At 38.6% G+C, this 72,089-nt stretch overlaps 1 long non-coding RNA gene across 1 annotated transcript; it reads left to right on the top strand.

The window, feature by feature from the left end:
* Positions 1–64,882: 64,882 nt before the first annotated feature.
* On the top strand, positions 64,883–66,860 carry LOC121981270. The gene is made up of 5 exons (XR_006111782.1): positions 64,883–65,046; positions 66,094–66,193; positions 66,526–66,586; positions 66,754–66,801; positions 66,848–66,860. It is a non-coding gene; the product is annotated as an uncharacterized LOC121981270 (long non-coding RNA).
* The last annotated feature ends 5,229 nt before the right edge of the window (positions 66,861–72,089 follow it).

Here is a 72,089-nt window from a genome sequence, read left to right as displayed (position 1 = left end):
CTTATATTCCGGATAGGAGGTTTTGGTGAGTACAGTTTCTTTAGCCCTTTTCAGTCTGCATTTCCTACTTTTGTTCAGGAAACTGTATCGCATAGTTATTACTGTTAATTATAACTTATTATGTCTATCTATCTGTATCCGCTGAGTTCTTGGACTCACCCCATTGATATTTTTTTTCAGATATCAGGTAGAGGTATGTGGAGTCGCTTGGAGTATCCTGTCTGCCAGTTCCCACGTCACATCAGAAGACTGTTACCATTTTCATTTGTGTTATAATTGTATAAAGTGTACTTAGCATTGTATATTCCGGTTTTATTTTCAGGAGTGTTGTTATGTGATATTTAGTGTTGTTTGTTGTGTTGTGTAAGCCTAGCCGGTAGCAGTTCTTGTTTTGGTTTGTAATGATTTTTTTTATCGTTTTCCACTGTGTTTTTTTTTTATTTTTAGTACAACCGTGTGAGATGTTTTAATATATAACTGTGTGGTTGTCTATATTTTCCAACCGTGTGTGGTTGATGTATACTTGTGGATGTAGATATGATTCAGATTGTCACGTTTACAGGGGAGATGCTGCCGAAATTTCTTCTGACAGGGACTACCTGGGGCGTGACACCATGGCAAAACGTTTAAGAACCTTGTCAATGTATGTACTCTGGCTTAGGCCAAGCAATTTTTTAGATCTATCTCTATAGATCTTAAGGCCTAAAATATAGGCTGCTTCTCCTAAGTCTTTCATTGAAAAATAATTCCCAAGCCAAGTCTTCACTGACTGAAGAGTAGGGATATCATTTCCAATGAATAGTATGTCATCTACATACAATATGAGAAAGATGACTGTGATTCCACTAACCTTCTTATAGACTTAAGGTTCATCTTCATTCTTAATGAAACTAAACATTCTGATCACATCATCAAATCGAAGATTCCAGCTTCTAGAAGCTTGCTTTAATCCATAAATGGATTTTTGCAACTTACAAACCTTTCCAGTATGCTTTGGATCTACAAAACCCTCAGGTTGTATCATATATACATCCTCGAGTAGATTTTCGTTAAGAAATGCTATTTTGACATTCATCTACCAGATCTCATAATCATAGTAAGCTGCAATAGCAAGCATGATCCGAATGGACTTGAGCATCACAACTGGTGAAAAAATTTCATCATAGTCTATACTATGAATCTGCTTGAAACCTTTAGCTACCAATCTACCTTTATAGGTATGCATACGTCCATCCATGTCAATCTTCACTTTGAAGACCCACTTACACCCAATGGGTTTAATCCCTTCAGGTGGATCAACCAAAATCCATACTTGGTTAGTGTACATGGATTCCATTTCAGATCTCATGGCCTCTAGCCATGTTTCAGAATCTGGGTCTTGTACAGCTTCCTGATAAGATGTAGGCTCATCAAGACCAATAAGCTCTACATCACCATGGTCAGACAAGAGAAATGAATATCTCTCAGGTTGATGACGGGTCCTATCAGATCTGCGTAGAGTGTGTGCTACTTAAACAGGTTGTTACTCCACAACTTCTTGTGGTGCCTATTCAATTTCCATCAAGACATCGGTGCTAGTTTGTGTATCTTGAATTTCTTCAAGATCAACTTCACTCCCACTAGTTTTTCTAGAAATAAATTCTCTTTCTAGAAATACACCAGTTCTGGCAACAAATACCTTGCCTTGTGTGGGATTATAGAAGTAATATCCCTTTGTTTTCTTGGGATATCCAACAAAGTGGCACTTGTCTGATTTGGGTCATAGTTTATCTGAGACTTGTCGTCGAACGTAAGCCTCACAACCCTAAATATTCATAAAAGACATCTTGGGACTCTTCCCTGTCCATATCGTATATGGTGTCTTTATGACAACCTTAGATGTGTTAGAGTGTATACTAAAAGCCTAGCTTTTGGTATAAACATTTATCTAGAAATAAGAATCACATTGGTCAAATGTCTACATTTGTGATAAATGTAGTTGTTTAATTAATTTATATTGTAGATAACATGGTGTGTGGTGTCACACACAGAGGATCATGTTATCAGTATCTTATAAATTATAAACAGTAGCTCACGACCAAAATGGAAAGGAACAAACCATTAGAAGGTCGTAGTGTAATTAGGTATCAGTTTATCTTGACTGTATAATTACACTAGTACACTTAGAGTGTATTGAGTAGGACCATTTGAGGTCGTTTCTTTTATACTGATTTTATAAAGAAACAAAGACCTCGGTTATTATGGAAGTGTGTGCTCTTAATCCTAATATAATAACAAGCACATATATTTGATATTTATTTCTTTAATTTATCAATGGGTGAGATTTAGTTCGATGAATCAATAAGCCCGATAAGTTGGGAAATGGTATCACTTATAGTGTGTGTTGTTGATTATAGAAGAAACGTGTCCTAGAGATACTAGGTTGATAATGTCCTCAAGAGGAGCTCATAAGGATTGTCATGTTAAACCTGCAGTGGACCTAGTCCGACATGATGATAAGGTTGAGTGGTACTACTCTTGGACTAAGATATTAATTAAGTGAGTTGTCAGTAACTTACTTAATTAGTGGACATTTGTTATCTTAAACACAGGGAGACTAACACACTCATAATAAGAAGGAGCCCAAAATGTAATTTGGGATTGGTGCGGTAGTTCAATAATAGTTCTCTAGTGGAATGAATTATTATTGATAAAATTAAGTTGTGTGTTCGGGGTGAACACGGGATGCTTAATTTTATCGGGAGACCAAAACCAATTCCTCCTCTCGGTCCCTATCGTAGCCTCTAGTATATAGAGATTTATACCCACCGCATACCCACCTTCTTACCCATCCAATGGGGCCGGCCAAGCTAGCTTGGAACCCAAGCTAGGGCCGACCAAGACCAAGTGGATGAGCCATGAAGGTGGCCGGCCAAAGCTTGGGTCCCAAGCTTAGGTGACCGGCCACTAGAATATTAAAAAGGATTTTTATTAAAATTATTTCTTATGTGGATATCATGTTTTTAAAAGAGAGTTTAAAAATTAAATATTCTCTTTTATAAGTTTCTACAAAAGATTAAGAAAAGATTTGATATCCTTCCTTATTTGTAGATTGAAAGAGATTTTAATTTTTAGAGATAACTTTCTTTTTATCCACATGTTTAAAAGAAAGATTTTAATTTATTAAATTTCCTTTTTATAAACCAATCATGAAGGGATAAAATTATTGGAGAAATTTTTATAAATTTCCGGAAACAAATTAGGAAGTTTTAATTCTTGTTTAATTAAAACTCTCCTTGATTTGAGGAAGTAAGTGGCCGACCATGTTTTAGTGAGAAGAAAAATTATTTTAATTAAAATAAAATTTTCCTTTTCATGGCAAAAGAATTAAGGAAGTTTTTATTAAAATTTCCTTATTTGCCAAGACCAAGGATTATAAAAGAGGAGGTAGAGGAGCCTTAAGGGTGAACAACTCTATTATTTTCTCCTCTTTTCTTCCTTGGTGTGGCCGGCCCTTCTCCTCTTCTCTCTCTTTTCTCTTCCTCCTTGAAGATCAAGTGGTGGCCGGATTTTAGCTTGGAGAAGAAGGAGAGAAAGCTTACATCCCTTGGAGCTTGATTGATGGAAAAAGATCTTCATCTCTTGGAAGCATAGTGCTTGGCCGAAACTTGAAGAAAGGAGAAGAAGGTGCTTTGGTGGTTTCTCATCTCGAAAGATCGTTGCCCACACAACGTCCGAGGTTAGAAGAGGAATACGGTAGAAGATCAAGAGGTTTTTCTATAAGGTATAACTAGTAATTTTTTTTTCCGCATCATACTAGTTATTTATGGAAATAATACCAAATACAAGAGGCTTACGATTCTAGTATTTCGAATATGTTTTTCGAAGTAGTGTTCTTTTATTTTTCTTTTCCTTGTGATTTGATTGTTCCTTTTGGTTGACCTAAAGTTATTTTAGGAAATTAAATATTAGCTTTCCATAAAAGGTTTTGTCTAGTCGGTGGTGGTTGTTCCCATATCCAAGAAGGTCATGTGCCTCGCCACGTCAGTACTGGGAACCAATTATGGAAATTAATATTTAATGGAATTAATAACTTAAGTGATTTGGATCAAACGTGTTAAGTTCCGCAGGAGATCCAAGTCTAAACCTTAAAGAACAAATAGATTAAGTTTTGGATCAAACATGTTAAGTTCCGCAGGCGATCCAAAATTTAATTTAAAAGAACACATGGTAGCTAGGAAAAGGTTCAGACCTTTGTACAAAATTTTTGTACAGTGGAACCTCTAGGTTTTCCGAGTAGCAACCAACAAGATGGAACTCGGTTAAGTGTGAAAGAAGTCGTCTCTAGAACATGCTCCCAGAAGGAAGTAGGAAGATCTGTACGACTCATCATCGATCGTACCATATCTAATAAGGTGTGATTTCTCTTTTCTGATACACCATTCTATTGTGGTGTTCCAGGTGGAGTGAGCTGAGATATGATCCCACACTTAATGAGATGGTCATGAAACTCTTGGCTAAAGTATTCCCAACCTCGATCTGATCGCAGCATTTTAATACTCTTATCAAGTTAGTTTTGTACTTCATTCTTGAATTCTTTGAACTTTTCAAAGGATTCTGACTTGTGTCTGATCAGATACACATAGTCGTATCTACTGAAATCATCAGTGAAGGTAATGAAGTAATAATAGCCTCCTCTAGCAGCTATTCTGAAAGAGCCACATACATCTGTATGTATGAGTCCTAACAGATCATTAGCCCTTTCATCGTATCCACTAAATGGAGTCTTTGTCATCTTGCCTTGAAGATAAGATTCGCATGTCTCATATGATACAAAATCAAATGAGTCCAAAAGTCCATCCTTATGGAGTTGAGATATGCAACTCTCATTTATGTGACCCAGGCGACAATGCTAGAGATATGTTTGGTTCAAATCATTAGACTTGAACAATTTGGTATTTATGTTATATATTGGGTTTTCAAAGTCTAGAATATAGAGGTCATTCATAAAAGGTGCACTACAATAGAACATATCATTGAAATAAACAGAACAACATTTGTCCTTTATTACAAATGAAAAGTCTTTCTTGTCCAAACAAGAAACAGAGATAATGTTCTTTGTCAAAGAGGGCACATAACAACACTCTTCTAGTTCTAAGACAAGTCCAGTGGGCAAAGATAAAGAATATGTTCCTACAGCGACAGCAGCAACTCTTGCCCCATTGTCTACTCGTAGGTCCACTTCGCCCTTTGTCAACGCTCTACTATTTCTCAACCCCTGCACATTAGTACAAATGTGAGATGCACATCCGATATCTAATACCCATGAAGAAGAAATAGATAGATTGACTCTATAACATATATACTTGAGGCAGAAGTCTCACTTCTCTTCCGTTTCAGTTCCTCTAGGTATACCTTGCAGTTCCTCTTCCAGTGTCCGGTCTCACCGCAGTGGAAGCAGGTTCCTTCCTTAGCAACCCCACATTTGGGTTTCAGTGCATGAGTCTTGCCCTTGCCTTTGGCTTGAGTCTTACCCTTACCTTTAGGCTTCCACTTGTCTTTGCCTTTAGACACCATCAAAATGGAACTAGGCTTTGCCTTCTTAAAGTTGAGTTCAGCATTTCTCGACATGCTCAACATCTCAGGCCGTGGTTTGTCAATTTCATTCATATTGTAGTTTATGATAAATTGACTATAACTATCAGGCAACGACTATAGAATAAGGTTAGTGTTCAATTCTTGGCCAAGTGGGAATCCCAACCTTTGCAGATTCTCCACATACCCAATCATTTTGAGCACATAAGGCCCTACGGGACTTCCTTCTTACATTCTGCATTGAAACAGTGCTTTAGAGATATCAAATCTCTCATGCCTTGCTTGTCCTTGATATATTTATCTAAGGTGTTCAACCATATCATAAGCATCCATGTTCTCATGTTGCTTCTGAAGCTCAGAGTTCATGGTGGCGAGCATAAGGCATGACACATCTAATGCATCATCTTGATGCTTCTTGTAAGCATCCCTATCAGTTCTAGTGGCAGTAGCGGGGGGTGCCTCAGGAATGAGCTGCTCTAGGACGTACAGTTTTCGTTCTTGCTTGAGAATTATTCTCAAGTTTCTGTACCAGTCCAGGATGTTAGCTCCATTGAGTTTGCCCTTATCAAGGACAGATCACATAGAGAGAGTGTTCGATGTATTTGATGACATGGTTATCTACAACAACATAATGTAGAACTTAGTATCATATATCGATCATTTAATTAGACTTTTAATTAAATGATTCTCCCATAGAATTGTAAAGCTTGGTAGGAGCAAGTCATGGTTGTGGTTTTACCCACACTACTAGCTCTAATTCCAATCGCGATAATATGCATGTGGGACAAGATCCATATTATACCTCATCTTGAGTTAGTTTTGGCTAATCGCCCAAGACTCGTATAATGTTGGTAGACATCTTATACCAATTACATCAAATGCAACTCTTGTATAGCTAGATGAACAATACTATTTGTTCATTTGCCCATCTTATGAAATTCATATTATAGCTCATCTTGAGTTAGCTTTGGCTAATCACCCAAGACTAGTACAATTTGAATTCCATCTTATAGGATATGTCTCTAAGCTCTCAATCTAAATGAGACAACTTAGTTAAGGCGCACCCAAGTTTAATAGTCGGACATCACAATTGTCCTGCCACACTCTAGCAAGATAAATCGAGTCACTTTGCTTTGGAAAAACCTAATTACAATTGATCAAGTTAGATGTGAGTATTAAACTTTTGGTAGGCATATTCTAAAAGGACCTAATTATATATATTAAACATGTATCCAATAAATCATAAAGCACACATCACACATATATGCATAAATCAAAACGTGACACGGTTATGACCCCCATAAGCTACGATCTTCTCAAGCCAATGAGAAGAGCGATGAGTCCACCTAGGTCATAGCAACTTCTCCAAGCGATCCCTTTATCGTCATGTGTTGTTGTCCTTCCTTCCTTCCTTTTCACCCATCTTCCAGTAGACTAAATTTCTAATTTGTACATTACAAAATCTAAAGAAACTCAATTTACATTCGAGTGTAGTCTAAAATTACAACTAGAATGAAAGGGATGAAAGCATGACACGCAAGCTGTATTATGAATTACAACAACACACACAACCACATAGGGGGTTCAAGGGTCATAACCATGCACCATGTCATATATATTCACAATATATTTACGACATAAATTTACTATGATTGCAATAACAAATTATGAGCCGCAACGCTATGACGGTCTTGTTGCCATGCCTTGCAATAACAAATTAATTTTGCATACTCGTTTATGAGTTGCTACCATGCCCGAGACCCTACTACCCTTAAGACCGACTATGTTTCTTTCCGAACAAAACACCTTTGGCCGAGACCTTGTTGGTCACATACCAACTATGTTTCGTTCTCAACAAAACACTAATTTTTTGGTCGAAACTCATAATTTTGCAGATCATAATAAACCTATCATGCTTTTCTATATCACATATAAAACTTTAAAACTTAGTATATCCCTTCGCAAGTGGCTCTGATACCATTGTAAGGAACTAGTTGCGCTAAACACGCAAACGCGCAGCGAAAAATACTAGTTCCTCCAGAAGATCCATGCGAAGGAAAAGAGATATTCCTACATATACTAAGTTTTCTAACATAGCATGAGATTATACCTTTGTAACGTGCTCACGGACTCCCAACAGCTCGAATCACTGCATGATCTCGCGTTCGTGCCTCTACGGTATCCACATGAACAAGCGTTCATTTATCTCACAAACTCACAAAAGGAGAAAGGTTGTGCTAGCAACCTTGAAAATGGATTTCGGCCAAGAGGAGAGGAGCAAGGAGAATGAAGAGAATTAATTCCAAAATGAAGAGTAAAAAGCTTAAGTATTTTCATCCAATGAAAATACTTAATTAGCATTAATAGCCTTAATGAGCATTTACACTCCATTGAGTATCAAACTTGTAACTCCTCATTTCAAATGAGTGTAACTCTTCATTTCAAATTCAATTTCAAAAATTGAATGAAATGAATAATTGAATTTCGAAATTCAATAATTATCTTCATTAAATCTCACTTGAGTCTAACTCAAGTCTAATTCACTTGAGTCTAACTCACGTCTAATTCAATCGAGTCTTACTCAATTAATCCTCATGCAATTCAAATTGAATGAATCACTATTTCATTAATTCAAATTGACTCTTTGAGTCTAATTTGGATTGGACTTAATCCAACAATTAGATCCAATTGAGTCCAACTCAATAAGTCCAATTCGGATTAGACTTAATCCAATGATTCATCATATGAACCCATCTCCAAATCTACTTGTTCTTTGTGTGTGACCCAATAGGTTCTCGTAACGTTGGCAATGTACCCAAATCAACATTTAGATACATAAGCAATGAGTGACATCTAGCAAGGCATCATTGCTACCCAAGTGACGAGAAGGTCAAGATCCGACCTAACCTGTCCGTGACTATTATCTTGTATGACTTTGCCCCTCTATTCTTGATATCTAGGTTCATCAATGAGGCATAGACCGTGTCATCCTCTTATCAACTTTTGTGTTTCTTGATCTCTAAGTAGACACACTCAATCAAATAAGCTTAATATCTCATATTGACTCATTTGCACATGGTCATGCTTTCTTGTATCCTACTAATCAAGGGGCCCACAGATATCGCTTCCATCATATGGAAGGGATAGATCTCATCTACATCACTTACATCCCTCCGCATAATTCATTGCATACCCAGTGATCGACTTTATTGTCCACCTTGTTATATGTGACGTTTGCCGATACTAAAGTACACAACTCCTTATGTAGGGAACTGTAGTGATTTCAGGTTTAAGGACTATTCATACCAATAGTCACATGAGAATGTTTATGACACTCATATAACGATCCATGAAATATTCTCATGGCGGGCCATTCAGTATATATTCTCTAATATATACCCATGTGTCAACATGATATCTCATATCTATGATTTATGAGATCAAGTCATCTGTTGACTTACATGCTAGTCTCAATGCATTAATATTGTCCTTGTATATTAATGCTCGATTAGGAACAGTTAAGAGTAGCGTTCTCTACAATATCTCACTATCAATTCAACCAATTGATATACTGTAGATAAGAACCTACTACCCAAGGACATTATTATACTTATTCAATTGACACTGAACTGAAATAAATATAATAACCAACTTTACCTTTTATTAATAATGATATATGATACAAAATGAGCGTTTTACAATCATCTCATAATTGGTACTAGGGCTAACACTAATAGCTTTGGCTTGTCATCGAGTTTTAGTCACGAACTTGATTTAGGGTTTCTCTGAATTGGGCCTTGAGGAGCAGGGACAAACAGAGCAGGGTATTCTTGTTACCATGGTTGCTTAGTCGTCGATCAGGACGAGGATTTGAGAGGCCCAGGCCGGTGATCAGCGCTTATAGTTCATTGGCAGCCAGATAGCTTCAGGGTAGCAGACGAAGTTCACCCAAGATAACGAGGGTGTCATTTATTTACGAGGCAGGTTATGTGTACTTCAATCTCATCGAGTCATGAAGGCGTTACTTCAAGAGGCGCATCGCTCCCGATTTGCGATCCACCCAGGCGGAACTCGAATGTATCAAGATTTGAGGCGTTCCTATTGGTGGAACGACATGAAAAAAAGGCATCACGGAGTTGTTGCTAGATGTCTAGTATGTCAGCACGTGAAGACTGAGCACCAGAGACCTGTCGGATTACTTCAAAAGATTTCCATTCAAGAGTGGAAATGGGAGCATATTGTTGGTGCGGTTAGCATTAACGATTTAACCTAGGTTTTGATGAATGACAAATCAGGTTAAGTTAGTTTGTTGTTGTCTGACACTTTGATCAAGTGTGTAGGAGAAGTCCAGACAGGTCGACGGGCTGACCGGATGTCTGACACGAGGCCCAGTGTCACGCCCCCAGAAGAGTCCCTGTCCGAGAAAATTTCGGCAGCATCTCCCCTGTACGGCGGACAATCAAAAATTTTCTACAAGCACTAAATACTCAGCCACAGGCGGCTGGAATCATAACAATAATAAAATCAATCACCACGCAGTTTATATATATATTCAACCACGCAGTAATAATACTCTGACTCAAAAACCACCCTACTCAACTACACTCGTAAAGCTCAAAACCGACGAACTCACCTCTTCTGCCATCCAGGCAGGCATGTAGTAGAATAAAAACCAAATCCAAATCCATCAATATAATAAAATCTATATCATGTCCATAAGCAAATAAATCCAGAACATAACGAGTTCAAACAGTCTAGAACAGAAAGAAACCAAAGAAAACCAAACATATCCTGGAGGTCTGCAGGACCAGCACTACGTGCAGTGAGGACTAGCGACTGGAACTCCCTCCTGACAGCATCAACCTGAAAATATCAACAATGGAGGCGGGGTGAGTCCAACACTCAGCAGGTACAGTTGATATGCAAAGTAAAGAAACAACACCTAGCACTAATCATGCGTACAGTCTCCTGATAAGAAAGATAAGAATGCATCTGAAATAAACAGGAGAATACTGTATAAGAGTATAAGGTCAAACCAAGGAATAATGAAATCTGTATGCATGTCAAACATAGGTATCCAACAATATGCAGCATATAAATGCAAGCACAAACACAAGCAATAAATGCATATGCATATGATGTCAATGATGCGTCTGGTCACCCCGACGCCAGTCGATCATCTCACACACAATAGTGAGGCCGAGTGGGTAGTGTGACAACCGTGCACTCTGTCGTCACTACTCCCGATGAGTGACCGAGTGGACGGGATCTTGTCGAGTACACCTATCCTCCTACCCCAAATCATAGATGGGGGCGCAATGCTCTCAACTCTCGGTACTCAAAGAGGGAGGAATCCTGCCGGATAACACGTTGTGTCACACTACCCATGGCGGACCAACGGTGCCTAACAGTCCTGCAACACACTCATCCTGAATCGACCACTAACCCATGGTGGTGGTGTGTGCAGATCCATGTAGCGGCGATGTGCTCAACAATAATGGAGCGGACTATCGCACAGGATGCAATCATGCAAATGGTGCATGACACTAACCACAAAATATCCTGACCTAATCCACATATATAAAAATGCATCAAAGGTCAACGAATCCAAAACAATCCAAAGGTATATAGAAGGTATAAAACCTAGGTCCTGAACATGGTGAAACATGGTATATCACTACCCCTATAAGCATGTATAAACAGGTAAAATATACCTGAGATGCAAAACCAATCAATCAATCAAGCATGTAAGATTTGGGTAGTGATTAACCGAAACAGATAAGAAACACAATTAATGCATCATGTTAATTTAATTACTAAGCATATCAAATGACATAAGTCAAAAGTACCCGCCTCCAATCGAAATGGTCCAATACGCTAATCGAGATACCCGTCGAGACACCGTCTCAAATCAAAGTCCTGTACCAATCAATATATATATATTTTTATTTAGCTAAAATTCATAAGAATTTAAATAGCTAAATCAAATCCACGAGACTAAATTAGGGAAAACTCTAATCCACATAATCATTTGTCTACCTAAATTAAATCTAACAATTGACTAGGGTTAATTGTCTTAACCCTAATCATTCTATTAGATTAATTTTAAACCAACCCAATCTACAACAAGGATCCATTACTCTTATTCAAATCTACACATGATCATGTAATCAAATCCCTACACAATACCTCAATTCCTAGCTATCATTGATGCTGGAAGGAGTTGCTGCAGGGATAGGAGCACTGCTGGAAACCAAGATCACCTTCACAGAACAACAACCTGTTGAATTCCAGTATACTATTCGGCTCAAGATAGCAACAACCTAACTAACTTACTGATCTTACCTCAACTGGAATAGTTGCTGCTGAAACCTAGCAAACCACCAAACAATCAGAACCGTGGCACTTTCCTGCTATCATCATTGTTGTGTTGTTCGGATCCGGCAGCAAGAGGGAACCTAGGGCAAGGAAGGTGCTGCGGCTATGCTGGGAATCTCCACGGCAAAGGAACAACGACACAGTGAGGTCCTTCGGTGATGTCGGCTCTAGCAGCACAGAGGCAGAAAGGAGAGCGGCAGTGTCGAAGAGGAGACCGGCTGGTGGCACTGTTTCGTGCGACGCCGGATACTAGCTAGGGCACAGGGGACAGAAGAGGGGATAGGCTCGGTGTCGGTAGTGCTCGGGCACAAGGGAAACACCGGGGTCGCGATCGGGAACCGAGAGCCGGCGGCTCGGGTGCTGGCGGCTAGGGCACAGAATCAGTGAGGAAGAAAAGGAAGTGGGTGGCGGCGAGGAAGAAAGGCTCGGCTTCACCGAGAAGAGGAGAAGATAAAGAGAGGAACCGCCGTGGCCGGCGGTTAGGGCAGAGAGAAGGAGAAGGCTCGGGCGGCGTTGGGGAGAAAAGAGAGAACGGCGAGACAAAGAAAAGAAAAGAAAAATAAATAAAGAAAAAGGAATTTAGAAATTCAACTTTTCCTCATTTAAATGGGGTAGCCTAAACAGGCTTTTCCGGACCCCGTTTTTATCCCCGTCAACTCATCCGTACGAGCTCCGAAAAATTCCCGAAAAATTTCCATAAATTCCAGAAAAATTCCCTTATTAATATTCCCTATTTTTTTCTGGTATTTTACATTCTCCCCCACTAATATAAAATTTGGTCCCCAAATTTCGTTATCTACCATCAGCAAGTATTAACAACAGATATAGAGTATAAATGCTGAACGGTAAATAAATCACATACCTCAAGTGAAAAGATGGGGATATCGAGCTCGGATAGTGTCCTCGAGCTTCCAAGTAGCCTCCTCGTCCGAATGATGCTGCCATCCGACTTTAACCAGTCGGATAGTCTTGTTCCGCAACTGACGCTCTTTCCGGTCGAGAATTCGTACCGGAACCTCCTCATATGTAATGTCAGGCTGAACTGGAACTGGGATATCTGCCAGCACATGTGTCGGGTCGGGCACGTATCTCCTCAGCATCGATACGTGAAATACATCGTGAACGCCTGACAGGGACGGTGGTAGTGCCAGTCGGTAAGCTACTGCTCCGATCCTCTCCAAGATCTCGAAAGGACCAATGTACCGCGGAGCTAGCTTACCTCTGAGGCCAAATCTCTTCACCCCTTTCGTGGGCGAAACTCGTAGAAATACATGGTCGCCAACAGAGAACTCTAGTGGTCTGCGTCTCCGATCAGCATAACTCTTCTGGCGATCCTGCGCCTCTGACATCCTCCGTCTGATAGTACGGACCAACTCTGCATCCTGCTGAACTTTATGAGGTCCCAACAACTGAGCCTCTCCAACCTCATCCCAAAGGACGGGTGTCCGACAAGGTCTACCATACAACGCCTCAAACGGTGCCATCTGGATAGCCGAATGAAAGTTGTTGTTGTAGGCAAACTCTACCAAGGGCAGATGGTCCTCCCAACTGCCTCCGAAATCCATAACACATGACCTCAGTAGGTCCTCTAAAGTCTGAATGGTCCGCTCTGACTGTCCATCTGTCTGTGGATGGAAAGTTGTACTGAAACGGAGCTGTGTGCCCAAAGCCTGCTGCAGACTCTGCCAGAAACGAGACGTGAACCGTGGATCTCTATCCGAAATGATACTCAATGGAACACCATGTAGTCTGATAATCTCTCGGCAATACAGATCCAGGGAATCAGTCCTCCGAATCGCTAAGAAGTGCGCGGATTTGGTTAATCGATCTACGATTACCCAAATCGCGTCATGGCCTCGTCGTGTCCTCGGCAACCCTACCACAAAGTCCATGGTAATGTGATCCCACTTCCACTCAGGAATAGGAATCCGCTGAAGTAATCCTACAGGTCTCTGGTGCTCAGCCTTCACCTGCTGACAAACAAGACATCTAGCTACAAAATCCGCGATGCCTTTCTTCATACCGTTCCACCAATAGGAACGTCTCAAGTCTCGATACATACGGGTCCTGCCTGGATGGATCGCAAATCGAGAACGGTGTGCCTCCTGAAGTAGCTCCTGTTGTTAGAGTGTATACTAAAAGCCTAGCTTTTTGTATAAACATTTATCTAGAAATAAGAATCACATTGGTCAAATGTCTACATTTATGATAAATGTAGTTGCTCAATTAATTTATATTGTAGATAACATGGTGTGTGGTGTCACATACAGAAGATCATGTTATCGGTTCCTTATAAATTATAAACAGTAGCTCACGACCAAGATGGAAAGGAACAAACCATTGGAAGGTCGTAGTGTAATTAGGTATTAGTTTATCTTAACTATATAATTACACTAGTACACTTAGAGTGTATTGAGTAGGACCATTTGAGGTCGTTCCTTTTATATTGACTTTATAAAGGAACAAAGACCTCAGTTATTATGGAAGTGTGTGCTCTTAATCCTAATATAATAACAATAACATATATTTGATATTTATTTCTTTAATTTATCAATGGGTGAGATTTAGTTCGATGAATCAATAAGCCCGATAAGTTGGGAAATGATATCACTTATAGTGTGTGTTGTTGATTATAGAAGGAAACTGTGTCCTAGTAATCTAGGTTGAGAATGTTCCCAAGAGGAGCTCATAAGGATTGTCATGTTAAACCCTGCAGGTGGACTTAGTCCGACATGACGATGAAGTTGAGTGGTACTACTCTTGGAGCTAGATATTAATTAAGTGAGTTGTCAGTAACTTACTTAATTAGTGGACATTTGTTATCTTAAACACAGGGAGACTAACACACTCATGATAAGAAGGAGCCCAAAATGTAATTTGAGATTGGTGCGGTAGTTCAATAATAGTTCTCTAGTGGAATGAATTATTATTGATAAAATTAAGTTGTGTGTTCGGGGCGAGCACGGGATGCTTAATTTTATCGGGAGACCAAAACCAATTCCTCCTCTCGGTCCCTATCGTAGCCTCTTAATTATAGAGTACTATACCCACCTATACCCACCTTCTTACCCATCCTATAGGGGCCGGCCAAGCTAGCTTGGAGACCAAGCTAGGGCCGGCCATGGGTATGTTCATGGGTGAATTCATGTGGCCGGCCCTATTAAAATAAAAAGGAATTTTAATTTTAAAATTTTTCTTATGTGGATAATATAATTTAAAAGAGAGTTTAAAAATTTAAATCCTTCCTTTTATAAGATTCTACAAAAGATTAAGAGAAGAGTTAAAATCTCTTTCCTTATTTGTAGATTAAAAGGTTGATTTTAATTTTGGTAAAAACTTTCCTTTTAATTATATTCATAATTTAAAAGAAAGTTTAAAAATTAAAAATTCTTTTTTATTAGTTTCTACAAAAGATTAAGAAACGATTTAATATCTTTCCTTATTTGTAGATTGAAAGGAGATTTTAATTTTTAGAGATAACTTTCCTTTTTGGAAATTATCCACATGTTTAAAAGAAATATTTTAATTTATAAAATTTCTTTTTATTAACCAATCATGAAGGGATTAAAATTATTGGAGAAATTTTTATAAATTTCTAAAAACAAATTAGGAAGTTTTAATTTTTGTTTTAATTAAAACTCTCCTTGTTTTGGGGAGAAGAGTGGCCGGACATTATAATTTGAAAAGAGAAAATTATTTTAATTAAATAAAATTTCCTTTTCAATGGCAAAAGAATTAAGGAAGTTTTTATTAAATTTTCCTTATTTGCCAAGACCAAGGATTATAAAAGAGGGGGTAGAGGAGGCTTCAAGGTGAACAACTCTATTCTATTTTTCCTCTCTTTTCTCCTTGGGTGTGGCCGACCCTTTCTTTCCTCTCCTCTCCTTTGTGTGGCCGAAACCTTCTCATGGTGGAGATAGCTTTGGTAGCCGGATCTAAGAAGGAGAAGAAGGAGAGAAAAGAAGCCTCTTTTCTAGCATCCCTTGGAGCATGGTGGTGGTGGCCGAACCTCTTCATCCTAGGAGAAGTTTTGATGGCCGAAACTTGTAAGGAAGAAGAAGGTGCTAAGTGGTTCTCATCTCGGAAGATCGTTGCCCACACAACGTCCGAGGTTAGAAGAGGAATACGGTAGAAGATCAAGAGATTTTTCTACAAGGTATAACTAGTAATTTTTCTTTCCGCATCATACTAGTTATTTATGGAAATAATACCAAATACAAGAGGCTTACGATTCTAGAATTTCGAATATGTTTTTCGATGTTGTGTTCTTTTGTTTTTTCTTTTCTTTGTGATTTGATTGTTCTTTTCGGTTAATCTAAAGTTATTTTAGGAAATTAAATATTAGCTTTCTATAAAAGGTTTTGTCTAGTCGGTGGTGGTTGCTCCCATATCCAAGAAGGCCGTGTGCCTCGCCACGTCAGTACTGGGAACCAATTATGGAAATTAATATTTAATAGAATTAATAACTTAAGGTGATTTGGGTCGAACGTGTTAAGTTCCGCAGGAGATCCAAGTCAAAACCTAAAAGAACAAATAGATTAAGTTTTGGATCAAACGTGTTAAGTTTCGCAGGCGATCCAAAATTTAATTTAAAAGAACACATGGTAGCTACGAAAAGGTTCAGACCTTTGTACAAAATTTTTGTACAGTGGAACCTCTAGGTTTTTCGAGTAGCAACCAACACCTGTAAGACCGGATGAGACTGAGGTACGCATAATCTGCCTCGGAAGAATATAATACCCTCCTCGTCTCGTGTAAACTCAGTCTGCTGCCCGGAAGCTATCTGACTGCTAATAAACTGCAAATGTTGATCACTAGCCTGTGCCTCTCGGATCCTCGTCCTGATCGACGACTGAGCAACCATGGTAACCAGAATACCCTGCTCTGTCGGTCCCTGCTCCTCAAGATCTAACTCCGAGAAACTCTGAATCAAGTCCGTGACTGAAGCCCGGTGGCAAGCCAAAGTCCCTCTGGACTTCCTGCTGAGTGCATCTGCAACCACATTAGCTTTTCCCGGGTGGTAGCTAATGGTACAATCGTAGTACTTCAGGAACTCCATCCATCTCCTCTGTCGGAGATTAAGCTCCTTCTGAGTGAAAATGTATTTGAGACTCTTATGATCAGTGAGAATCTCAAATGTGATACCGTATAAATGATGACGCCAAAGCTTCAGAGCAAAGATGATGGCAGCTAACTCCAAATCATGAACTGGGTAGTTCTTCTCATGCTCCTTCAACTGACGAGAAGCATAAGAGATTACTCTGCCGTGCTGCATCAGAACAGCGCCCAAACCCTGAAAAGATGCGTCGGTGTAAAGTACAAATCCATCCTCTCCAGAAGGTAAAACCAAAACTGGAGCCGACACTAATCTCCGCTTCAGCTCCTGAAAGCTTGTCTCGCAATCCTCGGACCATGTAAACTTCACGCCTTTCCGGGTAAGACGTGTCAGTGGCATAGCAATACGCGAGAAACCCTCGACAAAACGTCGGTAATATCCGGCCAATCCCAGAAAACTGCGAATTTCCTGAACTGACTTCGGCTGCTCCCAACCGGTGACAGCCTCGATTTTCTGAGGATCAACTGAAATACCTCTGCTAGAAACTACGTGTCCCAGAAAACCGACTGAGGATAGCCAGAATGCACACTTGTTGAACTTCGCGTACAGCTGATGTCGTCGAAGAATCTCCAAGACTGCGCGAAGATGCTGTGCATGCTCCTCCTCTGAACGAGAGTAGACCAATATGTCATCAATGAAAACGATAACAAACTGATCCAGATACTCCATAAAGATGCGGTTCATCAAATCCATAAACACCGCTGGAGCATTGGTAAGCCCAAATGGCATTACCAAAAACTCATAATGACCGTATCTGGTACGGAAAGCTGTCTTCTGGATATCAGAATCTCTGACTCTCAACTGATGATATCCGGATCGCAGATCAATCTTAGAATACACTGAAGTACCTCTGAGCTGATCAAACAAATCCTCAATCTGTGGTAATGGATATTTATTTCTGACGGTCACTGAATTCAGCTGCCTGTAGTCAATACATAACCTCATGGTGCCGTCTTTCTTCTTGACAAATAGAACTGGAGAACCCCATGGTGAAACACTAGGGCGAATGAATCCCCTGTCTAAAAGCTCCTGGAGTTGAACCTTCAGCTCGTTCAACTCTTTTGGTGCCATACGATACGGAGCTTTCGATGTCGGCGCGGTTCCCGGAATCAGCTCAATAGCGAACTCCACTTGCCTTCTGGGAGGCAAACATGGCAGCTCGTCTGGAAATACATCTGGGTATTCCCGGACAACAGGAACGTCGGAGAGCTGCGAACTACTACTGTCCTCAGTACTGATCAACGACAACAGAAAACCATGACAGCCGTGAGACAGCAGCTTCTGCGCCTGAATCGCCGAAATAATCGAGATGTCGTCGTTTCTGATGCCAGTGAAACTCCACGAGGGTTGGTTCGGAGGCCGAAAGGTGACCACCCTCGTCTGGAAATCAACGGTAGCATGATATACTGATAGCCAATCCATACCAAGAATGATATCAAACTCGACCATCTCCAATACTAGAAGATCTACCGTAAGTATCATGTTGCCAAAGTCTAACGGGCAACCTCTGATCTCCTGGGTGACGTCTAAAGTATCATCGGACGGTAGCGAGACAGTCAATCGCCGCAACCTAACAGTAGGTAATCTACCAATCTCCCGCATAAAAGTACGGGATATAAAAGAGTGCGAACTACCAGTATCAATCAAAATATCAGCAGTAAATGCATAAATGAAAATCGTATCGCGGAAAATGGATCCGTCGGCCCGCTGAGCATCCTCTCTGGTAATAGCATGAACACGACCAGTCTCTGGCGGAGGAGGGGGTGGTAATGCTGCCAGCGGCTGCTGCGGCTGGGCAGAAGCCTGCCACTGAGGCGCTGCTGGACTATGTGCCAGATACTGCCCCTGAGTCGGATAATAAGGTCCTGGAGCAAAACTCTGGGGTGTTACAGAAGCACTGGAGTACTCCTGTCCAAGCATGCCAAATGCTGCTGCGGAGGGAGCTGCTCCCTGCTGACGCTGTGAAGATTGGGCTTTCTGCCCTCCTCGATATGCCCCTGACTGACTAGACTGTCCCCTCTGACCTGACCCTCCGGAAGCCGTGTGCTGAGCCTTCAGCTGACAATCTCGGCTCTAGTGCCCGGGCAGTTTGCAATAAAAGCAAACTGGTTGTCCCAGAGAGCAAGCTGGGGTAAGGTGATCTCTGGATCCACATCGGAAACAATGAGTATCACCGGAAGGTGGTTGCCGGTTCTGCTGAGAAAACCGGGAACGTCCTGAAGAAGACCGCCCTGATTTCTGAGGCCTACGAGACGCCCCAGAAGTACCCTGACCTGACCGTCTGTGACTGCTCTGAGGCTGTCCTGTCGCCTGTGACTGCTGGACCTGCCCTGAAGTCTGACCCGTATGCTTTCTTTTCCTGTCCGGATATGCTGTCTGCCGAGCTAACTCTATCATCAAAGCTCGATTCAATGCATCAGAGTAAGATGTAACCCCTAATCCGGCAAGCTGTACATGCAGATAACCATCCAATCCCTGTATAAACTGCATCATGCGAGTTCTGTCCTCCGCAACTAACTCTGGACAAAACTGAGCCAACCGGAGGAATTCAGTATTATACTCGGTCACTGAGCGATTATTCTGCCTCAGACTCATAAAATCCTGTCGAAAGAAACGGCTCTCAAAAGCCTCTCTGAACCTGGTCCATGTGACGTTGCGCTCACCAATAATAGAACGCTGAGTAACCCACCAGGCATTAGCTTCATCCCGTAAATGGTAAGCAGCCAGCTCTGCTTTCTCCCACTCGGAGCAAGCCATATAGAAGAAAGTCTGCTCCATAGTCTCTATCCATGACAGAGCCATACTCGGATCGAGATCTCCGCGGAAAAGAGTGAAACGAGTCTTCATCGACTCAGCCAGTGCTGGAATCCTAGCTCGTGCAGCGACAATATCAGTGAGCTGTGTCGGGACGGCTGACACTGGAGCTGATACTACGGGTGGTACCGCGGAATAAACCGGAGGAGGAACTCCCGGTGTTGTATATACTGGAGCATAAGCCATCGGTGGTACCTGTCTGGGAACAAAGTGGTGGCTGGAGTGCAGTGAGGAAAAGGTGGGATGAGGAGGCATCATGAGGCAGGGGTGCCTTGGTATAGGATACATAGATCCAAGTGGTGGTGGCACTGAATCTGCGCTGGAGCATATGTCGGGTACACCAATGGTACCCGATGGTACCGTAAGCGGGGTAGGCGTGGATCGTCGGTGTGGCAAAAGTAGGTATCTCTACGGGGAACTATCGGGTTTGAGAGCCCGATGCTCCCATGCATCTTGAGTGCATCACGGTGCGGGCTCACTAACAGTGGGCATCTCTAGCATATCCAGAGATCCCGTGGTCCTCGCACGTGGTCGTCCAGCACCACGTCTCGCAGCAATACAAGTAGATCGTCTCATATCTGTTAAATTAAATTACAGATATCAATACCAATATAACCAACACAAAATAACAACATACCTATTTGCCGTCTGGAGATGTTCTGTCGCTGTCCAGTCCCCAATTAGACCTCAAAATTCCGAACGTACATATCGCCGGAAATCCAAATAAATCCGAAACGGAAATCCGAAACATAACCATATCGAAAATCCGATAATGCCCAGTTTGACTCGCAAACCTGGCTAACCCAAATATCCAGAACACTAACAACAGGTATCCGATAAATCTCCAGAACACCAAAAGCAGGTATCATAACCCGCTCTGATACCAAATAAATTGGTATCAGATAAATCCCGAAAATCCATAATACAAAAATCCAACAAGTATCGCCAAACTTGGCGCTCTGATACCAAGTAAATAATTGGTATCAGGTTATCCCAAACATCCAAAATACGAAAACAAAAGATCGTATAACTGTGCTCTGATACCACTAAATTGTCACGCCCCCAGAAGAGTCCCTGTCCGAGAAAATTTTGGCAGCATTTCCCCTGTACGGCGGACAATAAAAAATTTTCTACAAGCACTAAATACTCAGCCACAGGCGGCTGGAATCATAACAATAATAAAATCAATCACCACGCAGTTTATATATATATTCAGCCTCTGGCTGACACAACCACGCAGTAATAATACTCTGACTCAAAAACCACCCTACTCAACTACACTCGTAAAGCTCAAAACCGACGAACTCACCTCTTCTGCCATCCAGGCAGGCATGTAGTAGAATAAAAACCAAATCCAAATCCATCAATATAATAAAATCTATATCATGTCCATAAGCAAATAAATCCAGAACATAACGAGTTCAAACAGTCTAGAACAGAAAGAAACCAAAGAAAACCAAACATATCCTGGAGGTCTGCAGGACCAGCACTACGTGCAGTGAGGACTAGCGACTGGAACTCCCTCCTGACAGCATCAACCTGAAAATATCAACAATGGAGGCGGGGTGAGTCCAACACTCAGAGGTGCAGTTGATATGCAAAGTAAAGAAACAACACCTAGCACTAATCATGCGGACACCTGATAAGAAAGATAAGAATGCATCTGAAATAAGCAGGAGAATCTTGTACTAACCAGGTCCTGAGTATAAGGTCAAACAGTTCGAGGGATAAGGAAATCCAGTATGCATGTCAAACATAGGTATCCAAACAATATGCAGCATATAAATGCAGCAAGCACAAACACAAGCAATAAATGCATCATGCATATGATGCCAATGATGCGTCCTGGTCACCCCTGACGCCAGTCGATCATCTCACACACAATAGTGAGGCCGAGTGGGTAGGGCTGTGACAACCGTGCACTCTGTCGTCACTACTCCTGATGAGTGACCGAGTGGACGGGATGCTGTCGGAGTACACCTATCCTCCTACCCCAAATCATAGATGGGGGAGCGCAATGCTCTCAACTCCCGGTACTCAAAGACGGGGAGGAATCCTGCCGGATAACACGTTGTGTCACACTACCCATGAGCGGACCAACGGTGCCTAACAGAGTCCCTGCTGCAACACACTCAGCCTGAATCGACCACTAACCCATGAGTGGTGGTGTGTGCAGATCCATGTAACTGGCGATGTGCTCAACAATAATGGAGCGGACTATCGCACAGCATGCAATCATGCAAATGGTGCATGGCACTAACCACAAGAATATCCTGACCTAATCCACATATATATAAAAATGCATCAAAGGTCAACGAATCCAAAACAATCCAAAGGTATATAGAAGGTATAAAACCTAGGTCCTGAACATGGTGAAACATGGTATATCACTACCCCTATAAGCATGTATAAACAGGTAAAATATACCTGAGATGCAAAACCAATCAATCAATCAAGCATGTAAGATTTGGGTAGTGATTAACCAAAATAGATAAGAAACACAATTAATGCATCATGTTAATTTAATTACTAAGCATATCAAATGACATAAGTCAAAAGTACCCGCCTCCAATCGAAATGGTCCAATACGCTAATCGAGATACCCGTCGAGACACCGTCTCAAATCAAAGTCCTGTACCAATCAATATATATATATTTTTATTTAGCTAAAATTCATAAGAATTTAAATAGCTAAATCAAATCCACGAGACTAAATTAGGGAAAACCCTAATCCACATAATCATTTGTCTACCTAAATTAAATCTAACAATTGACTAGGGTTAATTGTCTTAACCCTAATCATTCTATTAGATTAATTTTAAACCAACCCAATCTACAACAAGGATCCATTACTCTTATTCAAATCTACACATGATCATGTAATCAAATCCCTACACAATACCTCAATTCCTAGCTATCCTTGATGCTGGAAGGAGTTGCTGCAGGGATAGGAGCACTGCTGGAAACCAAGATCACCTTCACAGAACAACAACCTGTTGAATTCCAGTATACCATTCGGCTCAAGATAGCAACAACCTAACTAACTTACTGATCTTACCTCAACTGGAATAGTGGCTGCTGAAACCTAGCAAACCACCAAACAATCAGAACCGTGGCACTTTCCTGCTATCATCATTGTTGTCTTGTTCGGATCCGGCAGCAAGAGGGAACCTAGGGCAAGGAAGGTGCTGCGGCGACGCTGGGAATCTCCACGGCAAAGGAACAACGACACAGTGAGGTCCTTCGGTGATGTCGGCTCTAGCAGCACAGAGGCAGAAAGGAGAGCGGCAGTGTCGAAGAGGAGACCGGCTGGTGGCACTGTTTCGTGCGACGCCGGATACTAGCTAGGGCACAGGGGACAGAAGAGGGGATAGGCTCGGTGTCGGCAGTGCTCGGGCACAAGGGAAACACCGGGGTCGCGATCGGGAACCGAGAGCCGGCGGCTCGGGTGCTGGTGGCTAGGGCACAGAATCAGTGAGGAAGAAAAGGAAGTGGGTGGCGGCGAGGAAGAAAGGCTCGGCTTCACCGAGAAGAGGAGAAGATAAAGAGAGGAACCGCCGTGGCTGGCGGTTAGGGCAGAGAGAAGGAGAAGGCTCGGGCGGCGTCGGGGAGAAAAGAGAGAACGGCGAGACAAAGAAAAGAAAAGAAAAATAAATAAAGAAAAAGGAATTTAGAAATTCAACTTTTCCTCATTTAAATGGGGTAGCCTAAACAGGCTTTTCCGGACCCCGTTTTTATCGCCGTCAACTCATCCGTACGAGCTCCGAAAAATTCTTGAAAAATTTCCATAAATTCCGGAAAAATTCCCTTATTAATATTCCCTATTTTTTTCTGGTATTTTACACCCAGCTAGGTCGACGGGCTGACCGGATGGCTGGCGAGAAGACCAAGCGAGTCGACGGGCTGACCGGACGCTTGGCGAGAAATCTAGCTAGGTCGACGGGCTGACCGGATAGCTGGCACGAAGTCCAGACGGGTCGACGGGTTGACCGGACGTCTGGCAGGTAAGTGAGGTAAGTCACTGGAGGGGAGTGACTGCGAGGACGCGTTTCCGGGAAGGGAACATTAGGCGTCGATCCAGCTTAGATCCATTTTGGATATCTAAATCGAGATCGTGACTAGATTCCGGTCTCAGAAAGACGGAATCTAAGTCATAGTCTTTGCTATTACTTTGTTGAACTTTAATTGTGCTAACAATCTGTTTTACAGGATATACATTTGCCTCGGACTAACTCTATTTTGCAGGAGAAGGAGTTCCTGGAAATAGGAGGTCCGGGCGCCCGGAAGGGATCCGAGCGCCCAGAGGTAAGTTTTATCCAAACTCACGCATCGCCACATGGAGCTTGCTGATTGGACCTGCCCAGGGCGCCCGGAAGGGATCCAGGGTGCCCCGAGCCTCATATAAAAGGAGGGTCAGAGGGGAGCTTCAAAACAACAACGAAAAGAAAGTCTTCTACTGCTTGCTCTACTGCTCTGCGTTCCAGCGACGCTAACAAAGATCCGACAATACGCTCCTTTCCTTTTCTTTAATTCTTGTCGGTGTTTTCTTTATTTTGCTAGCATTCCTGTACTTTAAATTGTAATCATTTTCGAACTGCTAGTGATTGCCCAACGAAAGTACTCACGGAGTACGGGCCTTCGAGTAGGAGTCGTCACAGGCTCCGAACGAAGTAAAAAACACCGTGTTCAGTTTGTCTAAGTTTTTTATTATTCCGCTGCACTTAACTCTTATTAACGCTGTTTTTCAAATCGATATTCACCCCCCCCTCTATCGACGTTTCACGATCCAACAAGTGGTATCAGAGCAGGTACCGCTTTGATTTGGTGCAACCACCAATCAAGCAAAGGGGGGTCGTTTAAAAAAAAAAAAATTTGATATTGTTTGTCTTTTAAATAAAACCTTACGCCTTTCATTTTTTCCCTCCAAAACGGTTTTTGAAAAATACATCGCCATCTTTTCACCATTGTTTAGTATTTAAAAAATATTACATTTTCAAAATTTTGAAATAATATTTTTTTAAATATTTTATTAATTTTTTTTTCAAAAATAGTGAAATATTATTTTTTTCAGCACTGCTAATCCAAGACCAAGTCTTGGGAATTTTTTTTCTCTGTTTCTCTGTGTGCAAGAATAATGACTCTTCAAGAAGGACGGAACCCCCACGAACCACCACCATACGATCAAGACTTCAACTACTGGAAGCGATTAATGAAATGTTTCTTAGGAAGCGTAGACATCGATTATATGCTAATTTTGAGGAAACCTTCTCAAAACTCGGAACTGAACAAAAAGGTAAGTAACATTATTTGTAATATTTTACCTAACAATATTTTATGCAGATTAGAAAAGTACAAAGATGCACATGAGCTTTGGACCCAATTGATCAAACTTCACGAGGAGCCGATGGAGCTCGAGGATCAAGTAAAAATCGAATCCGAACTCGGGTTAGATCCAATCGAAAAGCCTACTGAATTAGGGGTTGCACTCAAGGTTAGTGATATTTATCAAAATACCCCTGCTAATAGTAGTTTAAAAAAATATGAGCATTGATCTGGTTATTTCTGAAAATATATGTGAAAATAAGGTAGTTGACAATAATTACAAAAATACCCCTAGGATATTATCTGATAAAACAAAACCAATTAATTTAAAAAATTCAAACTTGAACCTAAACAAATCTGAAAACTCAAATGATAGAGATGACAAGGTCAATATTGATTTAGATAAAATTAATAAATTATTTAATAATCTAGACAATATTAATCTAGAAAATCCTATCCAAACCCAAGATAATTTAATTAATAAAAAAATAAATTTTAACGATAAGAATAATCTAATAAATTCCACTAATTATATCAACTTAAAAAATAAAGAAAATATAAGAATAAAATCAAACACTTTGATAAAATCAAAACTAAATTTAACAAAATTAAAATTAAATGTTAAAAATAACATATTAAATAAAGATAATCTGAAAAATTCAAAATTAACAATTAATAAAAGGTTAAAAGATAAACCTTTAAGGAAATATAATTCAAACAATTTAATTAATTCAAATTTAAAAATGAATAAAAACTTAAACTTTAAAAATAAGCTATTAAAGAAAGATAATTCAATTAACCTAATAAAAGTGAAATTGAAAGAAAATTTAAATATTAAATACATTCTCTTAAAGAAAGATAATTTGACTAATTTAATTAATTCAAAATTAAAAACTTGAATCTAAATTACAAATTAAACATTAAATTTTAACCAAAACTTAACTATAATAAACTCAGAACTAAAAACTAAATTAATGGCTAATAATTCAGGGGAGGCTCCAGAATAGCTGGCACCTCCAAAACTAACCTACCCGATAGGGTAACCCTAACCAACCTACCCGAAAAGGGTAACCCCAACCAACCTACCCGACAGGGTAATTAGGACTAGTTAAAGAGAGTTCAAGTTTAACTTGAATCATGGTACTGGTGAAGTTTTTTGATGATAGTACGTTGGAGAAGCTTGGGCATCGCATGTCTAGAAAGATATAGCTTCAATCTGGTGCATTTGGCCAAGTGGAACCGACCGAAGCTACCTTTAAATGGATCCTAACTAGTTAGACCAAGGTTTAGTACTAAGCTCCGTGGATAGGACTATTCGGAAAACCTCGAAAGGTTGGTTACTTTTAATGACGTGCAAGTGACTCACCAAGCTTAGAAGTTTATCCGAACAATGCCTATTTGTTGAGACCAAAGGTAAACCTGAATCTAACACAAGTTAAAACAAACTCTGTAATTAAATCTAATTCATCTCACAAAATTATAGGATTCCTTAATTGATAATCTAGATCGGGTGAGATGAATAAGGATTAAATTAATTAATTTTCAAACTAAATTAAAATTAATTAAAATTAAATTTTGAATTTCAAATTAAAATTATATTTCGAATTTCAAATTAAATTAAAATTAAAATTTGAATTTCAAATTAAAATTAAATTTCGAATTTCAAATTAAATTAAAATTAATTAAAATTAAACTTTGAATTTCAAATTAAAATTAAATTTCAAATTTCAAATTAAAATTAAATTTCGAATTTCGAATTTCAAATTAAATTAAAATTAATTAAAATTAAAATTTGAATTTCAAATTAAAATTAATTTTTGAATTTCAAATTAAAAAAAAATTAATTAAAAATAAAAATAAAATTAAATTAAATTAAATAAAAATTAAATTTTTAAAAAATCTATTTTAAAAATTAAACTTAATTTTTTTTAATTAAAAATTTATTTTAAAACTTAATTTTTTTAACATAAATATTTATTTTAAAAATTAAATATAATTTTTTTTAACTTAAAAATTTATTTTAATCTAAAAATTATTTTAAATTAAAAATTTACTTTAACCTAAAAATTATTTTAACTTATTTATTTTTTATTTTTAAAAAAAAACCTTTAAAAAAAAAATTCTTTTAAAAATTATTTTAAAAACTTTTAAAAAACTTATTTTAAAAATTCTTTTAAAAAATTATTTTAAACTTTTAAAAATTTTTTTTAAAAATTCTTTTAAAAACTTTTAAAATTTATTTTAAATTCTTGAAAAATTATTCTTTAAAAACTATTTTAAAAATTTTTTAAAAACTATTTTAAAAATTCTTTAAAAACTCTTTTAAAGATTCTTTAAAAACTATTTTAAAAAAAAAATTTTAAAAAACCTATTTTAAAAATTCTTTAAAAACTATTTTTAAAACTCTTTTAAAAATTCTTTAAAAACTATTTTTAAAAAAAATTCTTTAAAAACTATTTTAAAAAATTCTTTAAAAACTATTTTAAAAATTGTTTAAAAACCTATTTTAAAAATTCTTTAAAAACTCTTTTAAAAATTCTTTAAAAACTCTTTTAAAAATTCTTTAAAAACTATTTTAAAAAAAATTCTTTAAAAACTCTTTTAAAAGTTCTTTAAAAACTATTTTAAAAATTCTTTAAAAAATTATTTTAAAAATTCTTTAAAAACTATTTTAAAAATCCTTTGAAAAACTCTTTTAAAAATTCTTTAAAAACTATTTTAAAAAAAAAATTTAAAACTTATTTTAAAAATTCTTTAAAAATTTATTTTAAAAATTCTTTAAAAACTCTTTTCAAAATTCTTTAGAAACTATTTTAAAAATTCTTTTAAAAACTATTTTAAAAATTCTTTAAAAACTCTTTTAAAAATTCTTTAAAAAACTCTTTTAAAAATTCTTTAAAAACTATTTTAAAAATTCTTTAAAAAATTATGTTAAAAATTCTTTAAAAACTCTTTTAAAAATTATTTTAAAAATTCTTTAAAAACTATTTGAAAATTCTTTTAAAAAAAATTCATTTAAAAAATTATTTAAAAACTCTTTTAAAAAATTATTTTAAAAACTCATTTAAAAATTATTTTAAAATTAATTAAAAAAATATTATTTAAAAACTCTTTTAAAAATTATTTTAAAAATAATTTAACATTTTAAATTATTTTTTTTAACTGAAAAAATATTTTTAAAATCATTTTAACTTAAAAATTATTTTAAAAAGTTTTAAAAATCATTTAAAAAAAATACTATTTTAAAAATCATTTTAAAACTATTTTAAAAATTATGTATCATTTTGAAAAATTCTTCTTATTTTTTTCACTATAATAAAATTTTGTTATCTTAAAAAAAATAGTAATAATAATAAATTATTTCTATAGATTATTTTCACTTTAAAAATTATTATTTTGACTTTAAACTCATTTTTAATCTTAAACATCATTTTAACCTTAAAATTATTTTTAATTTAACTTAACTGAAAATTAAATCTTAAATTAAAACTTAATATTGAAATTACAATTAAAATTAAAAATTTTAACTTAAACTTAAAATTAAACTTAAATTTAAATTAACCACTAATATTAATTTAAATCTAATATCAAAACTGAATCAAACGTATGTTAATTGACATAAAACATATTATAAAAATCATTTCAAATTCCGTTTAAATGCTATTTTAGAAATCTTTTTTTTTTAAATTAATAAATAAATAAAAATAATAATAATAATTATAACTAACACTTTCATTGACCAACTCAATCAAGTAATATGAAATTTAAATTATTTCACTAAGTATTAAATTATTAAATCAAGTAAAAACTAATCAATAAATTAATGATAATGCTTAACTGTTATTGATTTAATAAAATTTATCTTATTAAACCTTAAACTGAAGCTTAAGCGCCTGAATCTAATATTAATTATTGATTAATCAAACTCAAATAAACAATTATATTCAGGATACAGAGATAAATATGTAAATAATATAAGTGTTACCAAATCCCCTTGAACACTTAGGTAGACAAATGTATTAGGGCTTGAAATTTAACACACTCAAACCTTAGCATTATATTAAGGGGGAGTAATAAATAAGGAGGATTAATAAATTAAAGGAGTATCAAATTAAGAGGGAGGTTTATTTTTTAATTATCTCCTTAAGTGTTATTTTTTTAATCTTCTCTTTAAAATCTCTCTAGAAAATTCTACCTCAATTTAAAAAAAAAAATTCTACTTTGAATATTTTTAGCAAATATTTTCAAAATTTAATGTCAGGTTCAGGGGGAGAAATAAAACTAATTCAGTTTTTCAAATTGAATTTTAAAACTTAATTTTGAAAATCAAAGTTTAAAAAACAACTTGTTTAAAATTGTGAAATTTTTTTTTCACAAACTTTTTATCCTTTTTACTTAGTCTTTGAAAGCTGAACTTTTCAAGTATTTTAAACCATGGTTTTGAAACTAGTACTCTTGAACTTTGAAAATTTGATTTTGGAAAACGAATTTTACAAAAACATTTTAAAAATATGATCTTACTTTTACCAAACTCCTTTGAAAACTAAAAGTAAAGTTTAAATTTAATTTAACTTTACTTTGAAAATTGTCCTGAATCTAGTTCTTAAAATTTGATTTTACTTAATTTTGACAATTTGATTTGAAAGTTAAATTTTACAATAATTAGTTTTAAAAATTGCTTTGTTATTGAAAATTGTGGAAATTAGACTTAAGTTTACAAACTAAGCTTTTCAAAATCATTTTCCTTAATTTTGAAAATTGAATCTTTTACAAATTTAGTGTTGAAAAATAAATTTCAATCAGTTTTGAAAAATAGATTTTTTCAAACTTAGTTTTAGAATTTTGATTTTGAAAACTTATGTTTGAAACCTTGAATTTTTAACTTTGACCTTAAAAACTATACTTAAAAAAATTAGCTATCTTTCAAGACTTGTTTTTTAAAGATTTAAGAAATAAAAGTAAAATAATCTATGTTTTAAACTCCCCCAGATTAACTTGACATTATTTCTTACTTTGTCTGAAGTCTATGTTTATGCTTACTTAATCCACGCTTATTTTTTATGAATGCCAAAGGGGGAGGGTTAGGTGGTATAAGTTAGCTAAACCAATTTGAAAATACAAACTAACCTTTAAAACCACATAAATGCATCTTGTTTCTTGCATATGTTTTCACTAACTTAACCAGGTTGTCATTCCATCAAAAAGGGAGAGATTGTTGGTGCGGTTAGCATTAACGATTTAACCTAGGTTTTGATGAATGACAAATCAGGTTAAGTTAGTTTGTTGTTGTCTGACACTTTGATCAAGTGTGTAGGAGAAGTCCAGACAGGTCGACGGGCTGACCGGATGTCTGGCACGAAGCCCAGCTAGGTCGACGGGCTGACCGGATAGCTGGCGAGAAGACCAAGCGGGTCGACGGGCTGACCGGACGCTTGGCGAGAAGTCCAGCTAGGTCGACGGGCTGACCGAACGTCTGGCAGGTAAGTGAGGTAAGTCACTGGAGGGGAGTGACTGCGAGGACACGTTCCCGGGAAGGGAACATTAGGCGTTGATCCAGCTTAGATCCATTTCGGATATCTAAGTCGAGATCGTGACTAGATTTCGGTCTCGGAAAGACGGAATCTAAGTCATACTCTTTGCTATTACTTTGTTGAACTTTAATTGTGCTAACAATCTATTTTACAGGATATACATTTGCCTCGGACTAACTCTATTTTGCAGGAGAAGGAGTTCTTGGAAATAGGAGGTCCGGGCGCTCGGAAGGGATCCGGGCGCCCGGAGGTCCAGGCACCCGGAGGTAAGTTTTATCCAAACTCGCGCATCGCCACGTGGAGCTTGCTGGTTGGACCTGCCACGTCCCACCAGGGCGCCCGGAAGGGATCCAGGGCGCCCCGAGCCTCATATAAAAGGAGGGTCAGAGGGCAGCTTCAAAACAACAACGAAAAGAAAGTCTTCTACTGCTTGCTCTACTGCTCTGCGTTCCAACGACGCTAACAAAGATCCGACAATACGCTCCTTTCCTTTTCTTTAATTCTTGTCGGTGTTTTCTTTATTTTGCTAGCATTCCTGTACTTTAAATTGTAATCATTTTCGAACTGCTAGTGATTGCCCAACGAAAGTACTCACGGAGTACGGGCCTTCGAGTAGGAGTCGTCACAGGCTCCGAACGAAGTAAAAAACACCGTGTTCAGTTTGTCTAAGTTTTTTATTATTCCGCTGCACTTAACTCTTATTAACACTATTTTTTGAATCGATATTCACCCCCCCCTCCTCTATCAACGTTTCACGATCCAACACATATCACTATTGATTTTGTGGTAGGTTTGCCTAGGACATGACGAGGCCATGACGCGATTTGGGTAATCATTGACCGATTAACCAAATCTGCACACTTCTTAGTGAATCGAAAGACCGATTCTCTGGATCGATTAGTAGAGCTGTATTGTCGGGAGGTCATCAGATTGCATGGTGATCCTTTGAGCATTATATTGGATAGAGTCCCAAGGTTCACATCCCAGTTCTGGCAGAGTCTGTAGCAAGCATTGGGCACACAGCTCCGTTTTAGTACATCATTCCATCTGCAAGCAGATGTACAGTTAGAGCGGGTCATTCAGACTTTAGAGGACTTGCTGAGGTCTTGCGTTAAGGATTTCGGAGGTAGCTGGGAGGATCACTTGCCATTGTGGTGTTCCTCTACAACAACAGCTATCAATCGACCATCCGGATGACACTGTTTGAAGCGTTGTATGGTAGGTTTTGTCAGACATCCACCTTCTGGAAGGAGGTTGGGGAGGCTCAACTGCTAGGACCTCATAGAGCTCAGCAGGGGGCAGAGTTGGTCCACACTATTAGACGGAGAATGTTAGAGGGCGGGATCGCGAGAAGAGTTATGTTGACTAGAGATGGAGACCCCTGGAGTTCTCCACTGACGCCATGTAATTCTGAGAGTCTCACCCACAAAAGGGGTGAAGAGATTTGGCCTTCGAGGTAAGCTATCTCCATGATTCATTGGGCCTTTCTAGATATTGGGATTGGAGCGGTAGCTTACCGTCTGGCGCTACTACTGTCTCTAGCAGGTGTGTATGATGTATTTCATGTGTCTATGCTGAGGAGATACGTAGTCGACCCAGCGCATGTTCTGTCAGATATACCAGTTTCCATTCAGCCTGACGTTACTTACAAGGAAGTTCCGGTACGGATTCTGGACCACAAAGAGTGTCAACTGCGGAATAAGACTATCCGACTGATTAAAGTCGAATGGCAGTATCATTCTGACGAGGAGGCTACTTGGGAGCTCAAGGATACGATCCGAGCTCGATACCCCCATCTAGTTACTTGAGGTATGTGGGTTAATTTCCGTTCAACATTAATACTAACTATCTATTGCTAGTACTTGCTGATGGTAGATAACGAAATTTGGGGACCAAATTTTTATTGGTGTGGGAGAATGTAAAATACCATAAAATAATAATAATAATAATAATAATAATAATAATAATAATAGTAATAATAATAATAATAATAAGATTTAATGGACGAACAACCTTAACGGAATTTTTAAGAATTTTTAAAAATTTTCTGAGAATTTTTCGGAGTTTATATGAGGTAGTTTGCGGGGACAAATTAATAGACATGGGAAAAGCCTGTTTACGAATACCCAAAGGTAGGAGTTGATTTAGGAAAGCACTTAGGGTTTGATTAAACCAAATCTAAGTTTCCTAAATTAATTTATTTTCCTTTTATTTTCTTCTCCCTTCTTATTTCTACCGAGCCCTAAACTAAACGTCGAACCTTCCTCCTCTTCTCCTCTTTCGAGTTCTCCTTGCTCCCGACACCCTCTTCTTCTTATTCTTCTTCATCTTCATCTCGCACCGTCGTTTCTTCTTTGATCTCTTCTTTTCTCTTCGCCCGAGCACCATCCAACCGCTGATCCACGATTTCTTTTCCTCCTCTTCCCTCCCGAGCCACACGCCACCAATGTCTCCTCCTCGCCGACACTCAAGCACCGCCCGACACCTACTGGCACCGCCTTATTTCCCCCTCTACCCTAGCGTCGGCAACCGAGCCTTCTTCCTCGATTCTTCTTGTTGTTGACGCCGGTGTGGCCCTAGCCGTGCCCTAGTTTCTTGGTGCCGCTCCTCTTCAGCGTCGCCGACCATGGAGCTCCAACGCCGACAACTGCGAGCTTGATCGTCGACACCGAGTTTCCACCTCACCCGTGCCCTAGATCATCGACGTGAGAAGGTGTTCGGGGATCCAAGGGTGAGCTAGCCTCAACTATCTTCCTCTTTTGATTTCCATTGTTCCCTAGTTCTTGGTGCTTGCTGATCTGACATTGGCGATCATTTGCGTTGCTGCCACAGAAACCACGAGGTTCCAACAACAATTGTTTTCCAGCCACCACTTCCTTGTTAGCCAGAGGTCTGCATCGCCAGAATCTTGGTCATCACAGACATCTAGGTAGGAAGAGGTAAGGTGCATAAATTTGTTCTGGTATTAGGTTCATATTTGGGAGCGTTCACGTTGATTTAGGTTTAGACTTAAATCAAATTGTATAGTGGAACGATTAGGGTTAAGGAAACTAACCCTAGTTGACCTGTGGATTAAATATAGTAGGGTTAATGTCTACGATTGATTAGGGTTTTCCTAATTATGTTTGGGTATTTTATTTAACTGTTTAATCCATATGAATTTAGCTAAATAAAATATATATTGATGCAAGACTTTGATTAGAGGTGAGCGTCTCGACATGGGATTGATTTGATACAATCTTCTTTTGAGGCGGGTACTTCTGACTTATCTTCTTGATATAGTCATTTTAGATATGCACAATAATTTATTTCTAGTAGTAATGATTATGTTTGCATCTGCTTTGGTATGTCACTATTTGGTTCTTGTAGTTTGCCTATATTCTTGTCTGTTATGCACTCATGGTTATATTCTCTTGTTTGTTGCCATGTTTACTCCTGTTCATAGGAATAGTGATATACATTGCTGTTGGTTGCTACTCGGAAAGCCTAGAGGTTCCACTGTACAACAATTTTGTACAAAGGTCTGAACCTTTTCCTAGCTACCATATGTTCTTTTAAATTAAATTTTGGATCGCCTGCGGAGCTTAACACGTTTGATCCAAAACTTAATATATTTGTTCTTTTAGGTTTTGACTTGGATCTCCTGCGGAACTTAACACGTTCGACCCAAGTCACCTTAAGTTATTAATTCCATTAAATATTAATTTCCATAATCGGTTCCCAGTACTGACGTGGCGAGGCACATAGCCTTCTTGGATATGGGAGCAACCACCACCGACTAGACAAAACCTTTTATAGAAAGTTAATATTTAATTTCCTAAAATAACTTTAGGTTAACCGAAAAGAACAATCAAATCACAAGGAAAAGAAAAACAAAAGAACACTATATCGAAAACAAATTCGAAACTCTAGAATCGTATGCCTCTTGTATTTAGTATTATTTCCAAAAATAACTAGTATGATGCGGAAAGAAAAATTACTAGTTATACCTTTTAGAAAAACCTCTTGATCTTCTACCGTATTCCTCTTCTAACCTCGGACGTTGTGTGGGCAACGATCTTCCGAGATGAGAACCACCAAGCACCTTCTTCTTCCTTGCAAGTTTCGGCCATCAAAACTTCTTCTAGGATGAAGAGGTTCGGCCACCACCACCATGCTCCAAGGGATGCTAGAAACAAAGCTTTCTTTCTCTCCTTCTTCTTCTTCTTCTCTAAACTTGATCCGGCCACCATATGAGTCTCCACAAGAAGGATGAGGTTCGACCATCAAAGAGAAGAAAGGAGGAGAGGATGGCCGGCCACACCAAGGAAGAAAAAGAGAGAGGAAAAATAATAGAGTTGTTCTCAATGAAGGCACCTCTACCATCTCTTTTATAATCCTTGGCCTTGGCAAATAAGGAAATTTAAATAAAAATTTTCTTAATTTTTTTGCCATTGATAAGGAAAATTTATTTAATTAAAAATAATTTTTTTCCTCATCAACAATGTGGCCGACCACTTTAAACCAAGCAAAGGAAATTTAATTCAATCAAGAATTAAAACTTTCCTAATTTGTTTCCGGAAATTTTATAAAAAATTTCTCTAAAAATTTTTCCCTTCATGATGGTCAATAAAAAGGAAATTTTATAAATTAAAATATTTCTTTTAAACATGTGGATTAAAAAGAAAGTTATCTTTAAAAATTAAAATCTCTTCCAATCTACAAATAAGGAAAGATATATAATCTTTTCTTAATCTTTGTAGAAGCTTTATAAAAGAGATATTTAATTTTTAAACTCTCTTTTAAATCATGAACATGATTAAAAGGAAAGTTTTTACCAAAATTAAAATCAACCTTTTAATCTACAAATAAGGAAAGAGATTTAACTCTTCTCTTAATCTTTTGTAGAATCTTATAAAAGGAAAGATTTAAATTTTTAAACTCTCTTTTAAATCATGTTATCCACATAAGAAAAATTTTAAAAATAAAATTCCTTTTTATTTTAATAGGGCCGGCCACCTAAGCTTGAGTTCAAGCTAGGGCCGGCCACATGAATTCACCCATGAACCAAAACATGGCCAGCCCTAGCTTGGTCTCCAAGCTAGCTTGGCCGGCCCCCTATAGGATGGGTAAGAAGGTGGGTATAGGTGGGTATAGTACTCTATAATTAAGAGGCTACGATAGGGACCGAGAGGAGGAATTGATTTTGGTCTCCCGATAAAATTAAGCATCCCGTGTTCGCCCCGAACACACAACTTAATTTTATCAATAATAATTCATTCCACTAGAGAATTATTATTGAACTACCGCACCAATCCCAAATTACATTTTTGGGCTCCTTCTTATTATGAGTGTGTTAGTCTCCCTGTGTTTAAGATAACAAATGTCCACTAATTAAGTAAGTTACTGACAACTCAATTAATATCTAGCTCCAAGAGTAGTACCACTCAACTACATCGTCATGTCGGACTAAGTCCACCTGCAGGGTTTAACATGACAATCCTTTTGAGCTCCTCTTGGGGACATTCTCAACCTAGTATCTCTAGGACACAGTTTCCTTCTATAATCAACAACACACACTATAAGTGATATCATTTCCCAACTTATCGGGCTTATTGATTCATCGAACTAAATCTCACCCATTGACAGATTAAAGAAATAAATATCAAATATATGTGCTTGTTATTATATTAGGATTAAGAGCACATACTTCCATAATAACTGAGGTTTTTGTTTCTTTATAAAGTCAGTATAAAAGAAACGACCTCTAATGGTCCTACTCAATACACTCTAAGTGTACTAGTGTAATTATATAGTTAAGATAAACTAATATCTAATTACACTACGACCTTCAAATGGTTTGTTCCTTTCCATCTTGGTCGTGAGCTACTGTTTATAATTTATAAGGTACTGATAACATGATCCTCTGTGTGTGACACCACACACCATGTTATCTACAATATAAATTAATTGAACAACTACATTTATCACAAATGTAGACATTTGACCAATGTGATTCTTATTTCTAGATAAATGTTTATACCAAAAGCTAGGCTTTTAGTATACACTCTAACAATTGCCCTACTGTATAGTAGTCTAATTATTTGATATATCTGATTTGTGTACCTGGATTTAGGTTACTTGGATCATTGTATGATTTATTTCTTTTATGATGCATGTTATATGGAGGTGTATACTGTTTGTATCTATATGTTTAATGTCATGCACCATCTTGCATGATTATATGCTGAGCGATTGTCGGCTTCATTATTGTTGAACACATCGGCAGTTACATGATCTGCACACACAACCACTTATGGGTTAATGGCATATCAGGCGGTGTGTGTGTAGTTTGCTCTGTCAGTGCTCCGCTGGTCCACTCATCGGTAGTGTGTCGCAGCGTAGTAGCACGTCAGGGATCCCTCCTCTGGACTGTCTCAGGAAGATGAGAGCATTGCGCTCCCCCACTTTGTTTGGGGTAGGAGGATAAGTGTACTCTGATAGCATCCTGTCCACTCGGTCACTCATGAGCAGTGATGGTAGGGTGCACAGTTGTCATAGCCCTATCCACTCGGTCTCACCATCGCATGTGAGATGGCTGACTGGTGACAGGGGTGACACATGTCATTTTGCATCATTTTACATGATTGCATTTATTGCTTGTGATTGCTGCATATTATTTGATGCATTTTGGTGGTTGCATATGCTTGACATGCATACAAGTGACATTTTGTTTCTGGTCTGATGACCCTTATATTTCGGATAGGAGGTTTTGGTGAGTACAGTTTCTTTAGCCCTTTTCAGTCTGCATTTCCTACTTTTGTTCAGGAAACTGTATCGCATAGTTATTACTGTTAATTATAACTTATTATGTCTATCTATCTGTATCCGCTGAGTTCTTGGACTCACCCCATTGATATTTTTTTTTTCAGATATCAGGTAGAGGTATGTGGAATCGCTTGGAGTATCCTGTCTGCCAGTTCCCACGTCACATCAGAAGACTGTTACCGTTTTCATTTGTGTTATAATTGTATAAAGTGTACTTAGCATTGTATATTCTGGTTTTATTTTTTGGAGTGTTGTTATGTGGTATTTAGTGTTGTTTGTTGTGTTGTGTAAGCCTAGCCGGTAGTAGTTCTTGTTTTGGTTTGTAATGGTTTTTTTTAATCTTTTTCCACTATGTTTTTTTTTTTGTTTTTAATACAGTCGTGTGGCTATTTTAATATATAACTGCGTGGTTATCTATATTTTCCAGCTGTGTGTGGCTGATGTATACTTGTGGATGTAGATATAATATAGATTGTCACGTTTACAGGTGGGATGCTGCCGAAATTTCTTCTGACAGAGATTATCTGGGGCGTGACACCATTCAACATTTTTAATGCGTGAATTCCCCCTCAAACTTTAGCGGGTAGAGGCTTGGTCCAACCATTTATTTCTTTGTTTCAGTCGGCAGTTAGTCCTTTAGAAGCATTCTTGCTCTGATACCATCGGTCAGTAAGAGGGGGGTGAATTGCCTGAAATTGCAAACAAACTCTTTCTCAATCTTTGAACTAAGTTAGTGTTGGAACCGAATTTGAAATTTGGTGATCATGTTTCTACACTCCTATGCAAAGAGTAAATTTAAAATTTTATTTGTAATTTAACAATTAAATCAAAGGAGTCTTCGTATGATTTTTAAAACAAACATAAGCTTGATCTTTATCTAAGCATGCATTACAATCTAATCGTATAAGTAAGATCTTTAAAAGTATAATAAAGATAAACTATCATGTGATTGATTCATATAATGTTAATTTAATTATTTTATTTAACATGCTAAACTATCTAAAATAAACATATTAGATCATTTAAGTATAATCTAAATAAAACTATTAACACATGCATCAATATACATATGAATCATAGTACAAGCATAAATATACATTCTAAACTACGTGTGTTTGGGGATGACTCCAACTATTCTGGTTGTAGTGAAATAATAACTCCTCGTTGTTGTCACGAGCTCGTACTTCCTTCATCTAATCCTGTCCATGATCAGAGTCTTATTTCCAACACTTGATCATACTAGAGATCAAGTATCGTTTTTCGTCGAGACGATCGAAACGTCTTCCTCGAAGATGAGAAAGGGGCTGCCTAATTACCTCTTCACAAGGGGATGTCTAATAACCCTCAACAAGGGGCTATGCCTTCTAAAATTTTACAAGAAGATGAGTGACAACAATGCTTCTCGAAGAGGAAAAGTAACAACAAGGAGACAGATCCTTTTTTTATGAAAAAGATGAAGATCTTATCTTCTGCCTTTGAAAGATAGCTGCCGAAATACTCCAATAAGAAAACGAAGAACTTGTTGACAAAATTAGCACTCCACCAAAGACACTCCACGGAAGAAGCAATCTATTTGTACTTCTCTCAAAAATTGTTGCTGCCGTATTTTCCAGAGAAGAGAGTCCAATTCTCTAAAAGAATTAGATCCGTAGAAGTGAAAAACTTCACCACTCAACTCTTCAAGGAATTAAAAAAAATGTGGATAGAGTGGAGAAAATGGAAAACGTGGATGGAGATTAGTGAGTGGGAAAAATGGAGAATAAGGGTAAAAGAAAAACAAATTTTTCTTCTCCTTTTTTATGTCACGTTGAAAACAAATCCTCCTCCGTTTTTTTTTTTTTTATATTTTTCTATTTTATTTTCTCATGATGGAATTTAATTGTAATTGTATTTTCTCTTAGGCTTGAACTTTCAAGACTGATTATCGCTTCCATCTTAATCTATTAGATTTTTAGATTTTTTTTAAAATCCAATAATGCTAAGTCCATTATAATCATATCAATGATCCAACATCTTTAACGCGGTAACACACTTACTCGCTATTACAATAATATAAATATAATTTATAGACTTTGTGTGCAAATCTTCCACTCTCCTTGTTTCCATTGATTGGAAATCACTCTAACATTTGATCATATCAAACTTTATTTATCAACACACTATTTGATCACATCAAACTTTATTCGCTAAATTCAATTACTTGAATTTGACTTTCTCAACGGGCAATAGGAAAACTAATATTGTGTGACCCGTAATGGTTCAAGGATACAGCTAGTCGTGGGTTCACAAATCTTTGTGATTCAGGATTATACTTGTCCTTTATTCGGGCATACCCTTAATAGCCCCATCCTATGATCAACTCCTTAATTATAGGATGTCATAACTAATTCTGATTAACACCTAACGAATCATGGTAAGAGTGTTTATCAGCACCGCCCCATGATTCTCTAGGTATCACTAAATAGTAACTGCAAGAACCAGTCGATTATGATTAACGTATAGTTTGGTCCCTTCATCTCATATATCCCGATTGAATCTACAACCATTGATATATTGAGGATTGTATATTGATTTGATAACTATGTGATATATCTTATAGTGATATCGCATGTATAATTAGGAAACTCCTTTCCTAAAGTACATCTTATGGCTTTGATCAGAGACTTTATACACTATAAAATAATATATTACATAGGATATCCACACCTGTGGGTATGTAGTGAATCCCTGATTACAATACACTAACTCCTATATATTTTGCTACTACACCCAATCTCGCCACCTGATGACCCTAATAGAGTTGATAAATGAGTCAAAGTGCAGCCCCAGCATATAAAGTCTCAGTGTTGTCCTGGATCATATGGACTACTAGTGTACAACCGCAACCAAAAACTTATTCACTCGATAAATGATAACTACTTGGAAAGTCTATATGAGGGATGTTCGATGAACTCATCATTTGATCACCCATCTCTATGTTTGAACATCTCTATGCCCTTATCAATGAAACATGATACACTATATTACAGATGCTAGTCTCTAGCTCAAGCAACCTTTTATCCTTGTTTATTAGGCGGCCCAATTGATTAGGAACAAATTTAGAATATACAGTGAATATTGATGTATTTCATGATGACCATCATATGTACTGCCACATCTCACTATAATATATTCAAGGACTTTATCTATGCATGTAGCATGGGTATAAAGATAAAGTAATATCAAACTAAATTGAATTATATTAAAATAAAAGTTGTTTTATTTACAAGAGTCAATAAAGCCCTAGCCAATAGTTGGCTTGGTAGAACACTTACTCCAATAGTTAGGTAAGCACTTATTTGTAAACTAAAAGTAAATGCATAAAATAAAGGCAGAGGTAAGAAATATCACTTGATTTGCAATCAGATGATTACTAATCCAATGTAAATGTGGCTCACTAAAATCTCCTTATTTCAAAGGCGGAGTAGCCTCTTATAACGTTGAAAGTATAGAAAAGTAAAGAACAGAACTAGAAGTTGAAGCATAGAATTTATTTACAAGTGTTGTTCTAAACTACTGAGACTAGGACTCTATTTATAATTTGCTGGTTGAATCTGACCATTTGCCGACGTGGCAGCTCCGGGTGCCTGGAAGGGGTCCAGGTGCCTAGGTGGTAATAAAACTTTATCCACGTCATAACGGCTTCGTAAAGATAAAATTTATCTGGTCTAGGAGCCCAGACCAGGTCCGGGCGCCTAGACACCTACGCTCACGTAGGCTCCTGTGGAGCCCTGGGTTGCCCAGGGTAGTCCAGGCGCCTAGTTTTGGTTTGAGTACCTAGACTTAGTCCTGACTCTTGGACTTGGTCCAAGTGATCAGATAGTCAACAACCTGTTAACTATTCGTTTCTCCTCCATTCTGGCTCCGTTCGCTTGAGTGATTTTGGCCATCTAGAATAGGGCTCACCCGAATCCATTTTCAGGCCTTCTCCTCGAGTAAGCTTCTGTTGGTTGCTACTCGGAATACCGTCCTAGTTCCCTTGTATAAAAATTTGTACAAGCATAGAACTATCCTAGCTACCCGTGTGTTCTACTAAAGTTAAATTTGGATTGAACGATGCTTATTATTATTAATCCAAATTTTCCCTTTAGAAGTTAAAGTTGAATTGGGAACGAAACTTAACATTCTTACTTCAAGTTCAACCGATGTGATCTTCCTAAGTTAAACCATATTACAGAAGTTGATCAAATTTCTATTTCAAGGATTGACTTCCAGGTCAAACATGGTGAGACACTAGGCCTTCTTGGGTATGAGTTCATCCACCACTGCCTAGATAAATCCTTTCAAATAAATTAGATATTTAAACTTCTCACAGTAAACAAGGTTTAACAATAGAGACCTCAATAGAAACACATTATTGAAACATGAAATCGAAACGAAAATCGATAACAAAAATGATAATTAAAATCGATAACCTCTTGTGTTTGATTTTTCAAGATCTATATAAAAGATGAACTAGTTATGATGTGGAAACTAATAACTAGTTATACCTCTTGTAGCTTATAGATATCTTGATCTTCTATTATATTGCTCTTCTTATCTCGGACGTCGTATGGGCGACGATCTACCAAGATGAGAATCCACCCAAGCATTTTTCTTCCTTTCAAGTTTCGACCACCAACTTTCTCCAAGAGATGATGAAGTTCGACCACCAACTTTCCTCCAAGGGATGCTAGACAAGAGAACCTCCTTCTCTTCTTCTTCTCATTCAAGCAACCAGCCATCAATGGATCTCCACACCAATATGCCGCCGGCCACCAAGAGGGAAAACAAAGGAGAAGAGAGAAATTGTAAGGGTCGGCCACCACCAAGGAAGAGAGGAGAGGAATAGAAGATGTATATTGTTGTAAGGTGAGATACATCTACACTCTCTTTTATATTCCTTGATCTTGGCAAATAAGGAAAGTTTTAAACATAATTAAAACTTCCTTATATTCCTTGCCAATGACTAAAAAGGAAAGTTTTAAAACAAAAAATTAAAACTTCCTTTTCTTTTTGTCATGGTCGGTCATATGCTTATTCTCCAAGCAAGGAAAGATTTTAAACAAAAAAATAAAATCTCTCTTTTAAAAATCCCTTTTGGGAATAGTTCTAAAAGGAATGTTTTATAAATTAAAATTTTTCTCTTTTAAATCCTTTTATGGATATCTATAAAAGATAAGATTTAAAATAAAACATGATGTGGTTAGGAGTTAAGACTTCAGAATAGTTAGAAGTTAAACTTACGCGGAGGTCAGAAGTCCAGCCTCCGTGGCTGGTCAGAAGTCCAGCCTCTGTGACTGGTCATTAATCAAGCTTACGTGGAGGTCAGAAGTCCAGCCTCCGTGGCTGGTCAGAAGTCAAGCTTACGTGAAGGTCAGAAGTCAAGCTTGCGTGGCCAGGGTCAAAGTCTCAGCTGACGGGTCGGTCAAAGGATAGGATTACAAGTCGGACAATAGCCAGCCTCGATAGCGATCAAGAACTGGGCCCACAGGCCAAGCACAGCTGAGGACTGAGCCCACAGGCCAGGCAAAGGCTAGGAAAGGAAGGCCTCTGGCGCAGAATAGGCCTGGCGTGTAGGTCGGAACGTACAGGCCATGGATAACAGTGGACAGAAGCGGGTCAGGATACAGACCTGGCGTACAGGTCGGGACGTACGAGCCATGGATAACAGTAAGCATATGCGAGTCGGAATACAAACCTGGCGTGCAGGTCGGAACGTACAGACCATGAATAATAGCGGACAGAAGCAGGTCGGGATACAGACCTAGCATACAGGTTGGAACGTACATGTCATGGATAACAGCGGACAGAAGCAGGGCAGGATACAGACCTGGCGTACAGGTCGGGACATGCGAGCCATGAATAACAGCAGACATAGGCAGGTCGGGATACATGCCTGGCGTATAGGTCGGAACGTACATTCCATGGATAACAGCGGACATAAGTAGGTCATGATACAGACCTGGCGTACAGGTCGGGACGTACGAGCCATGGATAAAAGTAAGCATATGCAGGTCGGAATACAGACCTGGCGTGCAGGTCGGAACTGTTGGTGCAACCTTAGGTCAAGGTTGACCTGGTTGACCCGACTCGAGTTGACTTGACTCGAGTTGTATTTTGATGTTTGACTTGGGAAGATTGTTGATGCAACCTTAGGTCAAGGTTGACCTAGTTGAGTTGCATGTTGATGTTTGACACTCGTGAGAGAGTTCTATTCTTGATGTGGGACAAGAATAGATGTTTGGGAGATTATTGGTGCAACCGTAGGTCAAGGTTGACCTGGTTGACCTGATTCGGGAAAAGTCCAAGTATAAAGACTTGGCACGGAAAAGTCCAAGCAGGGAGCTTGGCACTGGAAAAGTCCAAGCAGGGAGCTTGGCACGTGAAAAGTCCAAGGTTGGAGACTTGGCACGGGGAAAGTCCAAACAGGGAGTTTGGCACGGGGAAAAGTCCTGGTGAGTGAAGCCAGGCAGTCGGGAAATCCTGGTGAGTGAATCCAGGTGAAAATCCTAGTGAGTGAAGCTAGGTGAAGGTGAAAGTCCTGGTGAGTGAAGCCAGGCATTCGGGAAAATCCTAGTGAGTGAAGCTAGGTGAATGGGAAAGTCCTAACTGGGATGTTAGGCAGTGTGGAAAGTCCTGGTGAGTGAAGCCAGGCAGTGGGAAAGTCCTGGTGAGTGAAGCCAGGCAGTGAGAAAGTCCTAACTGGGATGTTAGGCAGTGTGGAAATCCTGGTGAGTGAAGCCGTGAAAGTCCCGTGAGTGAAGCTGTGAAGGGAAAGAGATGGATCGGGATGATCGGACATCCGGTGTTGAGGAAAGTCCAAGTAGGTCAAAGGGATTGACCGGACACTTGGGAAGGGAAGCAGGTCAAGGAGTGACCGGATGCTAGAATTAAGTACCAACAGTCGAGGTTGACCGAATGTTGGTTTGGGAGACTGGGACTTGGTTTGGGCAAAAGCCAAGCTGGTCTGCAGACCGATCAGGATACATCGATTTCTTCGATCGGTCCGGTGACCGATCGGGCGTGCAAAAAAGCTGATTTCGACTGGGGACCGATCAGCATGAAGCTTGATCGGTCTCCACGACCGATCGGGACGATCACTGGACCGATCAGGATGTTGCCTGATCGGTCCACAGACCGATCAGGAAACGAACAGAAAGTTGGGCAACTTTCTGTGAATGAAGCTGATCGGTCTGGGGACCGATCAGTAGGTTCCCTGATCGGTCCACAGACCGATCAGGGCACTAGCCGTTGCAACGCAACGGCTAGATTTCTTCTCCGCTGGCTTCTGTCTTCGCAGGTATAAAAGAATCGAGGGCATCTTCTGTGCAAAAACTCCTTCTTCCTCTTCTTTCTGCTGCTGAGCTCTGCTGAGTTCTTGAAGCGTTGAAGCTTTGCGTGAGCTTCCTTTTGGCTGGTCACCTGCTGTTGTAGGCGCTTGGAGCTGCTGCTTCTTCCAGTCGAAGAGAAGGCAAGCAAGAGTTTTCTTACTGTTGTATTTCTTGCTGTCTTTCTTTGTATTTCTGTACTCTCCTTACTTGCTGTTGCAAGAGTGTGTTGTGGCGAGGTTTCTCCACCCATAAGGAGTTTGTATTAGCCGGTTCTCCGGGGACTCATCCACCGACGGATTGACTGGAGTCGTCCACCTTACGGACACGCCGAGGAGTAGGAGCCCTAATCTCCGAACCTCGTTACATCGGTTTGTTTGAGGTTTGTAGTCTTCCTTTCGTTTCTAGTTTATTTTTCCGCTGCGCTAACGAATTGTAGGAAGAAACGCGATCGATTTGGGGCGGCTATTCACACCCCCCTCTCTAGCCGAGTACGAAGGATCCTAACAAGTGGTATCAGAGCAAGGCCGCTCTTCGTCGGATTCACACCCGTGGGAGCAAAGCTAGAGATGGATCAATTCGGAGAAGACATCACCATTCCACCCTTCTACAACGACAACTTCGCATATTGGAAGGTAAGGATGATGTATTTTCTTAGGACTAATATGTTGAATTGGTTTTGTGTACAAGAAGGTTTTACTCCTCCAATGGATAAAGAAGGAGAGCCTCTAGAGAAGAACAAGTGGACGAAGGAACAAGTCCACCAATCTACAATCAACAATGAGGTAACTAAAACAATTGAATTTTCATTACCTACTAATATTTTGTGTAAGATAGGTAAGTACAACAATGCCAAGGAATTATGGGATAACTTGGCCAAGTACCATGAGGAGAGCTCCACTTCAAGCCATGAAGAGGAGCCTAGTGAGCCAAGTAGCTCACATCATGGAGGGAGCGAATTGGGAGTTGAGGGCTACTCAACATCCAAGGAAGAAGAGGAGGAGAATTCCTCTTGTTCAAGTTCGGAGCAAGAAGAAGAAGTTTCCACCTCCGGAAGGGTTGAAGAAGAAAGCTCATCTCCATTCACAACTCTAGGTAACTCAAACACTGTGATTTCAAGCAAATTACACATAATGTGTTTTGAGTGTAGGAAACATGGACATTACAAGAGTAAGTGTCCAAAGAGGGTAAGAAAGACTCCACCGGCACCAAAGGTCAAGGAAGCCGGAGTCCCAACACGCAAAGGCAAGGAGCACATCGTGTGCTTCCAATGCAAGCAAAGGGGACACTATAGGAGCCATTGTCCGAGGGGGAGGCAACCTCACAAGGGCAAGAGACCGGGCACATCGATAGGGGGAGCTAAGGCAAACCCTAAGGTAATCTCTAAGGTTCATTATTGCAATTCTAATAAAACTCATGCTAGTAGTTTTGTTGCAATTGTTAATAATGATAAGCATGTTAACTTTAGGAACCAATACATGTGCTTAGGAGCTAAACATGTTAGCCTAGGTAAGGATAACACTAGAAATACCAACCCTAGGATTAACGCTTCTAAAGTTAAGGAAAACCTAGGTAGAAATCCCAAGAAGACTAGACACATGCCTAGGAATATCTCAAGAGAAAATGACAAATTAAAACTTGAGGTATTAGAGAGGGAAAATCAAGTCTTGAGGTCAAGACTTGATAATTTAGAAAAGGCTCTTAAAAACATGGAGAAGCCATCTCTAGGGTTTAAGAGTCAAAAACCCAAGTCCAAGGACAAGAAAGGTTTGAGTCACAAACCTAAGCCCCAAATGGTCAAGCCCACATATCATAATGTTCCATTTGATTATGGAACAAGACCTAGGGCTAGGAAGACCATTACCAAGGTCACAAGGGGAGTCACCCCTATAGTTGACCTTGATGAGACCCAAATGACCAAGGCTTTAAAGCCTAAGAGGGTCATTAGGAGGGTTGCTAGGGAAGTCATCCCTAGTGAATATTTAGTGAACCCAATGAGCTCAAGTAGGTATTGGGTTCCTAGGAGCATTTTCTCTACCCCATAGATGGGTTAGAGAGTGTCAACTCCAATAAGAAGGGTAGTTAACCCAACTTTGAGGAAATTGACACTCAAGGAGCATTTTCAAGGTTTTTGGGAACCTTTGAAAATGAAATGGAATAATCTTTATCATTCACTCCTTGGAAGAGTAAAGTGTGCCAAAGTGAGAATATATTAATCTCACTTTAAGTTGACACAATTTTGAAAAACCTAGAGAAATATCAAATTGGGATTTTGATATTCTCTTAGGTAATCAAGGCAATCCGGGCCTTAAATTAGAAGTGCTACTCTTGTAGAATTTTAAATGGTATAAATCAAACAAGAGATCAAGAAATGCCAATTTGGGTTTTGACATTTTCTTGGAGCACTTTGGGCAATCTAGGATTAGGACTTAAGTTAGCTAAGTGATTAAGGATACTTAGATAGGGAATTTAGGTATTTTATTTGTGCTAACTTGCCATGATTGGTTGCTATATGCCATGCCATGACATCATATTTATTTTATTATCATTTGAAATGTCATGATAATGCTTAGGTTATCTATATGTCATGTGTTAGTTTAGTTTCAAACTTTATGCCATGACATCATGACATTGGCACATGTTTTCATTTATGTTATTAATTTATGCCATGTCATCATCTCTTGCATTAATAATCAATGAAATTGATTTAAGGATGAAAAACACATCTTGATATTGAGATCAAATTTGTGTTTAGAAAATGCATGAGACCTTAGCCTAAGTTGACCTAAACCCATATCTCACATCAAATTGACTTGAATGTGGTTTGATACACCTTAGATGTGTGTGAGATATTAGGATCATGAGTTAGGATCAAGGTGCATTGTCCTTGTACCTAGATGACCCTAATTCAAGAAATTGGGGATCATAGGGAAAGCTTGTGTACAAGTCATGTGCATATAGCCCTAAGATTATGGTCCTAAATTCAAATGGTTTTAAAAGCATTTTAAAATTGATTTGAAAAACCTTGATGAAGCTTTCCTAGTGATAGCATTCATCATTGAACATTATGATACAAAGTTGAGTTAAACTTGAACTATTTCAAAGTTTTTGAACTTTGTATCAAGATTGAAAAATGGAAGTTATTTTCATAGAAAACTATTTTTCCATGATAGTATATGTTATGAGGAATGTATCCTCAAAATTTCACAATTTTTCGAATTTTCTGGAATTTTCTAGGAGTTTCTGAATTTCGGGAAGGAAATTTCGAAATTCTGATATCAGAATTGTGGACCGATCCGGAGGTTCCTGATCGGTCCAGGGGTGCCTGGATCGGTCACCGTGACCGATCCGCGATCTGGTGAAGGCCTGATCGGTCTGGGGACCGATCCATGGGGGTTTCTGATCGGTCTGGGGACCGATCAGAGCGTGCCAGTTTCTGATTTTCAGCAGGTGTCTGAAATTTCAGTTTTTGAAGTTGAGTTTCGAATTTCTGAAGGTTTGAAACTCTCCAAGATATTGTTGGTGCAATGGTCAAGGGGGAGTTGATCTTTAGGGGGAGTGTTTACCTAATTGTCAAGGGGGAGTTGACTTTTAGGGGGAGTTTTTACTCTTTGAGGATTAGTGATATGGGATTATCACTAAGTGGATTGTTGAGTTTAGTATCAAAGGGAAATTAAGAGTTTCAATGAAAGGTATGGGACTTTCATTAGGAAGAAACTCTTGACCTTAATACCCTCCTTTTTCTTTTTGATGTGTGTCAAAAAGGGGAGAGTGTTCATTGGAGAATTATTAGAGAACCCAAGTTAGGTTATCGGTTTAACCTAAGCTAGGGGAAGATTGTCAAGGAATGTTCGAGGAAGAACATTGGAATCCTTTTTGATGTGTGTCAAAAAGGGGGAGAATTATTAGAGAATCCAAGTTAGGTTATCGGGTTAACCTAAGGGGAGAATGTCCAGAGAATGTTCAAGGAAAGAACATTGGACATTGGAAGATGGTTGGAAAACCTAAGTTAGGTTATCGGGTTAACCTAACTTGATTATGATTTTGTCAAACATCAAAAAGGGGGAGATTGTTGGTGCAACCTTAGGTCAAGGTTGACCTGGTTGACCCGACTCGAGTTGACTTGACTCGAGTTGTATTTTGATGTTTGACTTGGGAAGATTGTTGATGCAACCTTAGGTCAAGGTTGACCTAGTTGAGTTGCATGTTGATGTTTGACACTCGTGAGAGAGTTCTATTCTTGATGTGGGACAAGAATAGATGTTTGGGAGATTATTGGTGCAACCGTAGGTCAAGGTTGACCTGGTTGACCTGATTCGGGAAAAGTCCAAGTATAAAGACTTGGCACGGAAAAGTCAGCGAGGGCTTGGGAAAAGTCCAAGCGGGGAGCTTGGCACGTGAAAAGTCCAAGGTTGGAGACTTGGCACGGGGAAGTCCAAACAGGAGTTTGGCACGGGAAAAGTCACGTGAGTGAAGCCAGGCAGTGAACCTGGTGAGTGAATCCAGGTGAAAATCCTAGTGAGTGAAGCTAGGTGAAGGTGAAAGTCCCGTGAGTGAAGCCGGGCATTGGAAAATCCTAGTGAGTGAAGCTAGGTGAATGGGAAAGTCCTAACTGGATGTTAGGCGGTGTGGAAAGTCCCGGTGAGTGAAGCAGGCGGTGAAAGTCCCTGGTGAGTGAAGCCGGTGAAAGTCCTAACTGGGATGTTAGGCGGTGTGGAAATCCTGGTGAGGCAGGTGAAAGTCCCGTGAGTGAAGCTGGGCAGGAAAATCCAGATGGATCGGGTGATCGGACCTGGCATTGAGAAAGTCCAAGTAGGTCAAAGGGATTGACCGGACACTTGGCGGGGAATTCTAGCAGGTCAAGGGTGACCAGATGCTAGGAATTAAGTACCAACAGTCGAGGTTGACCGAATGTTGGTTTGGGAGACTTGGGACTTGGTTTGGGCAAAACCAAGCTCGGATCGATCTGCAGACCGATCAGAACTTGTGTCGATCGGTCCGGTGACCGATCGAACGTGCAAAAATGCTTAGATCTGGGGACCGATCAGCATGAAGCTTGATCGGTCTCCACGACCGATCGAGACGCAGGAGAGGTGGGATCGGTGCGTGGACCGATCCGGTGGCTTTGATCGGTCCACGGAATCGATCAGAAAGCAACAGTTGGGCAACTTTATGAAGCGATCGTCCGGGACCGATCGATGGGTTCCCGATCGGTCCACGCATCGATCAGGCACTAACCGCTGCAACGCAACGGCCAGATTCTTCTCCTTCGCAGGTATAAAAGACGAGGGCATCTTCTGTGCAAAAACTCCTTCTTCCTCTTCTTTCTGCTGCTGAGCTCTGCTGAGTTCTTGAAGCGTTGAAGCTTTGCGTGAGCTTCCTTTTGGCTGGTCACCTGCTGTTGTAGGCGCTTGGAGCTGCTGCTTCTTCCAGTCGAAGAGAAGGCAAGCAAGAGTTTTCTTACTGTTGTATTTCTTGCTGTCTTTCTTTGTATTTCTGTACTCTCCTTACTTGCTGTTGCAAGAGTGTGTTGTGGCGAGGTTTCTCCACCCATAAGGAGTTTGTATTAGCCGGTTCTCCGGGGACTCATCCACCGACGGATTGACTGGAGTCGTCCACCTTACGGACACGCCGAGGAGTAGGAGCCCTAATCTCCGAACCTCGTTACATCGGTTTGTTTGAGGTTTGTAGTCTTCCTTTCGTTTCTAGTTTATTTTTCCGCTGCGCTAACGAATTATAGGAAGAAACGCGATCGATTTGGGGCGGCTATTCACACCCCCCTCTCTAGCCGAGTACGAAGGATCCTAACAGGAACGTACAGGCCATGGATAACAGCAGACATAAGTAGGTAGGGATACAGACCTGGCATACAGGTCGGAACGTACAGGCCATGGATAACAGCGGACAGAAGTAGGGCAGGATACATACTTGACGTGCAGGTCAGGGTGTACGAGCAATGGATAACAGCAGACATAGGCAGGTCGGGATACAGGCCCGGCGTACAGGTTGGAACGTACAAGCCATGGATAACAATAGACATAAGTAGGTCGGAATACAGACCTGGCATGCAGGTCGGAACGTAGAAGCCATGGATAACAGTAAACAGAAGCGGGTCGAAATATAAACCTGACGTGCAGGTCGGGACGTACAGGTTATGGATAACAGCGGACGGAAGTAGGTCGGGATACAGACCTGGCATACAGGTTGGAACGTACAAGCCATGGATAACAGCGGACAGAAACAAGTCGGGATACAGACCTAGCGTACCGGTCGGAACGTAGAGGCCATGGATAACAGCGGAGGTAGGTTGGGATACAGGCCTGGCGTACAGGTCGGGACATATAAACTATGGATAACAGCATACAGAAGTAGGTCGGAGTACAGACCGCGAAATGTTGACCTAGCGTCCAGGCACTACAGGACAAACAAGTCAGGGAATCGTTACTGTTTGTCAGAGAATAATCAGTGTGTCAGGGAATATGCTAACAGTCGGGGCTCATCATTCCTTTGGTTATGTCGCCAGCCTATGAGGAGGTGTCGTGTGTCATTCACCGCCAGACAAAACCTAACGGCCGACATTCCCTGACACCCGCCAGACCCCAGAAACATTCGTTGCAGTATAAAAAGGGATGCTTTGTCCCTTATGCAGGTATGCTCACTCGTCATTTCTCACTAGTCTTTACTTTTCGTCCTTTCTATGTGTTTTCTGGAGAAAAAGTATCTGACTTGAGCGTCAGAGGGCCTGACCCGGGGACTTTTTCCCTGGTTTCTGGTCTCTAATGACTCATGGACTCGTCTGAGTGTGTGCAGAGCCGTAGTGTCATCATCCTGGTCATCTTCCTTCATCATCCGCCCGTGCGAACATTTCCGAGGGGTGCCAGGTAGATCAGACGCCGCGGCGACTTTCCGTCAACTTCCAGTATATCGAGTCCCGCCTTCATCCGACTCAGTTTTCGGACAGGATCAAATTTGGCACCGTCTTCTTCTTCTTCCCGCCGGAATCCCTTACTACTCCTGAATCTCTGTTTTTGCGTCGATAGCTTCTCGCTTGATCTCTTCTCCTTCTGTTTCTTTTCACATGACATCCTCCTCTCTTCTGTCTTCTCTGGTGGCAACGTATTTTCCTAGCCCATCCACTTTCGATGAACTAGATCGGGATGATCTGCGATATACTTACGGAGTTGCGGACAACACACATGTGATCATCCCCACCGGAGTACACCAATTTTTTGCTCCTCCTGATGGATATTGTACCTTCTTTAAAGAACAATTTGTGGCCGACCTTCGTCTTCCTCTTCACCCCTTCTTTTCTGATGTGTGTTGCCACTTCAAAATTCCCCTGGGACAACTAACGCTGAATTCTATAAGGATCCTCTGTGGATTTGTAGTACTCTACGACGTATGCGAGTTGTCCTGGTCCGCCCCTTTATTCCACTGTTTCTTCACCCTCCGGCAACAGGAAGAAGGTGCATTCCGCTTCTAGCCGCGCCTTCAGACTACTTTTTTCTCACCCCTACGCTGGCTGCAGGTAGCGTTGACCAAAGGACTTCTGAAGACTTGGTCAACACGGAAGCTATCTCAGCACACCCCCCTCCGTGACGTCGTGACTCGGTCAACATTCTCACCACCTCACCCGACGGTACATCCGACTCAGCTTTCGGACGGGATCAAATTTGGCGTCGTCTGTGGGAACATCTTTCACCTGTTATGGAATGTGAAGATGGACAACCTCGAGAGGTTCTCTGCTATTATCACAATCCCGGAGGATCTCGACGCACATATTATCTTCTATCCTCACTCGACCGGTATTCGGGAGTCGAGGGATCGAGTGAAGCTTCAGCTGGCTGACAGGTTATTTTTTCCGTTATGTTTTTTCCCTGACTCCACGGGTATTCGGGAGTTAAGGAACCGAGATAAACTCTTAGCCTGTTGGCACGACTCCTCGATCAGGTACGCCACAAGCTCTGCTCCCTTTTTACGACTATAGGAACTGATATAGCTCCCTGATAAGAGAGTAAAATCCTAGTTCCTTGATCAAAGACTAGGGCCTTCGATTTTTGATCGGAGACTAGGGGCCCAGCTCCCCGCACATACACTTGGGGCACAGCTCGCCGCTCATACACTAGGGACACAGCTCCCCAATCATTAACTCACAGTACTACTTCCCGATCAGGATCTAGGGGTCTCGCTCTTTGATTACAGGCTAGGGGTCTTACTCTTTAATTAGGGACCAGAGTTCCAGCTCCCCGATCAGGTGTGCTATAGGCTCTGCACCCTTCACCAGGAGGCTCTTCATCCTCTACTACTACAGACTCTGCACCTTTCACCATGAGGGTCTGCATCCTCTTACTATTACATGCTCTGCATCCTTCACCATGGGGTTCTGCATTCTTTTACTACTATAGGCACCTCACTCTATTATTACTATATGCTCTGTATTCTCCACTTGTTTTGTGTGCTTTTTACGTCTACAGGCTCTGCTCCCTTATATGGTTATGGGTTTCACTCCCTTTGACGGTCAGGGCTCATATTATTCTTCTCCCTGACTCCGCGGACATTTGGGAGTCAAGGGATCGACACTATTTCTCTTACTGGCTGTACGAGCATTTAGGATTCGAGCCAGCCGGTTGACATCACTTCGCCATCAGGTATGATAAAGGCTCTGTCCCCTCATATTGCTATGGGCTCCGCTTCTATGGGCTTCAAGGCTTATCCTCCCCCGGTCGGGGTCGAGTTATCACCACTGGTCTCGGACCAGAGTATCACCACCGATCTCTGATCGGAGTATCGCTAACGATCTTTCGGTCGAGTTTCCAGACTAATTCTCGGTCGGGTTTCCAAACCAATGCTCGGTTGAACTTCCAGACCAATTCCTGATCAGGTCTCCAGATCAAGTCTTGGTCAGACCTCTAGAGCATTCCTTGGTTAGGCCTCCATAGCATTTCTTGGACAGACTTCCAGATCTTTTCTTGTTCAGACCTCTAGATCAATTCCTGGTCAGACCTCCAGATCAACTACTAGTCAGGCCTCTAGAGCATTTCTGGTCAGGCCTCCAGAGCATTTCTGGTCAGGCCTCCAGAGCATTTCCTAGTCAGACCTCCAGAGCATTTCCTAGTCAGGCCTCCAGAACATTTCCTGGTCAGGCCTCCAGAACACCTCCCGGTCGGGATTCTAGACTCTCGCTTCAGTGCGAGTTATAAGTGAACATACTCTCACGCCTCCAGACTCTCGCCTCAGTGCGAGTTACAAGTGAGCATGCTCTCACTCCCAATGACCGACAGGTCGGGTCCCAGACTCTCGCCACAGTGCGAGTTATAAGTGAGCATGCTCTCACGCCCAACGACCGTCTAGGTCGGGTCCAAGACTATCGCCTCAGTGCGAGTTATAAGTGAGCATGCTCTCACGCCCAACGACCGTCCAGGTCGAGTCCCAGACTCTCGCCCCAGTGCGAGTTATAAGTGAGCATGCTCTCACGTCCAATGACCGTCCAGGTCGGGTCCCAGACTCTCGCCCCAGTGCGAGTTATAAGTGAACATACTCTCACGCCCAACGACCGTCCAGGTCGGGTCCCAGACTCTCGCCCCAGTGCGAGTTATAAGTGAGCTATGCTCTCACGCCTAACGACCTTCCCGGTCAGTGCAATGATTTTCTCGGTCAGTACTCCTTACATTCGTCGAAGCAAAATGCAACAAGTCAAGTTCTCACGCCTGACTGGTCAGTAAGCCATATTTCAAGGGTTTTTGCTAAATATGAAATTTCGCAGGCACATTCTCAAGTCGCAGGCACATTCTCAAGCGTCTTAGTTGCTCCGGTCAGGGGCTCATATGTTATGAGATAAGAGGAAGATGGGATAAGCAAGTTATCTTTATTATTTTTATTAGAAATACCAAGAAAAATGCAGGTGCTTTATAGAAATATATCAACATCAGAACCAGAGGATAGGGGGCTACATCCTGAATGAAATCCAAGAAGCATGCTTTATTTCGATAACAAAAGGAACATTTTCTAAGGATTTACATTGCTACTAGATCCAGAGGCTTGATCCTTCCTGGACAGATGAGCTTGAGCTCTAGTTGTTAGCTAGAGTCCTAGAGCCAATCATTTGATGATTGTATTTTGGACTTATTGTATCATATTCTATATATAAATAAAGGCATTTGGATTTTAGTTATTATACTTACTTGTATTGGTGCCAAATAAACTAAGTATAATAATGTCCTTGAGTAGATGGTTCTCACCTATATCAATCGGTTAGTTGAACCGATAGTGAGATGATATAGGGAACACTACTCTAAATCATTCCTAGTCGAGTGTTAACATTCAGGGACAATGTTAATGCAATAAAACTAGCATGTAGGTCAACTCGATGACTTGATCTCAGAAGTCATGGATATGGAGATATCAAGTTGACACATGGGTATGCATTGGAGAATGTATACTGAATGACCCGCCATGAGAAAGTATCATGGATCGTTATATGAGTGTCATATACTTTCTCATGTGGCTATTAGTATGACTATTAGTCCTTGGACCTGAAGTCACCATGGATCCCTACATAAGGAGTTATGTACTTTGGTTTCGTCAAACGTCACCCGTAACTGGGTGGACTATAAAGGCGATTACCGGGTATGTAACAAATTATGCAGAGGGATGTGAGTGATGTAGATGGGATCTATCCCTCCCATATGACGGGAGCAACATCAATATTCTTGATAGAGTGAGACCACTAAGTGCATGGCCATGCCCAAATGAGTCAACATGAGATGTTGAGCTCATTTAATCGAGTGAGTCTACTTGCAGTTCAAGATTTAGATTGATTAGAGGATGACACGGTCTATGCCTCATATTGATCAATCTAGATGTCTAGGATAGAAGGACAATGTCACATATTGTGAGGAGTCACAATTAGTAGTCACAAGGTGATGTTGGATCTCAATATTCTTGTAACTTGGGTAGCAATGATGTATTGCTAGATGCCGCTCATTGCTTATGTTTCTAAAGGAGTTTAGAAACATTGCCAACGTTACAAGAACCTATTGGGTCACACACAAAGAACAAGTGGATGGAGATTAGGTTCATATGATGAACCAATTGGATTAGGTTCATATGATGCACCAAAGATTGGATTCAAATTAGACTTATTGAGTTAGACTTAATTAGATTCAATTGTTGAATGAGTCTAATTTAAATTTGATTCATTGAGTCAATTTATATTAATGAATTGAGATTCATTAAATTGAAATTGACTTGAATCAAAGGTTGGATTTAACTCAACAAGGAAGAAATTGGTCAATTTTGACTTGACCAAATGGAAGTTGAAACATCAAGTTTGACTTGATGCATTGCCACATCATGTAGGTTGACTCATCCTACATGGCATGACACATCCTTGCCACATCATCACCACCTCATAATGGTGTGCCACCTCATGGAGGTTACACACCCATTCCTTTTAATGTGACCGGCCACATTAAATGAGGGGGTTACATTTGTGTGGCCGGCCACACACTTGATGATGGTGAATGCAATTGATTTGCATTCATTCTAGCTTCTTCTTCCTTGGATGCTTGCTTCTCCTTGCTGTTGCCGTGGGGTTTTGGAAGGTGAGAAGGTGTTGAGTTTCATCCAAGAAAAGATAAGAGAGTGTTAAGGACACAAGAAGAGGATACTACTAGTTGAGTATGTGAGAGTCTTCTTGTTTTTATCTCCTTTTCTTTTTCAAATTCTATCCGAGAGCTCTAGAAAGTGCTAGCACACTTGGGGCTCTCTTCTTCATCCTCGAGTGCTAGAGAGCACTCCTTGTTCGTGTGGATATCACTAGAGAAGTATCTACCTTGATACTTTGGAGATCCGACACGTACCTTGGACGAGCGGGAATTTTGCGAGGGCACGCTTCAAAGGTAAAAACTCTCAACACATAGATCCAGGAGTAGATCTAAAGTTTTGAAACTCGTACTTGTATTTCATTCGGTTTTTCCTTGCACGGATCTACGGCTTTGGGTGATTCGGGATTTCCGCGACGCGAAAAGCGATTTTCGCGGCCCGAAAAACCCAACACTAGTTAGATCTTCCTTAATAAGATCGATATCGTGCTTCAGTCGCTTAATAGTCTCATCTTTAATCCGTTCTTCCTCTTTTAGGAGAGTCACCTCGTCCTCATGTTTCATCTTCAAATAGATAATATAGTGAACTTGGTTCTGAAAGTCCGATTGAACTTTCATCTTGAGAGCAATTTCGGCCCGAGTTCTGGATTTGGTTGCCAGCCAGAGGTTTTCCATTTCATGAGTAAGGGACGCTTGAAGATCTCTTCTCGCAGTCATCTCCAGCAAGGCTTCCTCTTTCTGAGCCAATAATTCTGTCAGATGGGCAGTTTGTTGAAGCAACGAAGCAAATTCGTTGGATTCCGTTGCAGGTTCCATGGAGGCTTGATACTTTATTAACAAGAGGATAGCTTGAGGTAAAGAGGAGAAGGGTATGCTCGGACCTTTTATAAGGGAGAGGAAGGTGAAGGGATTTCCTTGGAACTTGAGTGGACGCTTGGAAAACAGTGTAACATTTATAGGAAAAGAGTATGCTCGGAAGTTGAGGAGTCAACATACGCATAGAATGAACCCGGTTATCTCCTAGGACGGCGAGAAATTCTACAGAAGATAGACGGAAAACAGGTTGGGGGAGGACACGAGAACCAGGTCAGGTAACAAAGGGACTTGGGTTTAGCCAGTCGGACTAGAGCCTCCTTCGACTAGACTTGAGGGGGAGGCTTGTGATACGGTGCGTTGTCATGGGGTCAGTAAGATGATGTGGTTAGGAGTCAAGACATTATAATGATCAGAAGTCAAGCTTACGCGGAGGTCAGAAGTCCAGGCTCCATGGCTGGTCAGAAGTCAAGCTTACGTGGAGATCAGAAGTCCAGCCTCCGTGGCTGGTCAGAAGTCAAGCTTACGTGGAGGTCAGAAGTCAAGCTTGCGTGGCCAGGGTCAAACTCTCAGCTGACGGGGCGGTCAAAGGATAGGATTATAAGTCGGACAATAGCCAACCTCGATAGTGATCAAGAACTGGGTCCACGGTCCAGGCACAGCTGAGAACTGAGCCCACAGGCCAGGCAAAGGCTAGGAAAGGAAGGCCTCTAGCGCAGAACATGCCTGGCGTGCAGGTCGGAACGTACAAGCTATGGATAACAGCGGACAGAAGCGGGTCAGGATACAGACCTGGCGTACAGGTCGGGACGTACGAGCCATGGATAACAGTAAGCAGATGCGAGTCGGAATACAAACCTGGCGTGCAGGTCGGAACGTACAGACCATGGATAATAGCGGACAGAAGCAGGTCGGGATACAAACCTAGCATATAGGTTGGAACGTACAGGCTATGGATAACAACGGACAGAAGCAGGGCAGGATACAGACCTGGCGTACAGGTCGGGACATACGAGCCATGGATAACAACAGACATAGGCAGGTCGGGATACATGCCTGGCGTATAGGTCGGAACGTATAGGCCATGGATACAGCGGACAGAAGCAGGTCATGATACAGACCTGGCGTACAGGTCAGGACGTACAAGCCATGGATAAAAGTAAGCATATGAGGTCGGAATACATACTTGGCGTGCAGGTCGGAACGTACAGGCCATGGATAACAGCAGATAGAAGCAGGTCGGGATACAGACCTGGCATACAGGTCGGAACGTATAGGCCATGGATAACAGTGGACAGAAGTAGGGCAGGATACAGACCTGGCGTGCAGGTCAGGGCGTACGAGCCATGGATAATAGCAGACATAGGCAGGTCGGGATACAAGCCTGGCGTACAGGTCGGAACATACAAGTCATGGATAACAATAGACATAAGCAGGTCGGAATATAGACCTGGCGTGCAGGTCGGAACGTAGAAGCCATGGATAACAGTAAACAAAAGCGGGTCGAAATACAGACTTGACGTGCAGGTCGGGACGTACAAGTTATGGATAACAGCGGATGGAAGTAGGTCGGGATATAGACCTGGCATACAGGTCGGAACATACAGGCCATGGATAACAGCAGACAGAAGCAGGTCAGGATACAGACTTAGCGTACAGGTCAGAACGTACAGGCCATGGATAACAGTGGAGGCAGGTTGGGATACAGGGCTGGCGTACAGGTCAGGACATACGAACCATCGACAACAGCATACAGAAGTAGGTCGGAGTACAGACCGCGGAATGCAGACCTAGCGTCCAGGCACTACTGGACAAACAAGCCAGAGAATCGTAACTGCCTGTCAGAGAATAATCAGTGTGTCAGGGAATATGCTAACAGTCGGGGCTCATCACTCTTTTGGTTATGTCGTCAGCCTATGAGGAGGTGCCGCGTGTCATTCACCGCCCGACAAAACCTGACGGTCGACATTCCCTGACACCCTCCAGACCCCAGAAACATCCGTTGTAGTATAAAAAGGGATGCTTTGTCCCTTATGCAAGTACACTCACTCGTCATTTCTCACTAGTCATTACTTTTCGTCCTTTCTCTATATTTTCTGGGGAAAAAGTACCTGACTTGAGCGTCGGAGGGCCTGACCCAGAGACTTTTTCCCTAGTTTCTGGTCTCTAACGACTCGTGGACTCGTCTGAGTGTGTGCAGAGCCGTAGTGTCATCATCCTGGTCATCTTCCTTCGTCATCCGCCCATGCGAACCTTTCCGAGGGGTGCCAGGTTGATCAGACGCCGCGGCTACTTTCCGTCAACTTCTAGTACATCGAGTCCCGCCTTCATCCGACTCAGCTTCTAGATGGGATCAATAAACTAATACCTAATTACACTACAACCACTCCAATGATTTGTCTCATTCCATCTTGGTTATGAACAGCTGTTTATAATTTACAAGGATCTGATAACATGATCTTCTGTGTGTGCTCCTCACATCATGTTATCTACAATATAAATTAAATGAGCAACTGTATTTAGCATAAATGTAGGCATTTGACCAATGTGATTCTTATATGTTTATACAAAAAGCTAGACTTTTAGTATACATTCTAACAGCTTCCACTCTAACTTCTCATCCCTCAGAAATATCCTACGCTTCCTTCTCGTCCACAGTATACTCTTCCACAACACCTCATCCCTTAGACGCACCAAGTCCGTCGACTTTCTCCCGTGCCATCATTCTCACTAGCTGCATCTTTCGCTCGACTTTCTATGCACCTAAGTTTCTACACACTTAGACACAAGACATTAAACAAACATAGGACCTAATTTGACTTGGTTGATCACACCAAAATCATAACGGGATACTTACAATAAGGGAATCAAAGCCCATGTAGTTCTCTGACCGTTTTACGCTTTTACCTTATGAAGTGGTGTTGTTACTCTATTTCATTTCTCGTTCCCATAGTATTTGTTCATTTGGTATTAAATTCTTCAACTTCGTCACTTGAAAGTTGCATTCCTTGGTTTTTTGGCTCTGGTCCAATCGTTGAGTAATTATTGGGCTTGCAATGAGTCAAGGGATAAAATCGATCGTCGTTCATCCAATATGTTACTGTCTGCACTGAACGTTTGTTCTACAACAACTATTGACACTAGATAAGCTAAAATTTCTTTAGTAATCATAGAGAGGATGGAAAAACTTTGAGTCTTCTATGACTACCAATTTAGAACATCGAAATATATTTCACTATCTACTTTATTAAAATCAAAATAAGTCGTAAAATAATTCTCAAGTTCCTATGTGAAACTTGAGAATCCTTGTGGACATTTTGTTCTTTCTTTTAATAAAATTTATGCTTTTGTAAGTTTTAAATTACAACTATTAGTATTTTATATTTTAGAAATATTAGGTTGTATTCCATATTTTATATTATATTCTTTATAATATCATATAAATAAATTCTAATATTATTTAAAATATTATTAGGATCAAGAGAAGAAGAATCTTTACATGAAATTAAAGGGCCCCCAGGGCGTAGCACAGACGGTGGATGCATGACATCTCCGCGTAATGACTAGGGGTCGATTCTTAGAAACTGATGACCTGAGATTTACCCCACCATGAGTCTGACGCCTGTGCACATCCCTCCATATCTGTGGGGCCGACACTAGGGGGCTGCTAATATAGTGAATTTACATTTAAATGAAATTAAAACATCATAATACCAACCTAACATTTTTATTATAAAACGTCTAATTTATATCTTGGGTCTAAAGTAAATACAACTAAATAAATTTTAGGAATATGGAAAAAATATTTTTCTTATTTTATTTTTATTGTTAATATACAAGAAGATAAAATCCACTGGTACTATTATCATTTAAAACTAATTACAAAATTCTTAAAACTAAATAAGAAGTAGGATAATAAAAATCGAAAACCCATTCGATTACATTATTAAATACTTTAAAAGTTTTAGAAATAGTACTATAAATATTTCATTATTATGAAAATAAATATATATTAGAATTATTAATAATTTACGAAAAATAAACATAATAATTCTCTATATTGAAATGAATTTTGTAACAATTGATATGTAGTGGCTGATCCAAGAATTCAAGTATAGAGGGACGATTTTTACACGGAACAAGGGGTGGTATTCTCTATCTCCACCGATGGAACCCCATAATATTAGGGGTTCTACCGTCGACAAGGGAGGGCGACCGCCGATACCGCCCCCTCCCTCTCTCATATGTTGAATTTCAACGTATTGATATATAACGTGAAAAATTTTAAGTCTCATTCTATTTAAATTTACCTTCATTATAGATATATGTGATCATAAATAGGAAATATTATTTCTAATTGGTTCAATATTATTTACTAAAATTATTAATATATTTTGAGCACATAAATTTAAAACATGACAAACACAACAAATATAAAAAAATAAATTACCAATAACAGATTGACATATAAATTTAAGCTCTTCAAGACTAGCAGTATTAGAACTAACATTATCAAATAATAATGATATTGAAAATATTTTTTTAGTTAATCCATATTATTTTAAAATTAAACATAATAATTGTGAGATATTATGAATAGTTAAAGTTAAGGATCGACATTCTAATAAAATAGTTAAATTGTCGGTTTTAATCATCTTAGGATTAGTCGATATAAGTTGGATATATGATGTCCACTAATAAAAAAAACACATATTTTCTAGGTTGGGGTTAACATGGGCTAGCTTTGTGAAAAATTTGTCAAGATGCTCTTTTAAAGATATTGAATTTAAAAACTTTTGAATCATTTTATAAATGTACTTTAAAAGTTTCTTTGATATATTCATCTCTCATGCTTAATAAATAACATAAATTTATAATAAATTTTTACTATTTAGAAAGGTTTTTAAAAATTTATAAATAACCTAATGAATTTGTATTTGAAAAATATCAAAAGTTTGAATTTTTAAATGAGATATCCAAAACTAATGGATGGATTTAGTTATTTAGAGAATTTTGAATTATTTTAAACTAAAATCAATGTATTCCTAAAAATCTCCATGTATTTATGTTTTCAAACTTGAATACGAGAGCATAAATTAAGAGCCCTTAGTTTTTAAAAACGTTTAAACTTGTGGAAAGACTTAGCGATGCGCCTAGTTAAATCTACTTATTATTTAGTGGGAAGAAGGAAGAGAGCTATTTAGAACTATAAAAAATTAAATACACGAGATGAAAAATAGATGATGTTTGGAAAATTTATCAAGTTAAAAGGATCATTTCTTCTCTCAACAAGTTTAAACAATCACACCTAATTTTGTGTACATATTCATTTAGACTTACCCATAGGCCGGGCTCAATTTTAGACCCAACTTGAGCCCATAACTAAGTCAACAAAATGATTATCCATTAATCCGATTCAACAGGGCTAATCCATAATTAGTTTGTCTAGAGATGGGTCGGTTACGAGTTGGGCCTCGAATTAATCGACAAACCAATGATTCATCTATCGGTTTGAACCGGTGGTTTAATCATCGGTTTATTATTTTTTAATTTTTTAATTATAGTTTTTTTAATATATTTATAATATTTTAGTAATATTAATGAGGTGATTCAATAATATTTAACTTAGTTTACCTTTCTATTTAAACTAATGTTTTAATTTATTTAGGTTGAATTCTTTGATACGAGATTATTTTATCTTTCTATTTAAACTAATATTGTAATCTATTTACCTTGAATTATTTGATATTAGACTATTATACCTTTCTATTAAACTATTTTTTTAATTATTTGCCATGAGATTATTCTACCTTTAAATTATTAAATTTATTAATATTTAAAAATTTTAATTATGTTTTATTTTATTCATTTAATATTGAATTTATAAAAATCATCAATAACTTATATGATAAAAAATATTTAACTTAATAATAGATGGTATGAAAAAGGAATATCTATATATAGAATTTGTTAAAATTTATGAATCATGAAATTTTGAAATATTTAAATCACATATCTAAGTTTAAAAATTATAAAATATGTATTCAATATCCATTTTATCCCTTTTAAAATTTTCAATTGATTTACAATTTATCAATTGATTGCTATGATGTAGTAATTGATTAATCAATATTCATAGGGTCGTGTAACATTCTATCAATCAATTACTACAATGATGAAATTTAACTCATTCAAAAATGAGTTGAAAAAAAATAATTATTCTTAATATAGTATCTCAAATTGATATTTAAGAGTATGTATATAATCAAGAGAATTAGACGAATATATATGACCTGATTCCATATCATTTCAAACTTTATAGATTCATCTATCAATTTTAGCCAAAATCAGTTAATGAACCTAGAGTATTTGGAATGACATGAAATCAAGTTCTATATATTTGTCTAATTTTTTTGATTATATTTATACTCTCAAGCATCGTTTCTATATATCATATTGAGAATAATAATTTTTTTGAACACAAATTAAAATTTTTAATCAATTACTATAATATAATAATTGATTTAAAATATTATTGTATTGATAAATGATATCCAAATTAATTACTATAATGTAACAATAGATTTAGAGGAATAATTTATGCTAAGGAATAATTTATGATATTTATTAAAATGTAAGAGCAAAATGGAATTAGTTAGCGGGCACACTCATAATAATTATGAAATGCAAGGATAAATATATAATAATTAAATTATTAGGATTAAATACATATAAAACGAGTGTGCTACGGAGCAGTGGAGCACGGGACAAGCAGTGTAGTGAACTAGTGTTCCATCTTTTGAATCGCAAAGTGCGGTCCAGGATCTGCTCTCGTTTTATATGACAGCGAATCCATCCAACTTTGTCCATGTTAGGGGACGGTCAAATCGAATTCTACACGGTAAAAGATAATTCATTAACATATCATAAATGCTGAAATTAATTTATTTTTCCTTAAATGAGTCTAGTGATTACGTATGAAGTATTATCATAATAAAATTTGAGATTTGAATTTTAGAAAAATCAAGGTAAATATTTTTCTTATGTGCTAGTCACTATTCCAAAGGCTAGTAGTCGTCCATGATTTACCTTCTTTGTGTTGACCTTGGGACGGGAGCGCTGGGGCGAACGTATTCATCTTTTGTCACAATTAAATTAAACCCTTTTGATTATGCTCCTTATTTTTTTAAAAAATAATTATAAATAAATTATAATTAAAGATGGAATTATAATAATTTAAATATACGTTGTCATAAAATTATAGTCCGAGACGGGCCAAATCGTGTTATAAAAAAATGATTAATTAACGTATGAGTGGGTGATCATTTCATGAAAATTTTTCATCAGTCATCAGTTAAATCAGGAAATGCTCACAACAGATAATCAAGGATGTTTAACATCCTTAATTAAGTATTTTATTTGAAAAAAAAAATTTCTATAAATTCATGATAACCGCACCATAGCTGCGCGTGTAGTATGAGATGTTGATTATTCGGGACCGTAATTATTCATCATGTGAGTGGAGAATCCTGCCGTTGCTTGTGGGGCAGGCACATCGCCGTTAAATTTCTGCGATCTCTTTTCTCTTTCCTCGTTTTTCTGTTTGCGATTTCTTATGCCGCGATCACTACACAAGGGATCGAGAGTCGAGGGCTTCCTCGCTACGGCAGACGAGTTTGTTGAGGGAGAATGGTCAGCGGAGGCAATCGTCTACCTCACCCTTCTTCAGTACCTAAGAGGTCTGCAATTTGCTCGTTTCTTTGCGCTACTTTGTCTTGTGAAAAATTAATGTAAAATTTGCTCCAAATGAGGCAAAGTTAAGTATACACGAGAAAGATAGGAAGGCTCTGAACCAAATGAGGTTTTTGAGAAAATTCAGAGAACCAAAAGTAAACACAATGAAATCAAAGAGAGGTTAGAAGTATGCAGCTAGCAAGAATGAAGCACGACTGGAGTCTTCCTAAGAATATCCGTATTATTATTATTTTGTTTCTCTTGAACCCTTTTGATGTGTAAAACTCACACTATTTGGTCTCTTTTTCAATGGCCTTTGGTCCTATTTGACAGTGCTAATTTCAGGTGTCAACATATTTTGTTCTCTTCTTTTGTTAATTCTCTTGTGAGGGATTGATGAGTTTCCTAGGATCAGGCTGAGAAGCATGATCCAACCAAAGCATGACATAAGAAAAACTTACAATGATACATAAAAAAGCCAAGCCCTCTGCATCTCCAACCATATCACTGCAGTACAGAAATACAGAGTAACATGGAAACAAGCAAAATATATATATATATATATATATATATATATATATATATATATAATCAATTTAAGAAGCCTTAAATGTTTGCAAATATGAAATCTGTATGGAATCAACTAAAATTCATTTATAACATGACAAAAAACAGTGGAAGAGATCTCTATGCTTTGTTGTATTTCTAAGTATGTGTATATTACTATATATGACTATTCTAGAATGCAAGGAAACTATTACACAAAATAAGAAATATCCTAGAGCTGTATATAAACTTCCTAATTAGTTCAATGCAGGCTATATGGTACAGGCACAATAACAGGTAATTGGTTTCTTAATTATTCTCTAATTAAATCATGATCATCGAGTTATCTTTGTGATAGCATTTCCATGTTTCAACGGTTCAACCACCATATTTTTGAAGCTTTCTGTTTCTCTTTCTGAGAGTTTGATGTTGTTCAGTTATTCTTTAATAGATCTTTATGACTGTAAATAAAATGATAGCTCCATTTTCTTTCCTTCTGGATGTAGATATTGGTCTAACAGGAATGAAGCTCGGATACGGTGAAGGTGGCTGTGGAGCTTGCACAGTAATGATTTCCTGTTTCGATGAACGGTCAAGAAAATCACAGTGAGTAAATTTTCTGATTAGCATAATTACTTTTTTTTGATAAATTTTTTGTTTGATATGGAATCTTGAATTCCACTATGCTCAGGGTGCAAAATGCTTATGTGGCATGAGATTGATTGTTTTTTTGTTGACTACATAACGAATCTATTTATGAAGGAATTTGGTATACTTTTCTGTATAGTGTGTTTTCATAAAAATTCCAGTTCTGTTTAATGTCGTGAAATTCACAGAAATTTCCACTTGGTAGATTGTAAAGTTAATTTTCTCATAGTATGACTTGTATAGACACTATGCTATAAATGCATACTTAGCTCTGTTATATTCTGTCGAAGGTATGCATGCAATAACAGTTGAAGGAATTGAAGATGTGGACGAAGCTTGCACCCCATCTAGGTACTACTTTCTCTTCCTTGTTTATTTTATTTTGTGTGAAATAAGATCAATTAGAGGATTGATTTGTCACTTTTTCTTAGGAATTATTTATTCTGTTTTTAGTATTCTTTCACCATTAATAAGTCTTTGTTTCTCCTCACTGTCGCTTTGTTTTGTCTGAAAATAAGATCAATTAGAGGATTGGAGATAGTGGACGAAGCTTGCACCCCATCTAGGTACTGTTTTCTCTTCCATGTTTATTTTATTTTGTGTGAAAATAAGATCAATTAGAGGATTGATTTGTCACTTTTTCTTAGGAATTATTTATTCTGTTTTTAGTATTCTTTCACCATTAATAAGTCTATGTTTTTCCTCACTGTCGCTTTGTTTTGTCTGAAAATAAGATCAATTAGAGGATTGGAGATAGTGGACGAAGCTTGCACCCCATCTAGGTACTGTTTTCTCTTCCATGTTTATTTTATTTTGTGTGAAAATAAGATCAATTAGAGGATTGATTTGCCACTTTTTCTTAGGAATTATTTATTCTGTTTTTAGTATTCTTTCACCATTAATAAGTCTTTGTTTCTCCGCACTGTAGCTTTGTTTTGTCTGAAAATAAGATCAATTAGAGGATTGATTTGTTGCTTTTTCTTAGGGAGTATATGATTGTTATGTTTTTGGTATTCAGTTCACCATCAATAGGAGCCTTTGTTTCTCCATCATTGGAATTTCTAATTAAAGGGTCCCTTCATTATAAGGTTGTTTTGTCACTTTTTCTTAGGGATTATTTTATTCACTGTTAGTGGGTTTGTTTGTTTCTCCTCCATTATAGGCTCACTAGAAGACCAAGTTAAAAAAAAAAAAAAAATTGGTATTAGAGCCTTAAGTCCCTATTCGGACCTTTTATGAACAAGCTACAATTTTCCAATTCCCACTACGAGGCAGCTTTAGACTATTCCCAACAATTTGCAAAATCCAAAGACATTGGCTATAGCAATTCTGCCTTAGTAAGCCAAGAAGATCAAATTCTAGTACAACAGAATAACACAATTCTAGCACTACTTACTTCTCTACACTATAGACTTACAGTCTTAGAAAATCAAATTCTTACTTTGGAAAACCACATACATAAAAATACCTAGACACAAGATCTAAAGCAAACATTAGAAAATATAAATAAAGATCTTGGTAAACTTTCCCTAGGAAAAACTATTACAAAACACCCACCTACTACTTATAAGTTTTTAAAAATACAAGATTCACCTTCTAATGACTCTACAAACAAAAAACACAAGTTGAAAGCTTTTCTGGATCATCACATACACTAAGACCTCCTAAGAATCTCTCTATGATATCCAGAAAATCTATAAGTACTCAGGCTACCTATCAGTTAGAAGAATTTATAAATATCGACCAAAACTTAGACACCTTCTCTAATGATCAATTAAATACACTAAACCCAAAATGCTTATATCATCAAGGGTTGTTATCCTTTTCTACTTCACTTTATAGACATCATAGAATCCAACCATTACACTTACTAGATGGGGGAGAAGAAAGATTCACCCTTATGAATGAAGAATCAGCTAAAGCACTCCTACAAAGAAAACATAATTATATCCACCTAGGACTTATTGTGTTTGGCCTAAGAGGACTTACCAGAAAAAGCATAGGAGCTAAAGTCTTTTTAGTACTCTATAACTCAAGGTTCTCTGATAATGACAAAGCGATTATTGGACTTATAGAAGTAGATATGAATAGTAATCTAGGAATCACGTATTTTTGTTCCAATTTTAATATGAGTATTCCAGACTTTATTGACCATGTTAAAATTTCTGTTCAAGCTAGGGGATATGGAGATTTTCATAAACATAATATCCAAATAGACATAATTTTTCTAGGAAAGACGACTAGCATCAACAACAGTTTCAAAGTACAAATTAATAACATAATAGAAACCCTTACAACAAGGGGAATCTATTTCATCAAACCTAAAGACTTTTTGTTTGACCTACTTGCTAGACTAGATTGGAATCTTAACCTAGATTTAAATATTACACCACAAACACTACAACCAAGTTAATCCATAATCTCTAAAGACAGGCATGACAAATCAATAGTAAGATTTCATAATTACAAGGCCTCAACTTCTCAAGAAGACAGCCAGGAAGACAACCAACTTGTTTTAAATCTAATGAATATAGAAATCAGTACACACTCACAGAAAGAAAAAGACAACTTTTTATTTTATGATGATTTAAATGAATACGTCTACCTTCCCTTCGAAATAGCTAATTATTTTACACAAGAAGATCTTACAGAATTAGAAACTTTTGACATACTGCACCATAAGCTAGATGAAGATTGACTGTTATACTTTGATGAAGACCATAATATTATAGCTAAAAAGAAAGATTATTTTTCCAACGTGGCTTTAATGAATCCTGCAGAATCTAATGCTACCAATACACCACAACCTTTACAGGTAAGATACCCAGAAAGTTTCATGAGAACTATGGATTATGGAGAATGACATCCTCCAAGAACACAAATTTACCCTTATACCAACAATAATCCCTTGTTAAGAGCTTTAGGTAGAAGAAGACCACCAGAAATTACATATTTTGGTAAGAATTCAGTCTTTCTTAATATAGGTGAATGCGATGACCCACAAATGTATGCCACTTACTTAGAACAGTGGATAATCTATGTTAAAAGAGACTACCAAGCAAAACATGAACTAGACATAGAATATGGTGACACTATGATAAGAGTAGGAGAAAGCTATTTAGGTGATGTAGCCAGAGCAGCATGGGAATCCTATAAAACTACTCATCCTGAATAAATAGCTAAGATTGCTTCACAGGGAAATAATATACTTAATTTTTGTTATACTATCCACCGACTTTTTACAGGAGATGCCAACACAAAAAGAAGCTATGAGAGACTTAGAACAATTACAACTTTTTAACTGGAATTAGATTAAACCTTTTTGCAATGACTTCCTTGCCTTAATTGCCGTATCAGGAAATTACTGTAACCAGAATTAGGAGAAAGACTATTTAGTAAACTTTCAGGAGAATTAAAAAAAGAAATACACAAGGCCTGGACAGACATGAAAGTAGCACCTCAATATGACAATATTGGAATACGTATACAACACATTATTTTTGTACTCAAAGAAAAATGTACCTATAGCCATATTCAAAAATAACTTAAAAACCAACAATATGAGTATTGTAGTCAAATCTACACCTCCCAACAGTATGGTTCAATGATACCTAAACAAAAACAAAAACATTATCGAAATACTAAAACAACTACATAACCAGCTAAAACTAAAAATGCCAGACCAAGAAAAACATATTATGTTCGAAAAAGCAGAGAAAAAAAACCATATTTAAATAAAGGAAAACATGTCAGAAAATACAAATCAAAGAAAACTTATGCTAACACTATTACTTGTTTTGCTTGTAATGAACCAGGACATTTGTCTTCTGCCTGCCCAAATAAGAAAACCCTATATACAAGAGAAGCTAAATTAGTCACCTGTACAAATTTAGATCTAGTAGAAATTCAATTAGACGTGTCAGACACATCTTCTATTTACTCTATTATCTCCGTAGATGACATGAAAGAAGTTCCCCCCTCTTCCGATTATAGCCTAGTAAATTCTTTCTTACAACCTCCGTATTACACAGGTTTATAGATCATTAAACCTAGAACCAGAATTATGGGACCACTTTCCTCCCTTAGACACAAATTTAATGCTCACAAAACTAAATACAACTTTAAGCGAATCTAATTGTACACATGATTGGAAATTAAAAACAGGAACATATAATATACCTTGCTATTTGTGTAGTTATTATCCCGCAGTTGATAAAAGAGGTACCCCTGCCTTATCCATGATTGGTATACAACTTTATCAGAATTCTAAGTTTTGAATGGCTAAGTTGGTTTCTTCCCATGTAGAGTATACCCTGCCTGAGATCCTAAAAAGACCACGTAATAGGAAAATTTCTTTCCTGGTTTTTGGATAGTATTAAGGAAGTAGTTGGAAAGAGCATTAATCGCAACAATTTTATGTCCAGAGCTCCCTAGAAGTGTAAGGATATGCCAAATATTGTTAATAAGATAATTTTGGATGTGATCAAGTCTGTCTCTACCAGCAAATCGAAAATGATCTTCTGGTTGTGTGAATTGCTGTAAATCCTAAGTACCAAAACGCATGGTTTTGGTAGAAAAAGTACAAACTTTCCTTGGTCTTTCCATCCTGTAAAGTAAAATGTTAATGCAGCAGTCGTGATAATGTATCTGCTAAGGAATAATTAACCCCTTTTATATGCTCCCATTATATCTTAAGTCTCTTGTTGATTATGGTATCTGTAAATGTTAACCAACGCTTTGTACTGAGACCTTTTCTGATTATTTTCGTTTGTTGACCATATTTAACTATGGCTTCATAGTCTGTTCTAATAAGAATTTCTGGTTTGTTACAAATAAATAATCTAAAAGCTTCTAAACAGTAAGTAACTACTAAGATTTCATAATCTAAGGATGTTAAGTGTCCTTTTTTGTGATATTTTCCAGAGGCATATCAGCATAAGGCTTCTGTTGATTTAGGTTCATATTTGGATGTTTTGCGATATAAGATACTGCCCTAGCCAGTCTCACAGCCATCTGTTTCAATAATTAAATAATCTGAGTCAAGAGGTAAAGTTAATTTAGGAATAGTTTTAACCAATTGTTTAATTTGCTGGACTAAAGCAATATCTTGTTGGTTAAAATGTTTTTGTCCCGTCAAAGATGTTTTATTGTATAAAGGTCTACTAATTTTTCCTATATCTTTTAGGTAGGGTCTTGCATAATTTAGAAGACCTAGAAAGGCTCTTAATGTCTTAGTATCTTCCATTTTGTCTGGAAAGGCAAGAATTTTAGCTGAAATATGAGGTTGTAAGGTGATTTGTCCTTAGCCTATCTCGGCTCCTAAGAATTCAACATGTGTAACTGCTAGTTTCATTTTCTTTCGTGAAATAATGAAACCATATTTTTCAAAGAGATTAAAGATTGTATGTAAATGGGCATAATGTTCTTGTTTAGTTTTGGAAAAGACTAAAATATCATCTATGTAAACACAGGTGAGGTGAGAAACATTCCTAAAAATATCATTCATGTTTCGTTGAAAGATTTGAGGAGCTACTTTAAGACCAAAATGCATAACAAGCCATTCAAAGTGACCTTTTGGGCAAGAAAAAGCCGTCCATTCTATAGAGTCTGGGTGCATTCTTACCTGCCAAAAACCTGATTTCATGTCAAACTTTGAATACCATTTAGAATGTTGTATCTTATTCAACAGTTGGTCTTTATCTGGTATTTGTAGCCATCCTCTTGGCAGTTATCATTTAGCCTTTTGTAGTTAAAGACCATTCGGGATTGACCTCTTTTTTGTTCAGCTCCTTTATATACTGTAAAAGCTGGGCTCCTATGGCGGGAGGTAGATCTTTGAATGACTCCTAAATGT

Source organism: Zingiber officinale, chromosome 5A, assembly GCF_018446385.1.
Source record: "Zingiber officinale cultivar Zhangliang chromosome 5A, Zo_v1.1, whole genome shotgun sequence".
NCBI lineage: Eukaryota > Viridiplantae > Streptophyta > Magnoliopsida > Zingiberales > Zingiberaceae > Zingiber > Zingiber officinale.
The sequence above is the reverse complement of the archived record's forward strand: the minus strand, read 5'-3'. Positions and strand labels throughout refer to the sequence as shown.